Consider the following 72,089-nt stretch of genomic DNA (forward strand, 5'->3'; position numbering starts at 1 on the left):
TTCTGTTTAGTGTTTGTTGCACCTGTCAGAACTGTTTCGGCTATTCTTTTTGTTATTTTGTAATCAGTGTTCAGTCAGAATAAATAATATCAACACATACCACGCTGCTCCTTGGTCTTCACCTTCTTCTAATGAATGCCGTGACACTGTGGGATCGTCTGAGACCAGCCACCTGAACAGCTGATGAAACTGAGGAGTATTTCTGTCTGTAATAAATCCTTCTTTGTGGGGGAAAAAAAACTCATTCTGATTGGCTGGACCTGACACCCCAGTGGGTGGGCATATGCCCACCCAGGCCCACCCATGGCTGCGCCACTGCCCAGTAATGTGAAATCCATAGAATAGGGCCTAAATGAAATTATTTCAATTGACTGATTCCCTTATATGAACTGTAACTTAGTAAAATCTTGAAATTGTTGCATTTATATTTTTGTTCAGTATATATATCAATCTCTCTCTACCCCTCTCGTCTCTAAATCTCCATCTCTCTTTCACCCACCAGCTAGAGTAAATTCAGTCACAACTAAAGAGACACACATCATACCTTGAAGGTCAACATACGATATTTATTTAGGAACACAAAAAATGATAAGTTAATTATCAGGTAGTCCACAAATATTGTGGAAATGGTATATCAATACAGTCATACAGGGGGAAACCATCCCGAGACGCCCGGATTCAAACAAAATGGTGGATAAGGGATGAACTGAAACATTATTTTAGTCAATTTAAAGATGGTTTACTCATAATCATTATTATATTGTCCAAAGAAGTTATTCCTAGTTTATTTATTTCTTCCTAAAAAAAATATATATATATATTTCTAGCTAGGTTTTATTTTATATACTTTATTCAATTTAAATAACCCAATGACAACAGAACTGAATGGGGCCGACCCTGCATGTGAATATTGCCTTGAATCAATGCCTTCCATAGCCTGCTATAGGCAGGATCACAGTGCACGGGATGCCCAGTTGTATAATGCTGCAATACAAATGATACGCCAGAGGGAATGGAAAACACCATGTAGAACGTCATTGTGAATAAGAATTTGTTCTTAAAACTGACGTGCCTAGTAAAATAAAGGTTCAAATGTAGTATCCCCTACCCCCACAGCCAGAAACACATCTCGGTTTCATGTACGTTTGCTACAAAAAAACAGTATACATTATGAGCACATCATGCAAAGTGGCAAGTTCTGCTTTACAAATAGTATAGTAGTCTGTTTTTTCTGTAGATATTTTTTTTTCCCTCACCGATTAGCTCTTCCCAAACACAACCTAGAGAAACCCCGCCCACTCCCAAATCCCACCCACCAAGAAAAAAAACATATTAAACTATAATATATCAAACCATGATTTTTATATAATACCCAAATCTGCAGAAACCTTGCAGTGGACAGTTCTATCTTCCAGACCAGGTTAATAACAAAGCATCACCCCTCGTTGGAAAGAAAAGCTTTAGCAGTGAACAATATCATCGTCAACATGAGCAAATACCAGAGCTGAAAAATCACAATTGGTTTAAAAAAGAAACTTCTGTGTTGTCAAACAGTTGAGAATCCCTGATAGGCTGAAAGAAGTCAGGTGACGACTAGGTGAGGTAAGAAGAGTCCCACCTTACGATGGGTAATGAAAAATAGGTCGCTGTTTCTTCTGCTCTGCTGTGTTTGTGTGAGATGGTAACACACTGCACACAAACACGTTCGTGATGAGTAGAGTATAAACACTGTACTGCCAGATCCCCTCTCTCCATGCAGTGCACACACTCTTTATAACATGTTCCTAGTAGAGTATAAACACTGTACTGCCAGATCCCCTCTCTCCATGCAGTGCACACACTCTTTATAACATGTTCCTAGTAGAGTATAAACACTGTACTGCCAGATCCCCTCTCTCCATGCAGTGCACACACTCTTTATAACATGTTCCTAGTAAAGTATAAACACTGTACTGCCAGATCCCCTCTCTCCATGCAGTGCACACACTCTTTATAACATGTTCCTAGTAGAGTATAAACACTGTACTGCCAGATCCCCTCTCTCCATGCAGTGCACACACTCTTTATAACATGTTCCTAGTAGAGTATAAACACTGTACTGCCAGATCCCCTCTCTCCATGCAGTGCACACACTCTTTATAACATGTTCCTAGTAGAGTATAAACACTGTACTGCCAGATCCCCTCTCTCCATGCAGTGCACACACTCTTTATAACATGTTCCTAGTAGAGTATAAACACTGTACTGCCAGATCCCCTCTCTCCATGCAGTGCACACACTCTTTATAACATGTTCCTAGTAGAGTATAAACACTGTACTGCCAGATCCCTCTCTCCATGCAGTGCACACACTCTTTATAACATGTTCCTAGTAGAGTATAAACACTGTACTGCCAGATCCCCTCTCTCCATGCAGTGCACACACTCTTTATAACATGTTCCTAGTAGAGTATAAACACTGTACTGCCAGATCCCCTCTCTCCATGCAGTGCACACACTCTTTATAACATGTTCCTAGTAGAGTATAAACACTGTACTGCCAGATCCCCTCTCTCCATGCAGTGCACACACTCTTTATAACATGTTCCTAGTAGAGAAAAAACACTTGGACAGATGAAAAGAAAAGAGAGAGCAGAAACAGTTGCTGCCTTTTAAGTCCTTGTCTCAGAAAACATCAGAAGTATAATCCTTGGACTTGAAGATTTTTTGTTCCATACATTTCTCTTATCTATGCATTTACTGAGAATATTTTTTTCTAAACAAAGATTTCAGTTGCTCTCTCTTTAAAGTTTGATTTCTTATTTGCATTGTTTCCACTTCTTGAATTGTCCACGTTTAGTACTTGCTTGGTTTTTCTTGGTTTGTGTAGCTGTCTACACTGCCCCCCCCAGGGCCTTCTAGTCCTGGCCCCTCATCTCTCGGCCTCCATGGCCACACTCGCCTTCTGTTCGGTGGCTGGGTGCTGGTGGGGATTAACGGTGACCCCCGTGGGCCAGACTGCGGGGTTGGAGGGGGGCTGTGAAGGGGGCTGCCCCTGAGTCCAGAGTCCCTGACCCTGTGGGCCACTCATGGGCATGGGGAGTGGGGGCACGCCCCAGCAACCGTGTGGAGGAGGGGGAGAGGTGGCCATGGAGGCCATGGGGCTGCTGGAGGTGAAGCTCTCTGAGGCCTTGAGACGGGAGAACATGGTGAGGGCATCAGGGAAGTTGGGCGGGGTGGCCGGTGTGTTGGCTGGGGTGCACATCTGGAGGAGAGAGATGGAGAGAGATTTTAGGGGGCGAGAAGACGTACGGAGGAGCACATCCATATACATCACACAATGTGATATAATTATCATTATCACACTTATCACTATACGTTTCACACTATCACTGCCGTGCATCCAGTTTGTTTCACACCATCACTACATCCAGGATGAGGATGCCTGTATATCTAAGCCTGTATAAGGTCCGTCCAAAACAGAGAGGGGAATGTAGGGGGATCCTGTCCTCTCTCTCCCTGAGGATCCTGATGACAGGCACAAATATTCATTCTACAAATTATCAGCAATCAACAACTTACATCACTAAATCAAACACGTCCAACACAAAACAAAGCGCACCGGTAAAAACAACAGACTCCAAACACATGATCTCATAATGATTCAAGAAGATGTCATTATTTTTGTTATTAAGTAGGGATAATGTGTTAACTAGATGATTCAATTAAATCAAATATTTGTCATTTTGGTATAGAATTCTGGAATTGTTGATTGTGTATTTGTGTATTGATTGTGTATTTGGCAACAAGAATGTTTTAAAAAAATCACAATCATTTCAATGGTCTTGTCATCATCGCAATAGTAGCATAGTATAACCTTCATGTCAAAAACATGGGTAGTTGTCTAAAAGTTGCAAGGTTTTCCCAGAAATCTATCACAGACTTACACTCGTACAGTAGAACCTAGTGTGTCAGATTTTCACCTTTTTTTGCAGATAACACATATCAACATCGACAAATTTGGACATCATGGAATTACATGGATACTTATGTAAAATCTTAGGAGAGCATTTCCTTAAGTTTGTTTGGTATACAGTATTTGGCATCAACCAACATGTTACAATATTTTGTTTTACCTCGAGGCATAAATTGGTTCTTTGAATGGAAATGTGTCTTATGTATTTGTTACAAGATTTCTCAAGTAAGCCCATGCCTTCCAGACTGAGTTCTGGATAAGCTCTGTGATCATCATCAAAGCTAATATTATTTTTCATTAGTGCAGTTAGACCACTGGGAATGGCTTTGATCACATAAATATACTCTCTGAAAGGTATTGGAAACTCATTCAGTGTTATATTTCCCTATTAACAAGGTGACCCTCCATGACATCATGTTAGCAGATCACCTGCTTGTCACGGTGCCATCTGTGGTAGTAGCTCCTTCAGTGACGACGATGGTGGTGTGGGTGAGGACAACAATGTCAGAAAGAACTCCCCCATATACAGTACAACCCCCTATCCAGCCAAAAACAACATGGACCAATGAACCAGCACCTCCCTGCAGGTCAGAAGCCAGGTCAGGTAGATTTAAACACTTTTTTCATAACACACTCCTCAAAAGTGTTGAGGCAACAATAAAAAGGATCTCACTCCAAGAGGCCTGTTTGGTCCAGGGCCAGTTTCCTTTACTCCACATAGATAGGCCTATTATTATAGACCTACTGTTTATAGCTGACCACAACAACAAGCTGTTACACAGGCAGCCCCATAGACCTACTGTCTACTTCTGAAGGAGGGCTCAAAACTGGGGTGCCAGTGAAATATGTTTTTGTTGGTAAAGTTTGTTTTTGTTTCACTTTTTCTTTACGATGCAGGTTTATTCAAACAGCAATGGGTACGCAACAATGGGCATGCAGACCAGGTTTATTCAAACAGCAATGGGTACGCAACAATGGGCATGCAGGCCAGGTTTGCAAAAAGTTTAGTCCGAAGTCTTGGTTAAATCTTTGCAACGCTCAATTCAGTCATCATGCCCTGTTTGAATGAACATTTGGAAATGCTTTCTCAAAACAACTTCACAATTACAGTCCATTTTGATGGCAAGGTAGGCCTGCTTACCTGGAAGAATGATATCATGATGATTTGTATCAATCGCGGGGCATTTGTTTTGCTAACGCTGCCATCACACATTGTACAGTACGAAAACACCGCTAGCTAAACAAGGTCTCTAGCTACAATTGAATTAAAAGGGCAACAACACACTCCACATTTTTTTGGTAATGTTTCCCGACCTTAAAAGTGGTCTCCTTAAGCATTGTTGTGGATTTAGAACATCCAGATTTTGTAATTTTTCTATTTAAAAAAAGTGTGATTTTGAGACCGAACTTCAAAAACTAAATTTATGAAAAGATCTAACACATTTTAAGGGCTCTACAACTGTAGTGTCTGTTTAAAAACGCTAACAATAACACCCTTTTTGAGATTGTGCAATCAATGTAATTGTGATACTGTCAAGTTAAAATGTAATTATTTGTGTATGGAGGGTAGATCATTATAGGCTACTATAGCACTCAGATTAAAGATAACATTTAAATTATACACACATCATCTGCTTTCCCGGGCAAGTATTATTTACATTTGGTCCAGTAGCTTTCAGATGGCACTGGCCCTGGATGCCACTGCCAAATGTACCTGAATGTCAAGCCCTGCAAGGGCATGCTAATTTAAAAGATGGCTAGTCATTATTAGCCTGGTTCTGTATGGAATGCAGCTACATTATGAGACAGTTATTGTTGCCAAGTAGCGGTGAAAAAATGGTGCAACCAAATCATGTGCTGGTGCTATCAACTGAAAAGGTTTGTCTAAAGACCTGGAACTACAACAAGCCATTATTACATAACCTTTAACTCCCAACAACAGGTAAACAAGGTCCAAAGAACAAAACTAGTGTAAGAAAAGCCCAACGCATGATGAATGCTCATTTTGAGAATGTGTCATGTATGCATCCAGATTTAGCCCCGATGAGCGGCATGATATGAAGTGTGAGCATGTCTCTGTTGCCCTCTAACAGGAAGTGCTGTGTCATGTCTCCGGTCTATTTCCTGTCCTATGTGTAAAGAGACACCCTGCAGCGAGAGGTAACTTCCTGTCCTTCATGGTTACCCCCTCTACTTCCTCCCTATTCACTCTACTCAGATATCTAACACAGCCACCGTTAAACGGACCACCCCAGATTGTTTTACTGCTGAGCTCACATATGCCCTTCACACACACACACACACACACACACAAGCTGGAACGATGAACCGAAAAATGTACGACACTGGCCATACCAATTACTTTTGCTGATATTTTTAGTAGCCTATACTAGAGAAATGTGAAGTTTGACATTTATCAAGTTTGCTAACATGGATGATTGTTAATGGGACAATTGATTGCTACAACCATCAAATTACTAGAAAAAACTATGATGTACATTAATAAACGTATCATTCTATTTATCGTTATCGCTTCAATTCAGACAATTTATCGCAATATGGATTTTTGTCCATATCGCCCAGCTCTAACGCACGCACACAACAGGACAGAGAGTGATTATGTATTGCTCCATTGGGAAAATGATCTGTTCTCAGTGTAGTCAGCACACTGTAGAGGTCTAGTCTCTGTGCCCTCAACCTAGCAGTCATTGTCTAGGTGCTGCTTTTGTTTATCCAAAGAAAAACGAAGCAGGCCTAGCCTAGATGTTTTTGGTGCAGTCCCAAACAATGTCAATATATCCTAAGATGAAGCACATGCTCAGAGAAACTATATGTACAGTTTATTCCCACATATCAGTGGTAGCCAGGCAGCACACACAGGCTAGGACTGTGCAGACTGCAGCATTAAGGGCCTGCTGTAAAGCCATAGTAGCTTGATTAGGCTGGCAGCAGATTAAAACTAGGAGGTGTCTGTCTGTGAAGGACACAGTCAGGTAATACTTCAAAAGGCTGCTGGGACAGTGCGTGCGGGCAAAGCATCAAATCCGATTGGCTGAGGTGACTGGGGGCATGTGCATTTAAAATGAGAAAAGCACATTCATGCATGCACATTTGGGGAAGGGAAAGGCATACCTAGTCAGCTGCATAACAATGCATTCAATGGAAAAGTGTCTTCCACATTTAACCCAACCACTCAGAAGCCATTTTTTCCAGTTTTTTCATCCAATCAGGGGGAAATGGATGTTACCTAAACTAAGCGAAATGCATGTTACCGACCGCAGCATTCATTATTTAGAGAACTGGTGAATATTTGTTCTAGGAGTGTGTTCTAAACACGGCAAACACTGAGGCGTTGCCTTGGGGACGGTCCGTTGCTATGAGGAAGACAGACCTGGTGGTGATGGATAGGACTAGAGCAAGCTTAGACACATCTGTCATTAACTTTCTACAGATCTGTTTATTGAGTGCAGTTTACTGTGGACTCCAATCTGAAGTTTCACCCTGCACTGCTCTAGACATGCCTGCCTGTCTGTCTGTCCAACCAGCCCTCCACTTTGGTGAAGCTTAAGCCTCAGTCGCTCACTCCTCACTCCTCACTGCTCTCTCTGTGCTTCTCCTTGCAAGACTGATGAGCAGTCATTTCCAGTCTGACCGACAACATTCCTGAGTAAAACCCTGTTTACAGGGAGCAATTTGTATTGCATTTGTAAGGAGAAGCAGATATTCCTCCCTATAACTATCCAGCCTGCATTCACAGACTGGAGGGGTTCAAATGTTACCCCTCTGCCTTGTAACGTCACATGAATGCTGCCCTGCATATGATTCAACCACATGTTACAGGTCTCTGTCTCTCCTTCTGGTAGCTGTTTCATGTCACCACCTGCAGACAGATCCATTAGTTTAACTAGATAACCACAAAGCTCAAACTTCTACAGATGCACAATCGAGAGCATCCTGGCGGGCTGTATCACCGCCTGGTATGGCAACTGCACCGCCCTCAACCGTAAGGCTCTCCAGAGGGTAGTGAGGTCTGCACAACGCATCACCGGGGGCAAACTACCTGCCCTCCAGGACACCTACACCACCCGATGCTACAGGAAGGCCATAAAGATCATCAAGGACATCAACCACCCGAGCCACTGCCTGTTCACCCCGCTGTCATCCAGAAGGCGAGGTCAGTACAGGTGCATCAAAGCCGGGACCGAGAGACTGAAAAACAGCTTCTATCTCAAGGCCATCAGACTGTTAAACAGCCACCACTAACATTGAGTGGCTACTGCCAACACACTGTCAATGACACTGACTCTACTCCAGCCACTTTAATCATGGGAATTGATGGGAAATGATGTAAATATATCACTAGCCACTTTAAACAATGCTACCTTATATAATGTTACTTACCCTACATTATTCATCTCATATGCATACGTAGATACTGTACTCTATATCATCGACTGCATCCTTATGTAATACATGTATCACTAGCCACTTTAACTATGCCACTTGGTTTACATACTCATCTCATATGTATATACTGTACTCGATATCATCTACTGTATCTTGCCTATGCTGCTCTGTACCATCACTCATTCATATATCCTTATGTACATATTCTTTATCCCCTTACACTGTGTATAAGACAGTAGTTTTTTTTTGGAATTGTTAGTTAGATTACTTGTTCGTTATTACTGCATTGTCGGAACTAGAAGCACAAGCATTTCGCTACACTCGCATTAACATCTGCTAACCATGTGTATGTGACAAATAAAATTTGATTTGATTTGAAAAAAAAGTTGCCCTTAGGCACAGACCTAGGATCAGCTTACCCTCCCCGAATCCTAATGCTAATCATTAGGGGGGAAAACTTCAAACTGACCATAGATCAGTGTCTAGGAGTAACTTCACCTTTCACCATCATTATCTTTCCACCCACATTTCTGCTATTTTTTTTATTTGATTTAACCTTAATTTAACTAGGCAAGTCAGTTGAGAACAAATTCTTATTTACAATGACGGCCTACCCCGGCCAAACCTACAATTGGCACAATGACATCATTGTAAGAATTTGTTCTCAACTGACTTGCCTAGTTAAATTATGGTTAAATAAAACATTTTTTAAAATAAATCCTAACCCGGACGACGCTGGGCTAATTGTGCGCCACCCTACGGGACTCCCAATCACGGCCAGTTGTGACACAGCAAGGAATCAAATCAAATCAAATTGTATTTGTCACATGCACCTTACAGTGAACTGCTTACTTACAAGCCCTTAACCAACAATGCAGTTTTAAGAAAAATACATGTTAAGTTAAAAAAATAAAAGTACAAAATAATTAAAGAGCAGCAGTTAAATAACAATAGCGAGGCTATATACAGGGGGCACCGGTACAGAGTCAATGTGGAGGCTATATACAGGGGGTACCGGTACAGAGTCAATGTGGAGGCTATATACAGGGGGTACCGGTACAGAGTCAATGTGGAGGCTATATACAGGGGGTACTGGTACAGAGTCAATGTGGAGGCTATATACAGGGGGCACCGGTACAGAGTCATGGGGGTACCGGTACAGAGTCAATGTGGAGGCTATATACAGGGGGTACCGGTACAGAGTCAATGTGGAGGCTATATACAGGGGGCACCGGTACAGAGTCAATGTGGAGGTTATATACAGTCAATGTGGGGCACCGGTACAGAGTCAATGTGGAGGCTATATACAGGGGGTACCGGTACAGAGTCAATGTGGAGGCTATATACAGAGTCAATGTGGAGGGGGTACCGGTACAGAGTCAATGTGGAGGCTATATACAGGGGGTACCGGTACAGAGTCAATGTGGAGGCTATATACAGGGGGTACCGGTACAGAGTTAATGTGGAGGCTATATACAGAGTCAATGGGGTACAGGGGGCACCGGTACAGAGTCAATGTGGAGGTTATATACAGGGGGCACCGGTACAGAGTCAATGTGGAGGCTATATACAGAGTCAATGGGGTACCGGTACAGAGTCAATGTGGAGGCTATATACAGGGGGCACCGGTACAGAGTCAGGGGGCACCGGTACAGAGTCAATGTGGAGGCTATATACAGGGGGTACCGGTACAGAGTCAATGTGGAGGTTATATAGTCATGTGGGGCACCTGGTACAGAGTCAATGTGGAGGCTATATACAGGGGGTACCGGTACAGAGTCAATGTGGAGGTTATATACAGTCAATGGGGCACCGGTACAGAGTCAATGTGGAGGCTATATACAGGGGGGGCAGTCAATGTGGAGGTAGGGGGCAGAGTCAATGTGGAGGTTATATACAGGGGGCACCGGTACAGAGTCAATGTGGAGGCTATATACAGGGGGTACCGGTACAGAGTCAACGTGCAGGGGCACCAGTTAGTCAAGGTAATATGTACATACATGTAGGTAGAGTTAAAGTGACTTTGTTGTCCTTAAGCCATTTTGCCAACTTTGGAAGTATGCTTGGTGTTACGGATACAGGTATCCTGTGTGTGTGTGTGTGTGTGTGTGTATCCAGTGTTCTTTTCTCTCCTTCTCCCCTCACAGGTGAAAATCATCACTCCCCAATCAGTCACCAATCAATCATCAATCAGAAGACACACCTCCTCCTGTTTCCTACCCAATCACAGTTGCTTTCCCTTGGTTTAAAAACCCTGTCAGTTGTTTGCTCTGCAGCTCAATCTCTCTGTAAATGCCATACGTCTGTAGAGCTCTGGTTTACTCGCTCCGACTATGTCTCTATCGCTCTTTATGTATTGAGCTCTCTTTTGTTTGAGCACCTCCATATCACTTTGTCCTCACCTGTTAGTATTGTTTTTGGTTATGGTGTTTGAGTGTTTGTTTGATGGTGGGGAAACAAGAAGTCGCCCATGGGCATACGCTACCCGTAGGTAAACTTTGTTAAATACACTAGTTAGACCTGTGCGGACCACCCACTGTATTTTTGGTTAGTTAGCTGTTGTTGAAATAGGCTAGTCTAGCTTAGGGGTGTTTTTGGATGCTTATTGTTTCTTTCCTTGGGTCCAGCTCAGCCCCTTTTCTTGCTCCCCCCATTACTGTGTGTTTTCCAATAAACCATGTGTTTGACGGTAATTTAGTTGTCTGTGGTTATTTTGTTCTCACTCTTACATTTCACTATAATTTGCATGAGTTATGTTCCGGATCTCGTTACTATCTCCCCTAGACTGTCGGGCTAAAAGGGATTCGTAACACTTGGGGTCATTGTCCATTTGGAAGACCCATTTGCAACCAAAAGCTTTAACTTCCTGACTGATGTCTTGAGATGTTGCTTTAATATATCCACATAATTTTCCTTCCTGATGCCATCTGTAAAAGTGCACCAGTCCCTCCTGCAGCAAAGCACCCCCATAACATGATGCTGCCACACCCGTGCTTCACAGTTGGGATGGTGTTCTTCAGCTTGCAAGCCTCCCCCTTTATCCTCAAAACATAACGATGTTCATTATGGCCAAACAGTTCTATTTTTGTTTCATCAGACCAGAGGACATTTCTCCAAAAAGTACAATCTTTGTCCCCATGTGCAGTTGCAAACAGTAGTCTGGCTTTTTAATGGCGGTTTCGGAGCAGTGGCTTCTTCCTTGCTGAGCGGTCTTTCAGGTTATGTGGATATAGATACTTTTGTACCCGTTTCCTCCAGCATCTTTACAAGGTCCTTTGCTGTTCTGGGATTGATTTGCACTTGACACCAAAGTACGTTCATCTCTAGAAGACAGAACGCGTCTCCTTCCTGAGCGTTATGACGGCTGCGTGGTCCCAAGGTGTTTATACTTGCATACTATTCCTTGTACAGATGAATGTGGTACTTTCAGGCATTTGAAAATTGCTCCCAGGGATGAACCAGACTTGTGGAGGTCTACAATTGTTTTCTGAGGTCTTGGCTGATTTCTTTTGATTGTCCCATGATGTCAAGAAAAGTGGCACTGAGTTTGAAGGTAGGCCTTGAAATACATCCACAGGTACACCCACTTGACTCAAATGGTGTCAATTAGCCTAACAGAAGCTTCTAAAGCCATGATGACATTTTCTGTAATTTTCCAAGCTATTTTAAAGGCACAGTCAACTTCTGACCCGCTGGAATTGTGATACAGTGAAATAATCTGTAAACAATTGTCGGAAAAATTACTTGTCATGCTAGATGTCCTAACCGACTTGCCAAAACTATAGTTTGTTCACCAGAAATTTGTGGAGTGGTTGAAAAATGAGTTTTATTGACTCCAACTTCAACTGTATGTAGGTAGGGTCACAGTGGGGACGATGTCATCGATGCACTTACTAAGCCAGTGACTGTGGTGTACTCCTCAATGCCAACTGATGAATCCCGGAACATATTCCAATCTGTGCTAGCAAAACAGTCCTGTAGCTTAGCATCTGCTTCATCTGACCACTTTTTTTATTGACCGAGTCACTGGTGCTTCCTGCTAAAGTTTTTGCTTTTAAGCCGGAATTAGGAGGATAGAATTATGGTCAGATTTGCCAAATGGAGAGCTTTGTCGAACCAGGGTCTGTAGTGACGCCTCTAGCACTGAGATGCAGTGCCTTAGACCGCTGCTCCACTAGGGAGCAATGCCGTGTTCACATGCTAGTTGGAACTAGGAAACTGACATTTCTCTTCTTGCTAACTGGTTGTACTTTTACACGTGCCACTTAATTGGTTGTAGTTTTACACTTGCAACGTTCAATTAGGAGATTTCAGAGTTTCGTAGTTCCGATTAGCGCTAACACGGCATGAATCCCTGTCCAATGACGTCCCTCGCTCAATAAATAAATATTCAAACAATTTGCAAGAGCCTTGCAATAAGCAGTGGAATGTGCAGCAGCATAATGGAGAATGGTGCAGGATTGTTAGAGTTCTGTTCCAAAGTCATTGCCCTGTGTTGTGACTAGAGATCGACCGATTATGATTTTTCAATGCCGATTATTGGAGGACCCAAAAAAACCGATGCCGATTTTTATATATATTGTAATGACAATTACAACAATACTGAATGAACAATGAACACTTATTTGAACTTAATATAATGCATAAATAAAATCAATTTAGTCTCAAATAAATAATGAAACTTGTTCAATTTGGTTTAAATAATGCAAAATAAAGTGTTGGAGAAGAAAGTAAAAGTGCAATATGTGCCGTGTAAAAAGCTAACGTTTAAGTTCCTTGCTCAGAACATACGAAAGCTGGTGGTTCATTTTAACATGAGTCTTCAATATTCCCAGGCAAGAAGTTTTAGGTTGTAGTTATTATAGGACTATTTATCTTTATACCATTGTTATTTCATATACCTTTTGACTATTGGATGTTCTAATAGGTACTTCAGTATTGCCAGCCTAATCTCGGGAGTTGATAGGCTTGAAGTCATAAACAGCGCTGTGAAGCAAGCATTGCGAAGAGCTGCTGGCAAACAGAGTGCTGTCTGAATGAATGCTTACGAGCCTACTGCTGCCTACCACTGCTCTGTCAGACCAGACTTATTTATAATATAATAACACACAAAAAAACGAGCCTTGGGTCATTAATATGGTAAAATCCGGAAACTATCAAAACTATCATTTCGAAAACAAAATGTTTATTCTTTCAGTGAAATACGGAACCTTTCTGTATTTTATCTAACGGGTGGCATCCATCAGTCTAAATATTCCTGTACATTGCACGACCTTCAATGTTATGTACAATTCTGGCAAATTAGTTCACAATGAGCCAGGCGGCCCAAACTGTTGCATATATCCTGACTCTGCGTGCAATGAATGCAAGAGATGTGACAATTTCCCTAGTTTAATTTTGCCTGCTAACTTGTATTTCTTAACTAAATATGCAGGCTTAAAAAATATATATACTTCTGTGTATTGATTTTAAGAAAGGCATTGACGTTTATGGTTAGGTACATTCGTGCAACGATTGTGCTTTTTTTCGCAAATGCGCTTCTGTTAAATCATCCCCCGTTTGGCGAAGTTGGCTGTCTTTGTTAGGAAGAAATTGTCTTCACACAGTTCGCAACGAGCCAGGCAGCCCAAACTGCTGCATATACCCTGACTCTGTTGCAAAGAATGCAAGAGAAGTGACACAATTTCCCTAGTTAAAAGAAATTCATGTTAGCAGTAAATATTAACAAAATATTCAGGTTTAAAAATATACACTTGTGTATTGATTTTAAGAAAGGCATTGATGTTTATGGTTAGGTACACATTGGTGCAACGACAGTGCTTTTTTTCTCTCGAATGCGCTTGATAAATCACCCGTTTGGCGAAGTAGGCTGTTATTCAATGATAAATCAACAGGCACTGCATGGATTATATGCAACGCAGGACAAGCTAGATAACTACACACGGTTGATATTACTAGTTTAACTAGTGATTATGTTAAGATTGATTGTCTTTTATATGATACGTTTAATGCTAGCTAGCAACTTACCTTGGCCCTTGCTGCACTCGCATAACAGGTAATCAGCCTGCCACGCCAAGATCGGTGTCCAAAAATGCTGATTGTTATGAAAACTTGAAATCGTCCCTAATTAATCGGCCATTCCGATTAATCGGTCGACCTCTAGTTGTGACAGAGTCATTGACTGAAGCAGGATGGTCTGTTTGAGTGGGCGATGCATCTTCTCAACAGAGTAGCTTCTGCTCCTTGTCTCCTCTCCTTCATCAGCACTGCTTTCACCTGTCCAGTCCTTTCTGGTCAGTGCAATTACAGGAAAGGAGATAAGCAATATAATTAACCTTAGACTATTGGGATGCTTCCTCTGACTATCAGGAACCCTTAGGGCTAGGTGACTAGGACGTCCTGTAGTTCATATAATATTATGGTAGTTAATGTAATTACATGGTTGGTAATGGAATAATTGAGTCTCTGTGTACCACCGTAAAACGACAGACAACCTGATAAGACATGATGATGTACAGACTGGCAACGGTGTCTGAATGATAGAAACGAGAGAGACATGAGAGAGAACGGTATAGAGATAAAGAGAGGGGGAGAGAGAGGAGAGTACTGTATCTGTTAAATGTTTAAAGTAGGAGTGCTCAGTTCTACTATACAGCACATTTGCAGTGTTCTTTGTTCACACACTGCAGCTCTCACTGTGCTCTGACAATGATACTGCTTATGATCATATGCAAACGACAAAAATCGTATATTAAACATTCATGAAAATACAAGTGTCGTACATGATTTAAAAGCTTAAATCAAATCAAATGTTATTTGTCACATACACATGGTTAGCAGATGTTAATGCGAGTGTAGCGAAATGCTTGTGCTTCTAGTTCCGACAATGCAGTAATAACCAACAAGTAATCTAACTAACAATTCCAAAACTACTGTCTTATACACACAAGTGTAAGGGGATAAAGAATATGTACATAAAGATATATGAATGAGAGATGGTACAGAGCGGCATAGGTAAGATACAGTAGATGGTATAGAGTACAGTATATACATATGAGATGAGTATGTAAACAAAGTGGCATAGTTAAAGTGGCTAGTGATACATGTATTACATAAAGATGCAGTAGATGATATAGAGTACAGTATATGCGTATACATATGAGATGAATAATGTAGGGTATGTAAACATTATATTAGGTAGCATTGTTTAAAGTGGCTAGTGATATATTTTACATCATTTCCCATCAAATCCCATTATTAAAGTGGCTGGAGTTGAGTCAGTGTGTTGGCAGCAGCCACTCAATGTTAGTGGTGGCTGTTTAACAGTCTGATGGCCTTGAGATAGAAGCTGTTTTTCAGTCTCTCGGTCCCAGCTTTGATGCACCTGTACTGACCTCTGACCTCGCCTTCTGGATGATAGCGGGGTGAACAGGCAGTGGCTCGGGTGGTTGTTGTCCTTGATGAACTTTATGGCCTTCCTGTAACAACGGATGGTGTAGGTGTCCTGGAGGGCAGGTAGTTTGCCCCCGGTGATGCGTTGTGCAGACCTCACTACCCTCTGGAGAGCCTTACGGTTGTGGGCGGAGCAGTTGCCGTACCAGGCGGTGATACAGCCCGACAGGATGCTCTCGATTGTGCATCTGTAGAAGTTTGTGAGTGCTTTTGGTGACAAGCCGAATTTCTTCAGCCTCCTGAGGTTGAAGAGGCGCTGCTGCGCCTTCTTCACGATGCTGTCTGTGTGGGTGGACCAATTCAGTTTGTCTGTGATGTGTATGCCGAGGAACTTAAAACTTGCTACCCTCTCCACTACTGTTCCATCGATGTGGATAGGGGGGTGTTCCCTCTGCTGTTTCCTGAAGTCCACAATCATCTCCTTAGTTTTGTTGACGTTGAGTGTGAGGTTATTTTCCTGACACCACACTCCGAGGGCCCTCACCTCCTCCCTGTAGGCCGTCTCATCGTTGTTGGTAATCAAGCCTACCACTGTTGTGTCGTCTGCAAACTTGATGATTGAGTTGGAGGCGTGCGTGGCCACGCAGTCGTGGGTGAACAGGGAGTACAGGAGAGGGCTCAGAACGCACCCTTGTGGGGCCCCAGTGTTGAGGATCAGCGGGGTGGAGATGTTGTTGCCTACCCTCACCACCTGGGGGCGGCTCGTCAGGAAGTCCAGTACCCAGTTGCACAGGGCGGGGTCGAGACCCAGGGTCTCGAGCTTGATGACGAGCTTGGAGGGTACTATGGTGTTAAATGCCGAGCTGTAGTCAATGAACAGCATTCTCACATAGGCATTCCTCTTGTCCAGATGGGTTAGGGCAGTGTGCAGTGTGGTTGAGATTGCATCGTCTGTGGACCTATTTGGGCGGTAAGCAAATTGGAGTGGGTCTAGGGTGTCAGGTAGGGTGGAGGTGATATGGTCCTAGACTAGTCTCTCAAAGCACTTCATGATGACGGAAGTGAGTGCTACGGGGCGGTAGTCGTTTAGCTCAGTTACCTTAGCTTTCTTGGGAACAGGAACAATGGTGGCCCTCTTGAAGCATGTGGAAACAGCAGACTGGGATAGGGATTGATTGAATATGTCCGTAAACACACCAGCCAGCTGGTCTGCGCATGCTCTGAGGGCGCGGCTGGGGATGCCGTCTGGGCCTGCAGCCTTGCGAGGGTTAACACGTTTAAATGTTTTACTCACCTCGGCTGCAGTGAAGGAGAGGCCGCATGTTTTGGTTGCAGGCCGTGTCAGTGGCACTGTATTGTCCTCAAAGCGGGCAAAAAAGTTATTTAGTCTGCCTGGGAGCAAGACATCCTGGTCCGTGATGTGGCTGGTTTTCATTTTGTAATCCGTGATTGACTGTAGACCCTGCCACATACCTCTTGTGTCTGAGCCGTTGAATTGAGATTCTACTTTGTATCTATACTGACGCTTAGCTTGTTTGATTGCCTTGCGGAGGGAATAGCTACACTGTATTCGGTCATATTTCCGGTCGCCTTGCCCTGATTAAAAGCAGTGGTTCGCGCTTTCAGTTTCACGCGAATGCTGCCATCAATCCACGGTTTCTGGTTCGGGAATGTTTTAATCGTTGCTATGGGAACGACATCTTCAACACACGTTCTAATGAACTCGTACACCGAATCAGCGTATTCGTCAATGTTGTTGTCTGACGCAATACGAAACATATCCCAGTCCACGTGATGGAAGCAGTCTTGGAGTGTGGAATCAGATTGGTCGGACCAGCGTTGAACAGACCTCAGCGTGGGAGCTTCTTGTTTTAGTTTCTGTCTGTAGGCAGGGATCAACAAAATGGAGTCGTGGTCAGCTTTTCCGAAAGGAGGGCGGGGCAGGGCCTTATATGCGTCGCGGAAGTTAGAATAGCAGTGATCCAAGGTTTTGCCAGCCCTGGTTGCGCAATCGATATGCTGATACAATTTAGGGAGTCTTGTTTTCAGATTAGCCTTGTTAAAATCCCCAGCTACAATGAATGCAGCCTCAGGATGTATGGATTCCAGTTTGCAAAGAGTCAAATAAAGTTCGTTCAGAGCCATCGATGTGTCTGCTTGGGGGGGAATATATACGGCTGTGATTATAATCGAAGAGAATTCCCTTGGTAGATACGGTCCACATTTGATTGTGAGGAATTCTAAATCAGGTGAACAGAAGGACTTGAGTTCCTGTATGCTTTTGTGACCACACCACGTCTCGTTAGCCATAAGGCATACGCCCCCGTCCCTCTTCTTACCAGAAAGATGTTTGTTTCTGTCGGCGCGATGCGTGGAGAAACCAGCTGGCTGCACCGACTCCGATAGCGTCTCTCCAGTGAGCCATGTTTCCGTGAAGCAAAGAACGTTACAGTCTCTGATGTCCCTCTGGAATGCTACCCTTGCTCGGATTTCATCAACCTTGTTGTCAAGAGACTGGACATTGGCGAGAAGTATACTGGGGAGTGGTGCACGATGAGCCCGTCTCCGGAGTCTGACCAGAAGACCGCTACGTTTCCCTCTTTTACAAAGTCATTTTTTTGGGTCGCCGGCTGGGATCCATTCCATTGTCCTGGGTGAAAGGCAGAACACAGGATCCGCTTTGCAAAAGTCATATTCTTGGACGTACTGATGGTGAGTTGACGCTGCTCTTATATTCAGTAGTTCTTCTCGACTGTATGTAATGAAACCTAAGATGACCTGGGGTACTAATGTAAGAGATAACACGTAAAAAAACAAAAAACTGCATAGTTTCCTAGGAACGCGAAGCGAGGCGGCCATCTCTGTCGGCGCCGGAAGTAGCTTAACACAAAAGCATTACGTACATCTTCTAACCAAGCAGAGGTGTCACGAAAGTCAGAAATGGCGATAAATAAATCACTTACCTTTGAAGATCTTCATCTGGTTGCAATCACAAGGGTCTCAGCTACATAACAAATGGCCCTTTTGTTCGATAAAGTCCTTCTTTATATCCCAAAAAAGTCTGTTTCATTGACTCAGGAATCCACCGGTTTCCCTCGTTCAAAATGCATACAAATTAATCCCGTAAGTTACCAATTAACTTCTTCCAAACATATCAACGTTCCTAATCAATCCTCAGGTACCCTAATATGTAAATAAATGATACAATTTAAGACAGAGAATACCGGAGACCATTACTGGAGATAAATAATGAAGTACGCACCCTCACCAGAATGCGCAACAAACACTGCAGCCAAAATGGGAACCACTTACTAAACTACTTCTAGCTAATTTTTCAAAAAACAAGCCTGAAACTCTTTCTAAAGACATGACATCTAGTGGAAGTCCTAGGAACTGCAATCTGGGAGGTATTCCTTTTATATTACGTTGACAACCATAGTAACCAAGGGTGAGCTGAACAAAACAAAAATTCTGGATGGATTGTCCTCGAGGTTTCGCCTGCCATATCAGTTCTGTTATACTCACAGACATTATTTTAATAGTTTTGGAAACTTTAGAGTGTTTTCTATCCAATACTACCCATTTATATGCATAGCCTAGCTTCTGGGCCTCAGTAACAGGCAGATTACTTTGGGCACCTCATTCATCCAAACTTCCAAATACTGCCCCTAGCCCGAAGAAGTTAAACTGTAATTTTTTCTCTTAGTTCTCCATTAAAACAATACAAAAACTTCATAAAATTCCACATCAATTCCCAATGCAGCTGTGCTGCTGCCAGCAATGGTTTGGGACTTAAGGTGCGTCCCTTTCAGCATTGCACCTAAACAACTTCCTTCTCCTTTAACTTCTCAAAGTATTGACTTTGCTACTGCTGCTGTTCTTTCTCTGCCATTCTTCCAACTGTTAACGACAATGACGTAGTGGTGGAGAGTCGACTCCAAAATAATTGATTCCTTGACTCCTTACACATCGACTCCCGGTGTCGACTCCCATTTCTGAGTGTCAATAAATCTTAGGACTCCTAAGATTTTGTATTTTTGGAAGAGAGGAGATTGATTAGTTGCCATAATTCAGATAACAGAAACACTTGCATCTTCCATTGCGAGCTAACTAGGGGCACAGTATAGGCAGGTCAGCCACCAGGCAGACAGTCAGCACCTAGGCCTATCTATTGGTAATCAAAAGCTGTATCACTCAATGGAATGCTGCATCTCACAATTTCTTGGCTTGCAATGTCTCGCAACTTCAGTAAAGCTGGGCCTATCATCAGTGGAAAAACCTAGGATATTTTACACGCAACAAACTAACAACCGAACACACACTCGCATTAATTAGCAAAGATAAAGAGAACGGCAAGCCAGTACAAGGTAGAGAGAGGAGGGGGCAGACTGTGCATTCGGAAAGTATTCAGACATTTTGTTACGTTACAGCCTTATTTTAAAATGTATTCAATAGTTTTTTTCCCTCATCAATCTACACACAATACCCCATAATGACAAAGCAAATACTGTTTTTTGGAAATTGGAGCAACTGTATTAGATTTAAAAAACGATCACATTTACATATACACGTGTTCATACCCTTTATTCGGTACTTTGTTGATGCACATTTGGCAGCAATTACAGTCGAGTATGACGCTACAAGCTTGGCACACCTGTATTTGGGGAGTTTCTCCCATTCTTCTCTGCAGATCCTCTCAAGCTCTGTCAGGTTGGATGGGGAGAATCGCTGCACAGCTATTTTCAGATCTCTCCTGCGATTTTCGATCGGGTTCTAGTCTGGGCTCTGGCTGGGCCACTCAAGGACATTCAGAGACTTGTCCCAAAGCTACTCCTGCGTTGTCTTGGCTGTGTGCTTAGGGTTGTTGTCCTGTTGGAAGGCAAACCTTCACCACAGTCTGGGGTCCTGAGCGCTCTGGAGCAGGTTTTCATCAAGGATCTCTCTGTACTTCACTCCGTTCATCTTTCCCTCGATCCTGACTAGCCTCCCAGTCCCTGCCGCTGAAAAACCTGCCGTAGGGATGGTGCCAGGTTTCCTCCAGACGTGAAGCTTGGCATTCAGGCCAAAGAGTTCCATCTTGGTTTCATCAGACCAGAGAATATTGTTTCTCATGGTCTGAGAGTCTTTTAGGTGCATTCTGGCAAACTCCAAGCGGGCTGTTATGTGCCTTTTACTGAGGAGTGGCTTCCGTCTATCCACTCTACCATAAAGGCCTGATTGGTGGAGTGCTGCAGATGGTTGTCCTTCTGGAAGGTTCTGCCATCTCCACAGAGGAACTCTGGAGCTCTGTCAGAGTGACCATCGGGTTCTTGGTCACCTTCCTGATCAAAGCCCTTCTCCCCCGATTGCTCGGTTAGGCCGGGTGGCCAGCTCTAGAAAGTATTGGTGTTTCCAAACTTTTTCCCCTTAAGATTTATGGAGGCCACTGTATTCTAGGGGACCTTTTCTAGTACCCTTCCCCAGATCCTCGACACAATCCTGTCTCGGAGCTCTATGGACAATTCTTTCGACCGCATGGCTTGGTTTTTGCTCTGACATGCACTGTCAACTGTGGGACCTTATATAGGCAGGTGTGTGCCTTTCCAAATCATGTCCAATCAATTGAATTTTCCACAGGTGGACTTCAAGGTTCAAGGTTTCTGCCCTAGCACTACACAGCTGATTCAAATAATCGACTAATCATCAAGCTTTGGTCATATGAACCAGCTGTGTAGTGTTACGTCAACTAAACGTGCACCACTTGGGGTCCCGAGGACCGAGTTTGGGAAATGTTGGTTTAAACGTTCACACCCCTAACATGCTGACCCGTCTGGACAGTCGCAAATTCAAATTAGAAATCCATGTTATTCAATTATTGCACCCACACTGCTCGCGCGGGCCAACGAGCGTCTGCGACACCAAGGGCTAACATAGAACTCATTCCTATTTCTGACGCAGATCGCGCTGAAAGTCCTGCCTCTCCCATCTCCTCATTGGTTTATAGAAGCAGGTACCATCTCCTCATTGGTTATACCCACGTGGGTGACTGAAAGACAAACTGTTTTGCCGGTAGTCGTGGTAATACAATGAAAGTTTAGATGCGATCACCATATAAGTTAAACAATGAAAAAGCCTGGAAGGAGGAGAGATGACTAGAAACGATTCGGTTGGCCGTTTAATGTGTGGATGAATTGTCGGAGTAGAAGTCCTTGTGCATTTCAGGTAAAATACCTCAATGTTTATATCCTAGGACATATTAGCTAGCAACAGGACAAATTAACGTTAGCTAGCAAGTGCAAGCTAACTAGCTAAATTGCCACACATGTTTAATGATTTTCGACCTGTCTCCAAATTAATGTCATTGGTTCAGAGTTTGTTTTGATATTTTAACCTGCGTGTCATGATCGTGTTTGGTGTGGGGGGGCAAAATAAATGTATGCACAACAGCGCACGATGGCACACGCGCGCAGCCGGTTTGGGTTCCGTGTGATTAGAACCTGATTCAACGTGAGAAACGGCCTACAGATTCATTGCTAGTTTGACAGACTTACCAGGGTATTTAGGCTGTCAGTCAGGCCTGTAGAACTGATATTCAGCAACACAGTCTGGGATTTTCCATGATCCTTCACAGATACTGTCAGCTGACCCAATGAACACAGTTACAGGTTGGGAAAAGTAGTGTGTGTGTGTGTGTGTGAAACCAAAGAGAACACCACTGCTAATGAACACATCTGCGCCTCGCACTCCCCCACGTGTCTTCAGTCGCTGTGTCGCCTGAGCCAGCCAGCGTGTGTGTGTGTGTGTGTGTGTGTGTGTGTGTGTGTGTGTGTGTGTGTGTGTGTGTGTGTGTGCCTGTGTGTAGGTGTGGTTAGCCAGGCCCAGTGTTCTCGGAAGCGGTGCTCTTGGAAACACGCAGGGCAGCATGCTGGAACATGCTGAGCTCAGGCCAAGGCTCTTCTGATGTGGCTGACTGCCTGGCACTGTGAAAGGCACAAAGAAATACTATACACACTGTGTGGCCTGAATCACAAGATGGCGCCGTGTGTGTAGGTAATAATGTTTCTCGCATTATTACCTACAGTCCTAAATAACTTTTGGATATCAGATCGCCGGTCACTCTCCAGCATTGTGGTCACCCACCAGAAATGTGACTTTCCTGAATTGGATCCTATGTTCTTACCCCCAACCAGCAAGGTTCTCTGTACATCGCACGGACAGGAAGAAAGAACTCTCCGGGAAAAAGAAAGGTGGAGGTGTAGGTTTTATGATTAACTACTCATGGTGTGATTGTGGTAACGTACAGGAACTCAAGTCCTTTTGTTCTCCAATGTGAGTAAGACATTTAAGCATGTTAACCCTCGCAAGACTGCAGGCCCAGCCAGACTATCTCTAGCCGCATCCTCAGGACATGTGCAGACCAGCTGGCTGGAGTGTTCAGACATTTTCAATCTCCCCATATCCCAGTTCATTGTCCCCACCTGCTTCAAGATGTCCACTACTGTTCCTGTACCCAAGAAACCGAAGGTAACTGAAATAAATGACTATGGCCCTGTAGCACTCACTTCTGTCATCATGAAGTGCTTTGAGGCTAGTTAAGGATCATATCACCTACACCTTACCGACACCTTAGACCCACTACAATTTGCCTACCACAACAGATTCACGGATGACGCAATCGCCATCGTGCTGCAAACTGCCCTCTCATCTGGACAAGAGGAATACCTACTGTATGTAAGAATGCTGTTCATCGACTACAGCTCAGCCTTCAACACCATAGCACTATCCAAGCTCATCACTAAGCTCAAGGTGGTGAAGGTAGGCAACAACACCTCCACTACACTGGTCCTCAACAAGGGGCCCCCACAAGGGTGTGTGCTCAGCCCTCTCCTGTACTCCCTGTTCACCCATGACTGCGTGGCCACGCATATCTCCATCATCATGTTTCCAGACAACACAACAGTGGTAGGCCTGATTACCAATAACTACGAGACAGCCTAGAGGGAGGTGAGTTCCCTGGCGGAGTGGTGCCAGGAAAATAACCTCTCCCTCAATGTCAACAAAATGAAGGAGCTGATTGCTGTCTCCTAAAGTCGACAGAGGGAGCACGCACCCATCCACATTGACAGGGCAGCTGTGGAGAGGGTGAAAAGCTTCCAAGTTCCTTGGCGTGCACATCACTGACAACCTGAAATGGTCCATCCACACAGACAGTGTGTTGAAGAAGGAGCAACAGTGCCTCTTTAACCTCAGGAGGTTGAAGAAATTTGTCTTGGCCCCTAAGAACATAAACTTCAACAGATGCACCATTGAGAGCATCCTGTCGGGCTGAATCACTGCCTGGTACAGCATGTGCACCGTCCGCAACCGCAGGGGACTCCAGAGGGTGGTACAGTCAGCCCAACGCATCACCTGGGGCACACTGCCTGCCCTCTAGGACATCTACAGCACTCAGTGTCACAGGAAGGCCAAAAAGAGCAAAGACCTCAGCCATTGGCTGTTCTCCATCTAGAAGGTGGAGACATTAGAGGTGCATCAAAACTTGGACCGAGAAAACGGCTTCTATCTCCAGGCCATCAGACTGTTAAATACCTTGCCCTGAGCTTTAGTCAATGCTGGTAGCCGGTACTCTACCATACACCTTAGACTGCTGCCCTATGTACATTGTCATTGAACACTGGTCACTTTAATAATGTTCGCATACCGTTTTACCCACTTCATATGTACAGTGGGCAAAAAGTATTTAGTCAGCCACCAATTGTGCAAGTTCTCCCACTTAAAAAGATGAGGCCTGTAATTTATCATAGGTACACTTCCCAGCCTGGTGCAGGTCTACAATTTTGTTTCTGGTGTCCATTGACAGCTCTTTGGTCTTGGCCATAGTGGAGTTTGGAGTGTGACTGTTTGAGGTTGTGGACAGGTGTCTTTTATACTGATAAGTTCAAACAGGTGCCATTAATACAGGTAACGAATGGAGGACAGAGGAGCCTCTTAAAGAAGAAGTTACAAGTCTGTGAGAGCCAGAAATCTTGCTTGTTTGTAGGTGACCAAATACTTATTTTGCAATAATACATTTTCAAATAAATTCATTAAAAATCCTACAATGTGATTTTCTGGATTCTTTTTCTCATTTTGTCTGTCATTGTTGAAGTGAACCTATGATGAAAATTACAGGCCTCTCTCATCTTTTTTAAGTGGGAGAACATGCACAATTGGTGGCTGACTAAATACTTTTTTGCCCCACTGTATATACTGTATTCTAGTCAAGGCTCATCCTATATAACTAATGCTGTACACCTTTTTCTATTCATATACTGTCCACAATGTCTATACACACACACACACACACCATAATATACGTGTACAAAACATTAGGAACACCTTCCCAATATTGAGTTGCACCCCCTTTTGCCCTCAGAACAGCCTCAATTCGTTGGGGCATGAGACTACAAAGTGACAAAAGTGTTCCACAGGGATGCTGGCCCATGTTGACTCCAATACTTCCCAGTGGTTGTGTCAAGTTGGCTGGATGCCCGTTGGGTGGTGGACCATTCTTGATACGCACGGGAAACTGTTGAGCATGGGGGGGGGGGCGGTTGCAGGTATTACTGTACTGTTGGAGCTAGGAACACCCGCAATAACATCTGAAAAATGTGTACACAACCAACATTTTATTTCATTTAAACAGATGTAGGCCTAGGCTTTAGAACTATGAGCAAGAACACACACACAGATACACACAGTCATACACTCACACAAACCTGGGGGACACTGCACATTCTCAATACGGGAAAAATAAATTGGATTTCAGTTAATTCCAATGAAAAAGTGTAACTTGTTTCACCAGCCAGACAGACTGCCATAGACACAACGCTGATCTGTGTTACCAACTGAAAAGAATGATCTCTTTTCTCCAAATAATTCATCATCGTTACCCTGTTATTACCCTATTCTACCCTGCTGGAAAACTAAGTGCCCCCCCCCTTTCTCTTCCCCCTTTTCTTCAATCCATATTTCTTCCCCCTGTTGCTACCTCACTTCTCTCCCTTCTTCCCTCCTGCCCTGGTGATAAACTGACCATGGGCCAGGCAGACAGAAAGGGATAGGACAATTTCTCTCCCTGCAGCCATTGCAACCGTACAGTCAGCCATGTTGTGATGATTTATGACTGTGATTGTGCATCTCTTACCATCTGACACACAACCAGTTCTAGCGTAATGGAGACTTCAATACAGTTGTGTGTGTGTGTGTGTGCTCTTGTTCTTCTATCCTCGAGGGGACCTAAAATCCCCCAAAGTCCCCACGACAGGGTTTCCGTTAGGAAAATGTGGCGCAGGACATTTGACCAGCAGCATTTTAATTTACTGGACCCATAGGCATTGGGTTCGTAACCTAATTAGGGCGTCCACCCACGGTGCTCAGAATGACAGAAATCGCATTTAGTTGATAGTATTTCAAGTTAACAGAACATGCAATGTGCGGTCCTTCTTACCTAATTCTGATGCACACTTTGATGTTAAAATGACTGTCCACATTTACTTTTCCTCAGCCAACAAGACGAGTAACTAACAGCAAAATCACTAGCCTATGCCAATCTACTATCCAACATAGTAGAAATGTTTACCTAATCTGTTGGTCAGCTTGTCAAGAAAGAAATAGCCTATTCCAAACAGACTCTGGGACAGTTGTGGGACGATAGATCCCAAATTCATACAACCAGTAAGCCTAGGCTACATTAAAAAAAAGTTAAAAGCAATGAGTTTGATGCAACAGATCAGAAACTTTAGCTTAAAATGTTGATAAACTATTATTTCTTCACATTTTAAATCGCAGCAATACACACAAGGCTTGTAAGCAACTCACGACTGTTCGTTCCATAATGCAATTAGCGGGAAAACAGTTGTCAACAGCACATGCGAGCGGTTTCATGTGACAGACATGAAAATATCCATTAGAAATGTAGAAAGCTCTAGCATGGGCTGCTTATATGACTAGGATTGTGCCTTTGGCTACTGGACAATGAAAGTTGATATAAAATAATTGCCTCCACGGATTGGCTAAACTACTTTGAAGCAAGGTAAGACATGGCTCATAATATGTAGTAAAACGTTCCGGTTTCAAATAATGAAGTATATGTTTTCAAAATGCATACTGCCTCCAGCTCATTGCAAAGTGGTGTGTGACGAGCTGATGAAGGCTGCCTTCCATTGCCAATGCATTTGCTGTTTGAGATGCTGCAGAAGCAGCTCTCACGCTGTCTGACAGATTTGCACTCAAAGGCTCTGTATCTGTATGCTGTACGTGTGTGATAAATAAGATGCATAACGAATATACTGTCCACACACTAACGGTTTTGACTTGAGGTTATTCTTGATAGGGGTGCCAGGTAGGTTGTGCCTACCAGAGAAAACATTGGTTTCTCCTTTTGGTTTGGGAGGGAATGAGTCCCATCTGGTCCGTCAAGTCTACACCAATACAAAGGACTCATGTAAAAGTCAGGATGGACATACTGTCATGACTTCCGCCAAAGTGGGCTCCTCTCCTTGTTGTTCGGGCGGCGATCGACGTCACCGGCTTTCTAGCCATCGCCGCTCCATTTTTCATCTATCCATTTGTTTTGTCTTGTTCCATACACACCCAGTTTTCATTCCCTATCACACTGAATGTATTTAGTCCTCTGTTCCCCTCCGTGTCTTTGTGTGAAATAGTTTTGATGTTATGTGGGTATTGTTACGTGCCAGACTTTTGTTTATGTTCCGTGTTTTGGCCACGTTATATGTACTTATGTGCTTTCGTTTGGACCGGAATAAAAAGTGCGCCTGTTAACTACTCTGCTCTCCTGCACCTGACTTTGCCTCCAGTACACACCTGTAACACATACACTTTTCATAAACCCTTAAAACATTGGAAATAACTACAAAACAACTATTCTTTTGCGTGGGTTGTATTACCAACATAAATGATCACACACACATAATAATATAACAAATAATGAGTTCTGGATCCTCCAGAAAGGTTCTGTACCACTAAATGTGAATGAATGCAAATGAACCTATAGTCTGATAAGCATAACCAGTCAAATGTATTTATATTGACTATTATTTACATTAATTAAAGCATTTTTTTGCAAAGGGAGTTTTTCTTCTTCTCCAGAGAATTGGCTGGTGCCAGTTTTATTTATCAGCTTCTCAACAAAAAAATATAGACAAAATGCCTGCTATTACCGGCTAACGTAAACCCTGCTCCACAAGGATAGTACAACAGGAAAATTCTACCTGGTGGGGACATTTCCCACGTCCCCACGAGGACAAAGGCTATTTTAAGATTAGGGTTTAAGTTTAGGGCTACATTTGAGGTTAGGGTTAAAATTACAGTTAGGATATTTTATTAAGGTCCCCAATTAACCGGGGCTACTACTCTTCCTGGGGTCCAAACAGGAAACTAAACACAACAAATAAAATATAATATACGTAACACTACATAAATGAAAAGTACAATGCAAAATATATAAAAATGCCTACCTCTTCACAGTCCCTGTTGTGCCGTAAGGTGTTCTTTATCCGTTTTTTAAATCTTGTTTTATTTTTGCCTAGAATTTCATTTAAGGTGCTCCAGAGTTGAACTATCATTCATCTTTGTTTGGTGTTACGGGTTACGGTTAGGGTTAGTGTTAGGGAAAATAGGATTTTTAATGGAAATCGATTTTAGGTCCCCACAAAGATAGAAAAACAAGTGCGTGTGTGTGTGTGTTAGTTATTGACCGTCTGCTTTGCTGGAGAGGGGTACTGAAAGCAACGTCTCTGATCTATACCTCTATCTGGGCCTTACAACTGTAGTAAAGTGAATGAAGCATCATGTGACCTGGGAAGAGGAAGTGGATTGACTTCCACTACATCACATGTGACCCATGTGACCGATAACTAACCTAGACAGCCAGCTACACTAACAACCAGGAAGTACAGTTTATAAAGGCTAATACAACATAAGCTTGTGGATTTGACTACCAGGGGAAATTACTCACTCAAACACAAATATACAGTGTGCAGATATGGATGTCATTGTTCATTCATGTCTTGTGTGATATTGTAGGTCTAGGGCAGGTCTAGATGATCAATGAACAAACCAATAGGCTCCATATGTCATTTTGAGGTCAAATGAACCACTCTTTACAATGCTGGCATTCACAGTCTCTGGCTAACTATCGTCTGGGTACAGTGACGTAGTCAAGAAAGGATTGGACAGCAGAGCATGTTAAGAGTAGTTGAAAGATTATTTCCTGGCACTATGCATACTCTGAGGTTGTGAGGGAGGGGATGGAGGGATGGGGGAGGGAGAAAGGGATGGATGGAGGAATAGTTTCTGGTAACTATATGCATGTGATTTTGTTTCGCGTGTGAATATAAATAGCGCACATACGTACACACACACACACACACTTCACTGAGTCAGTGGCTTCACCAGAAAGTCTCCCAGCTCATACACCCAGAGACCGATACTATGGCCTCTGTCGAGGCTCTACCAAAACATAGCCAGATAGTTAGCTCTGTGTCTGCAGCCTAACGAGCCCCTGCTGCTCTGAAAGAGTCCATTTTGGGGAAGCCTGAGCCTGGCTTCCTGTTGGAATGTGTTGCGGTGGCACTGTTTGTATGGGCAGAGAGTGTGTGGAGAGGGAAACCGCTGAGGGGAGAGCCGACGAGACACAACAAAAAGGCAAATATAAACATGGCCGAGCACAGGCCGGCTGCTTAGGACCGGAGTCAGGAGGGGCAGGGGCAGTGTTAATTTTGGCAGCTATTTTAGATTTTGTTTAAATCTAACAATACCTTTTTAGTTTTCGTCACATTTTTGTCATTTCATCCTTCTTTAGTTTTAGTTATATAGAGCTTCTAATGTGATCAAAGCAAAAATAGCCTACATGAGAGTAAAAGAGAGTAAACATTGTTTCTAGTTGAGGTTAGTTACAAGTGTCCAGGCATTGCATCAGTTCAAAAGACTGCCTGGGAGCTGTGCGGGGAAGCCGGGCAGATCAGCTCAATTATACCGTGCAACTGAAAGATGTAAATCCTGCCCATGAGGAGACAGCATTAAGTATTCTGCATTCCTGCTTAGGACTGGACAAAACAGATGAAAAGAAGCTTCACATCAAATGAAATGTCCATTAGACTCACGTGGAATTCTCATCTCATCACATGTTCATCAACTAAAATAGTCATTTGTAATAGTTATTGTGTTTTTTTCCAGGGCATCGCGTCTCGTTATTGTCATAGTTAAAGTTTTTTTTTAAATCGGTTATTGACGAGTATTGTTCGTCCGTGTCACGCCCTGGTCTTAGTATTTTGTGTTTTCTATATTTATTTGGTCAGGCCAGGGTGTGACATGGGTTTATTTTGTGTTGATGTATGGGGGTTTTTCGTAGGTTTTGGGATTGTGGCTTAGTGGGGTGTTCTAGCAAAGTCTATGGTTGCCTGAGGCGGTTCTCAATCAGAGGCAGGTGATTCTTGTTGTCTCTGATTGGGAACCATATTTAGGCAGCCATATTCTTTGAGTGTTTCGTGGGTGATTGTTCCTGTCTTTGTGTTAGTTGTCACCAGATAGGCTGTATAGGTTTTCACGTTCCGTTTGTTGTTTTTGTATTGTCGTGTTTATTCGTCATTAAACATGTATCGTATTAACCACGCTGCATTTTGGTCCGACTCTCTTTCGACGGAAGAAAACCGTAACAGTCCGAGTTATTGCTGATGAAATGAACACTGGGCCAGGGGGAAGAGACAGCCAAGGCGAGGCAGGGGGAGCAGGAAGGGGCAGGAAGGGCAGGGGAAGAGACAGCCAAGGTGAGGCAGGGGGAGCAGGAAGGGCAGGGGGAAGAGACAGCCAAGGGAAGGCAGGGGGGCAGGAAGGGCAGGGGGAAGAGACAGGGTAGGGCAGGGGGAAGAGACAGCCAAGGTGAGGCAGGGGGAGCAGGAAGGGCAGGGGGAAGAGACAGCCAAGGTGAGGCAGGGGGGCAGGAAGGGCAGGGGGGGACAGCCAAGGTGAGGCAGGGGGAGCAGGAAGGGCAGGGGGAAGAGACAGCCAAGGTGAGGCAGGGGGAGCAGGAAGGGCAGGGGGAAGAGACAGCCAAGGTAGGGCAGGGGGAAGAGACAGCCAAGGTGAGGCAGGGGGAGCAGGAAGGGCAGGGGGAAGAGACAGCCAAGGTGAGGCAGGGGGAGCAGGTAGGGCAGGGGGAAGAGACAGCCAAGGTGAGGCAGGGGGAGCAGGTAGGGCAGGGGGAGCAGGAAGGGCAGGAAGGGCAGGGGGACTACTACCCATCCAGACAAGAGTATGGCAAGTTTAGGAGTACGTTTCCCCTCGCCACTGATCTGGAAGGTCTGTACTTCTCCTAATGGTTAAGGTTAGGATTTACGGAGGGAAAGCTGATCCTACTTAGGCCCGTTACTCATGCAAGCTCCTCACTGAGTGGTTGGCTCCTAACTCCACCATGGCTAGGCTAACTCTCACTTTAATGACAGACACAATGCTTGTCCCTAGGCCCTTTATATCAATATGAACAGGCTCGGAGAAGAGAAAGTCCACATTAAAGAGTCTGCTTTCACGGCCTTTAGTCTTTGTGTTGTCAATTAGAGGATCCTTCATTAGTATTCTACCCATAGCCACATGACTCGTTTGAAGCCTGTCATGCTCTCTAAAAAAACATTGTGTACAAAACACAAGCACACATACTCCCACATTACCATCCCTTTCCCTCTCTGACACACACACCTCAAATACGTGTCTGTGCAAAGATGAACGTTTGTTTATGTTGTGCCAGGGAACGGGCAGGGCTTTGCAGCACTCCCCTGGCTTTCTTTATTCTTTGCTAGGCTAAATCTACCATGTTTCACAACCTAATGGAAGAAGAAACGGGGGAGCTGCATTCCACTACTGGAGATGGGTGATATTAAATTGGTCATCTGTGGCTGAAAAGACTCATGGGTAGAATGTGTTGATTCTAGGGTAAATCCTAATACAATTTAGACTTGATAAGGAGAATATTTTATAGCATAGTCTGGAACAGTTATCATCTCATCATACTGAGGATGATGAACATTTTATGGGAATTCATGAGCATAGACTAAAGAAACGTATGGCGCTGAGCTTTTCCCTGCATCCATCAGGTTTGTCAATCACAATAAAATGTGCCAGTCGGAGGAAATACTGAAGCAAAGTGGATTAAGTCTCTATAGCCAAGCTACGCTGATAAGCTCCAGGGAGTTGGCATTGGCAATGGCTGCAGCCTGCCATGAAGTAGACTAACCCACACACACACACACTGGGATTTTTCTGCCATTGAAATCCTTGGGCGGGCGTTTTTTTCCAAGTCACCTAAGTCCAAACAGTGAAATTCATTTTTGGGATGGAAAAAAGCTTTCAGTGTAAACTTCAATTACTAAAACCAGATTTTAAAAAGTATGTAGAAAAGATCATGTACAATTGTAAATTCCAAAAACAATGAATTTAGCCGTATATCTAGAACACAGCAATTAGCCATGGAAAATGCATAGAATTGAAGAAAATTAGCTTTAAAACGACAACATTTTCTCTCAATGGCATGTGTGGAATTGCAGGAAATTTGCATTAGAACTACAAAAATTTATCTCAGCTCCATATGTACAATTGCAGGAAATTGGCTTAAAAATGGAAAAATGTCTCTACACTGCCAAGATGGGGGCCTATAAAATCATCTCTTACATTCAGCTGCGCAGGTGGGCCGATCGCTCACCTTGCCATGCCCAACACCTAAGCCCCTTTTTGATCCATGCTTCGTAAACAGCAGGTGTTGACCAACAGTGAAATGCTTACATAATGGTCCTTTTCCAACGATGCAGAGTTAAAAATAAAGATATATGTAAACAGACATAGTGACACGAGGATCTAATACACAGTGAATAATGAATAACAACGAGTAAAAATAACATATAAAGGGAGTATCAGTACCAAGTTGATGTGCAGGGGTATGATGTAACTGAGGTAGCTATGTACATATAGGTAGGGGTAAAGTAGGCAGCACGATAGATAATCGAAAGAAGCAGCAGCCTGTAAGGGTGAGTGTGTGGCATCAGTATGCATGTGTGTGCATGTTATGTGTGTGTGGGCTAGTGCTGTGCGATGAACCAAAATGTCATTTTTTTGTGAGCTCAACGTACTGTTTCTCTAGAGAGAAATCAAATAATTCACAATAGAAAGTCAAGAACTATGTGGGACGCTGGGCTGAAGGGAGATGTCATTTTTACTGAGCAAATATTTTAAAAAGTTTTGCGCAGAAACGTGGTACCACAATGACCATAATCCATTGCGCCTGTTCTTTCCTGCTCGAACAAAAATGGATACACTTTTATGCCAGCTACATTAGGTTAGATAAACACAGATCGCATAGACCGCATGAGAGGGGAATGTACACAACACAACAAGGAGAGAGGGAATAGAGACAGTTTGTGAAAGTATGCCTTGTCTACTTTGAAGAACTAGGTTAGCCTAAGACTACAGTATGGGGAGCACAGAGATAATGCTGTCTGGCTGGCTGGCTCCTACTGCCTGAGCAGAGACGAGGACTTTAAGGAATTACAAATATTAAAGTAATTCAATAAAATATAGTTATCTCCTATTTTTCTATTGACATCTAACCAATGTGGACTTGACAGAGACAATGGAATATTTTCAATGTTTTGACAATTGAATGTATTTTTGGCTTTGGAATTTTCATAAAAAATAGGGATGTTGATATTTTTGGCCGATACCGATATCCAATATTTTCCTTGCCAAAAAAACTGATACCGATACCCGATATTTAAACAATTTGAGTCCTTTCAAGCATTCTAGTACAGTTATATAGTTGAAACACACACACACACACACATACACACACACACACACTGACCCAAAAAATATTTTGTTGGCATTTACAGTACGTATGTCCCCATTACCAGTAAAACATAATCAAAACATATTTATTTCACTTACTTGCTGTGCTGTTTCGTTTGCTCAGTGGTTTTTGATCAGTTGTTTCATTCTCAACCAGTTTTTCATCATACATGTCAAGCAGTGAAGTTTCAGCTCTGTCTGTCCATGACCTCTTCTGTCGTGGGTCCCTCTTCCTCGGTGTGCACAGTCACAGTGTCTGTTTCCATCTTGTCCAGCTGTGTCTAAGATTTCACGTAACCCTGTTTCTTGTCTGCATCGAAGTAGCGGTCCTTGTACCTAGCATTGAGCATGATGGCGACACCGTAAAGAGGCTCAGAGGGAAGGCCACCGAATCGCTTGTTCACAGCCTCTAGTAGAGTACTTTTGTAAGTTTTAACCCCACGGTCTGTCTGCAGTTTTGTTGAACAGGCGTTTCAATGCCATGACAGAGAGTATCACGTCTGCTGCAGGCACAGTTGATGAGCTTATTTCTGGAGTCAGTTGATTGGATGGAGCTAGGAGTGTGTCCATGTTTCCAAGTTACAAACATGTTCTCAAATGCCATTGAAATGGCAGCAGCTGTATGAGAACAAGCACATTCTTGAGCAATACGGCTTTCCTCAGTACGAAATCCTCGTTGAACCAATATGCTGTCAGACTCAGAATGCTCATGGGGCTGTGACATCGCTGGTCCAAATGTCAGTCGTGAAGCTAATAGCAGTGAAGCAAGTAGCTCATGGATGTGGTTTTAACAATACTGTGTAACTCCGGTAGGGCAACATCTGAAAAATAGCGCCTACTTGGTAGTGTGTACCGGGGCTTGAGGTGCTCGACCAGTCGGCGAAAGCCAACATCATCCACAATAGAGAACGGTTGATTGTCAAGGGCAATGAATTCTATTATCTTGGCGTTAATGGATTTTGCCTTTGAGTTGTCTTGCTGAAATTTTCTTACTCTTTCAGATGACTGTTCAACTTGAACTTGTTGGAAGTGTTTGCTTAGTTTTTTTCTGCTTTTGTTCTAAGTAGTCGCTGAACGTCTGGGGGTGATGCACTTTCAAATGACTGCTCGACTTGAACTTGTTTAGTTGTTGGAAGTGTGAGCTTAGTTTTAGTCGCTGAACGTCTGGGGGTGAAGAACTTTCAAATGACTAATTAGGTTTGTGGTATTGAAAGATTTCACTTTCTCCCCTCTGGAAATAATAGCAGCACAAACGTTGCCTATGGCCTTTCTGTTATTTTCCTTTGAAACGTCATAATAGATCCACACAGCAGACATTGTGGGCCAGGTTAGGAATGCTGTGTTGCACGTGTAGCGCTGTATTTTTCGTGGCGTCATTGCGTCATCTACCTACGTTATACAGGTATGCACGTCAGCTTTGACGTCGGTTTTGCACATCAGCGTTAAACTAGATATTGGGCTGATGCCGATGTTGGCATTTTTAGCTAATATCGTCCGATTCCGATATGCTTAACGATATATCGTGCATCCCTAATAAAACATCTCTAAAATCCTTTAAAGTCATTATTTCATAACGCATTTAATATTCCCAAAAAATATTTGAAACCAAAATTGAAAACTATTCTTTTTTTTTTTAAATAATCGAACCGAAACCAAACCAACCTCAAAAAGCACTAATCACTCAGCACTAGTGTATGTAGTATGTGTGTGTGTTGGGGTGTCAGTGTAAGTATGTGTGAGTGTGTGGCTGGAGTCCAGCATGTAGAGTCAGTGCAAGAGAGTTAATGCAAAAAAGGGTCAATGCAGGTAGTCCGGGTAGCCATTTGATTGGCTATATAGCAGTTTTGTTTAGAAGTCTTACACAGGACTACACAGAGACAGAGAGCAAGCTGTTTTGTATTGAAATTGAAAAGTTCTTTATTCTGTCTCTATGGACAGAGCGATATGAATTACCCTCCACTGATATGATACAGGCTACTGTACACAAAGACGTGTGTACAACCCAGGTTCACCCATATCCAAGCCTATGTTGACTTACTAAATTAAAGTAATTTCAGGTGACATACATATAGGCTAAATAAAGGTTGGAGGGTAGACATATAGTTTCTGCACAGCTAATAGATGTTATCAGCTCTTGATTTTAATCGCTCCTACTGGGTTTTATTTTCAATCACAAAAGCTGCAGGTAAAACACTATATTCTCCAGCTCGAACAATGTTGTATGAATACACTGTACTGTGAGCAACATGCACCCACATAAAACGTATCTGAAACCAATCACTGCATTCACAGACCAGCATGAACACTAAAATGTCCACTAGTATGGTGAGGCCACCTGACACGAGAGAATCTGGACAGACACATGAATGGGTTTCTGCTCAGCTCCAAACTGATCAACATTTCCCCAAATCCTTTATTTAGCCTATATGTGTGTTCCAGAATGCAGCTGTTGCTAGATGCTGCCATGCCATGCAGCTCAACACAAAGGTTTATGTGCCACTGAGTAGGCAATCCAGGGCCTGCAAAACCATAACAAGTGTTCTATAATATTCAGGCACTGTTGACAGACTGACTGCCAATTGTATGCTTGATATTTTGTTTACACTATTCCTAAAACATCACAGCTGCACTACTTTATGTATGTAATACCGTTATAACAACTCATAATGATGTCATAAAATAGGCAGACAAATGGAATACAACATCAGCCTTCGTTTAACGGGAAATATACATTTTCCCCAGAAACATAAGGACATGGTGTTTGGGGCACACATAATGTGGAATCCGTTCACGTGTATCCACCACAGTGCAGTACACATATATCACGGACATATTCTTCGAATCCACCTTCAACATCACTCTTTCCATTCCAAAATCATCAACATTCTAATCGAACGCAGGCTGTGCTGGCTGAACCAAACGTGGCTGCTGCTGCTAAACGCGTGTGTTTATTTATGGGAACCCCGACTCCACAACATGGCCGACATGTGCTTTGTTATTGTTACTACATCATCATCATTATGGGGTCTTTACGCATCGTTTTCTAAGTAATTAATGAACTAAGAGAAGACGTATCGGTACTATTGACACAGTTAGTAATAACATTGTAATAACACCATCACATTCAAAAAGATTAGGGTGAAGAGTTGACTGCATTCTAATAGAGAGCCCATACTCACCATCTGATGATGGTGACCGTATGGAATATTCGTTTCTTGAAAAAAGGCACTGAGGGCAGTCTAAAACATACAAAAATAAAATATAATTTGATCAATTATATTTAGCCTTTACTACATAGAAAATGTATTTAAAAAATAAATATATACAAATACAAATTGTATAGAGAATTATGTAATATAGGTAATACAACAGTTCTGTGTTTACAAAGCATTCAGCACATAAACAATGGAGCTGAATCAAATTTGCTGTGAAAAATATATTCCACTGTTCAGACTAAACAATCACCTGCAGACAATACAAACGAACATTTATCTTCATTGCATAATAGCATTTTCTAGCCTCACCTAGCCGCTGCATGGGAACAGGATTAGCTATAGCTAGTACATTTAATCTCTAGAGTAAATTCTAACGGGTAAACTTTTCCCAGTCGAGCTTTACTTCATGGATATTTATAACATACATAAATACAACAGAACAATTATATATAACACAAATAAATAGACGCTAGAAGTTGAGTTTAAAAGTGTTGATAACTGATCTCTATTTTCTAATGTTCTTATGCAACATCAAATGTCAGCCATGATAATAACGAACATCGCAGCACAGTCAAAACTAAAAGTACTGTCTGTCACAATGGCAGTCAGACATAAACATTAGCTAGCCATCTCGCTACTGATCGTAAACCCCTTACCTCAAATTGCCAATGTGCCGCTTGCAAAAGCTGCTTCGCCTGATCTGCCGCACAACCTGCTGTCAAGACGAACTGGTTTATCATTACTTGGTGTTTGAGTTCCTCCATTTTGCGACGATGCTTTATTCCTACTCACGGCTCGTAGTGTTGTGTCTGGACTTCGTTTTCGTGGTTTTAGTCCTCTCTTTTCTGTCTCAGTCATCCACCATTACAACCGGTTGAGCAAACACAAATATTTACTGTAAGAGCGCTGATCAGTAGCGTAAGTAGCGCCCCCTTGAGTGACACCAGCCGGTAGCCAATCAAGACAGAGCGGTGCAAATGGGATATGTATGCCACAAAACCCCTGCCACAACACGAGCGCCGCTGATGAAATGATTCCATTCTCTCGAATCACAAGACAAGATGGTCAGTACAGTGCAAAAACAATATGGAAAAGATTGGAATTTAGACCGTTCACATGTTCATGAAAATATCATATAGAATAATTATATTAAGTAATATCAAATATGAGAGGATTACCATGTTCCCCAAAATAAGGATGTCTTCTTTTTATTTGTTTTGGACCACAAGTCCCGTGAGCCAACGCTTTGTTTGTACATTTCTAGCACATACAGTGGTCCTAGGGGACTGAATTTTGTGAATGACGGCTACCCCTGTCCAATTCCCATACGCGCTGTGTTGCTATCTGGCCAAATATGGTAAACAAATCTACCACCACCAATTACATTTCACGGAGTTACATTATCGACAGTCTAGCTGCGGGTGTATTTAAAGTACATTCAGACGCGTCATGTCTGCGCAGAGAGGTCAATATTGCAGCCAAAACCACACAGCGCAAGCTATATTACCAATATACATTCACTAAATAATTTATGGCATGTTTATAAACAATGTGTTTAATATCCTGCTGTTATTTGAAATTAATCTCTCAGTGTTTTGTGCTATGAATAATTTGTGTTTATAATATGTGTTTCCACTGGCCTACTGTTTTTTTTCTCTCTGTCATTCACCATGCAACTCATAAGAATACCCAATAACAACAGTCCCTGTTGCCTGTACTTAAAATTGCATTGATGGGGATGCAGGGTGAAAGGAAAATAGCACTGTAGCCACAGGGAGTAGGCTGTGTATATAGAACCCTCAATACCATCAATAAACTGCCAAGGATTGTGGGAAACTGGACACTGTAAGCATCCTGTTATTGGCCGTGTGCTTATGGGTGTGTGTGTGTGTGTTTTTGTGAGCACGATTTAGGCTTTGGAAATAGAGACACCTGCTGGTGAAATGGTCCTTTTGAGCAGTGAATAGGTCAGAGATCAAAATAAAATAGATTTCCTATTACTGTATAGCTGTCCTTAGACCACAGCCAAATCCCCAAATTATAGTTTTGGACTCTCTATGACTATGGAAAATGTTGCCTCTTTTAGTACTGTAATTCCCTTTTTGTTTGATCTGCTTACCTTTATGAAGTCCCTTTGATGACTTCATAATTAGACCAAACACCCTGGCATGATTTCAGTTTCCTGAAAGAAAGTGGGCTAGACGTCATGCAGGACTAGGTGCATAATGATAGATTATAAGACATCCCCAATTACAATAGACCCCTGTCTGTACACTGTACACATACTGTATGCCATAGGCCTCTCTTGAGAAACATTGCTGCTGCCTCTCACAGCAATAAGAACAGCTGGTCAAACATTTACCCTATTTCACCAGGGCCCTTTGTGAATGAACTGAAACTAACCTGGAAGCATTTTGAAACCATGTGATGCCTCCTTCCTTCCGTGACAGACAGCAGCATGTGACAGCTGTATTGGCTTATCTCAGTTTTTAAATGCAGTGATGCGACCCACTTCTCCTTTGACCCAGCATTCAGAGCTCTACTTTGCCCCAGATCTGTACAGGCAGCTAGGCCTACTGATTGTGAACCCCCTCTGCTATCCAGTCTTATACAGTCCTGGATGGTGCATGGACCAAAGGCTCCTTAGTACATGAATGTCCACTATTAATAGTGTAATGATTAAGAGACTGTAGTATTATCCCACCACTGCCACCAATGTAACAAATGAGGGGGAACAGCCAGCTCGGGGTTCCAACCATCCTGTTCTGTGTCATAAGGTCCAGACTTCTTGGAGAGGCATTAGTATAGGATTCTAAGGCCAACATATAAAGATTCAGAGAAACTACATCAGAGGCTAAATTAGGTGAAAGTAAACGTGCAAAGATTGGGTATGTTGTGTAACCAGACCAGGGATTATGAAAGGGAAACTGCCATAGAGTGTAGACATGGTCCAGGGTTGAGCAACAGGGTTACAGGACAGGTCACTGTAAAGCCGTCAAATGCATGAGGGAGAGTTGGGTCATGTCAGGTTATGATCCGTATTCTGTTTGAACCTCTAGAAAATGCCTGATCTATCGTTGGCTCTGGTCTGGGGCCATCTGTTTGAAGGTGCTGAAACCACCATAGGGAGCATCTCAATAGTCTAGTGGGGTTTCCTCTGCTCATGCCCTATACTTCATTTGCATTGATCTACATGCACGTACAGTGCATTTGGAAAGTATTCAAACCTATTCCCTTTTTCCACATTTTGTTACGTTACAGCCTTGTTCTAAAATGGATTAAATAAAATAAAAACTTCATCAATCTACACACAATACCCCATAATGACAAAGCAAAAACATATATTTTTAAATGTTTGCCAATTTATTCAAACTAAAAACAGACATACATTTAGAAACACAGTCTTCCTAGAGCTGGCCGCCCGGCCAACCTGAGGAATTGGTGGAGAAGGGCCTTGGTCAGGGAAGTCATCAAGAACCCGATGGTCACTCTGACAGAGTTCCAGAGTTCCTATGTGGAAATGGGAGAACCTTCCAGAAGGACCACCATCTCTGCAGTACTAGACCAATCAAGCCTTTATGGTAGAGTGGACAGACAGAAGCCATTCCTCAGTAAAAGGCACATGACAACTCGCTTGGAGTTTGCCAAAAGATGGAACTCTTTGGCTTGAATGCCAAGTGTCACGTCTTGGAAAGATGAACGTAAAGTGCCGAGAGATCCTTGATGAAAACCTGCTCCAGAGCGCTCAGGACCCCAGACTGGGGTGAAGGTTTACCTTCCAACAGGACAACGACCCTAATCACACTGCCAAGACAATGCAGGAGTGGCTTTGAGACAAGTCTCTGAATGTCCCTGAGTGGCCCAGCCAGACCCCAGACTTGAACCCATTCGAACATCTCTGGAGAGACCTGAAAATAGCTGTGCAGCGACACTCCCCATCCAACCTGATGACAGAGCTTTAGAGGATTTGCAGAGCTTTAGAGGATTTGCAGAGAAGAATGGGGGAAACTCCCCAAATACAGGTGTGCCAAGCTTGTAGCGTCATACCCAATTAGACTCGAGGCTGTAATCGCTGCCAAAGGCGCTTCAACAAAGTACTGAGTAAAGGGTCTGAATACTTATGTAAATGTGATATTTCAGATATATCTTTTTTTATACATTTGAAAAATGTTCTAAAAACCAGTTTGGGGTATTATGTGTAGATTGATGAGGGGGGAAAAACATTTAATCCATTTTAAAATAAGGCTGTAACGTAACCAGTGGTGTATAGTATTTCAGTATAAATACTTTAAGTATTTAGTACTACATAGTACTACATAAGTACTACATAAGTAGTTTTGAGGGGTATCTGTACTTTACTTTGCTATTTATATTTTTGACTACTTTTACTTTTACTTCACTACATTCCTGAAGAAAATAATGTACTTTTTACTCCATACATTTTCCCTGACTCCCAAAAGTACCAGTTACATTTTGAATGCTTAGCAGGACAAATAAATGGTCACGTACATCCCTGGCCATCTCTGCTTCCTCTGATCTGATGGACTCACTAAACACAAATGCTTTGTTTGTAAATTATGCCTGAGTGTTGGAGTGTGACCCTGGCTATCCATAAATTAAAAAACAACAAGAAAATGGTGCCGTCTGGTTTGCTTAATATAAGGAATTTGAAATGATTTATACCTAAGTATATTTTAGCAATTACATTTACTTTTGATATTTAAGTATATTTCAAACCAAATACTTTTAGACTTTTACTCAAGTAGTATTTCACTGGGTGACTTTCACTTTTACTTTAGTAATTTTCTATTAAGGTATCTTTACTTTTACTCAAGAATTACGTGTGGGTACTTTTTCCACCACTGAACGTACCAAAATTTGGAAAAAGTCAAGGGGTCTGAATATATTCCGAATGCACTGTACAAACCAGGAATTTTCTTTCACCTGTCCAGTTCTTTCATATCAATACAGATTGATTCAGCTCTCTGGGTAGAGGTGCATTATCTTAATTTGATCACCCTGTTGCAGGAGAACTGTCCTGCAATGCAGGAAATATAATACTTGAAGTTTATTTGAGGTTTTAAAAGGCTCCTGCAGTTTGTATTTTCCACTTTGAAATTTTAGACTTAGTCTTCCCTTACGGAATATGTATCAAGCCCTACAAAAATGTACATTAATTATAATCCACATAATAATTCACATTTCCTGTCTCTGCAAGATTATTTTCCTGCTGTAGCAATCTGGCTCAAATTAAAATAATCTGTAGGTAGGCCTACTGGAAGTGAGTCTCAGCTGCAGTACACTTTATTTCCACAGAGTGGCAGTGCATCTCTATGAGTGGAGCTGAGGTAGTTTTCAATAGGCAATAGATGGAAACAGGGTTTTTTCCTCTGTTTTTTGTAAACTTATCAGTATCACTACATTCATAACAACTTCAGCACTACAAAACTTCTATTCCATCAAATAAGCCACAATAAGTTTTTTAACCATAATTCAGCACTCTCATTGACCTCGCTTGGTGAGCGGAAAAAAACGAAATAACGCCACATGCTGTAGAAGACAGATGTTGGGCCCAGTTATCCCTCTTGCTTCATGTCTTCCTGTGTGGTGTGACAAATAAATGATTTACTATAGCTCTCACCTTGGGCCAATCAGTGTAATCTTGTAAATGCCGGATCTCTATGGCAAGACGCATCATTTACCCAAGTTTGTTCAAAATCGGGCCAGTGCTGTCTGTGATATCGTGTGTGACTCATGTACAAACTGACAGACAGAGACTGCTCCACAGTTCCCTCGCCGATTTCATTGTGGGGGACAATAATAACAAGGGGAATAAATACACAATGAGTAACGTGGCTACAGTATATACACCGGGTACCAGTAAAGAGTCAATGTGCAGGGGAATGAGGTAGAGGTACTGTAGATACAGTTGAAGTCTGAAGTTTACATACACTTTAGCCAAGTACATTTAAACTCAATTCCTGACATTTAATCCTAGTACATATTCCCTGTTTTAGGTCAGTTAGTATCGCCATTTTATTTTAAGAATGTGAAGTGTCAGAATTATAGTAGAGAGAATTATTTATTTCAGCTTTTATTTCTTTCATCACATTCCCAGTGGGTCAGAAGTTTACATACACTCAATTAGTATTTGGTAGCATTGTCTTTAAATTGTTTAATTTGAGTCAAACGTTTCAGGTAGCCTTCCATAATCGTCCCACAATAAGTTGGGTGAATTTTGACCCATTCCTCCTGACAGAGCTGGTGTAACTGATTCAGGTTTGTAGGCCTCCTTGCTCGCACTCACCTTTTCAGTTCTGCCCACAAATGTTCTATAGGGTTGAGGTCAGGGCTTCATGATGGCCACGCCAATACCTTGACTTTGTTGTTCTTAAGCCATTTTGCCACAACTTTGGAAGTATGCTTGGGGTCATTGTTTATTTGGAAGTCCCATTTGCGACCAAGCTTTAACTTCCTGACTAATGTCTTGTGATGTTGCTTCAATATATCCACATAAATTTCCTGCCTCATGATGCCATCTATTTTGTGAAGTGCACCAGTCCCTCCTGCAGCAAAGCACCTCCACAACATGATGCTGCCACCCCTGTGCTTCACGGTTGGGATGGTGTTCTTCAGCTTGCTAACTTCCCCCTTTTTCCTCCAAACATAAAAATGGTCATTATGGCTAAACAGTTGTATTTTTATTTCATCAGACCAGAGGACATTTCTCCAAAAAGTATGACATTTGTCCCCGTGTTGTTGAGAACTTGAGTGAGGACCCAAAAGCGGTTTAACAAAAACAGAGTCCTTTAATGTAAAAACACAGGGAAGACATAGATCCTCTTCAGATGTAGAAAAATGGCAAAATAGACAACCCTCAGAGAGGGCGACAAATGAAACAGAAAGTCCTTCTGATATTTACAAAAAAGAGTCCCCTTCTTAGCAGCAGAGGAGAATTGCTGGGTTGCGGCGACAGACTGCTGGTCTCTCTGGGTAGGCGCGGGTCGTAGCGGACAGAGGTACCTGATCACACGTAGCATCAGAAGAACAGGCAGATTCCGACAGGATGGGACAAGGGTGAAGCAAACAAGGCGATAGTTTGGTTCTGGCATGAGAAACTCAAACGAGAATCTGACAAAGAAAGAAGCAGGAACAGAGAGAGAAATAGAGACCTAATCAGAGGGAAAAAAGGGAACAGGTGGGAAAAGAGTGAACGAGGTAGTTAGAGAAGATGAGGAACAGCTGGGGGAAGGAGAGGAAGAGAAGGTAACCTAATACGACCAGCAGAGGGAAACGGAGTGAAGAGAAAGAACAGGAACAAGACATAATATGACAATACATGACACGTGTGAAGTTGCAAACTGTAGTCTTGCTTTTTTATGGCGGGTTTGGAGCAGTGGCTTCTTTCTTGCTGAGCGGCCTTTCAGGTTATGTCGATATAGGATCTGTTTTACTGTGGATATAGATACTTTTGTACCTGTTTCCTCCAGCATCTTCACAGGGTCCTTTGCTGTTGTTCTGGGATTGAGTTGCACTCTTTGCACCAAAGTACATTAATCTCCAGGAGACAGAACACGTCTCCTTTCTGAGCGGTATAACGGCTGCGTGGTTCCATGGTGTTTATACTTGCATACTATTGTTTGTATAGGTAAACGTGCTACCTTCAGGTGTTTGGAAATTGCTCCCAATGATGTCTACAATTTTATGGATGATTTCTTTTGTTTTCCCCATGATATCAAGCAAAGAGACACTGAGTTTGAAGGTATGTCTTGAAATACATCCACAGGTACACCTCCAATTGACTCAAATTATGTCAATTAGCCTATCAGAAGCTTCTAAAGCCATGACATCCTTTTCTGGAATTTTCCAAGCTATTTAAAGGCACAGTCAATTTAGTGTACGTAAACTTCTGACCCACTGGAATTGTGATACAGTGAATTATAAGTGAAATAATCTGTCTGTAAATATTTGTTAGAAAATTACTTGTGTCATGCACAAGGTAGATGTCCTAACCGACTTGCCAAAACTATAGTTTGTTAACAAGAAATTTGTGGAGTGGTTGAAAAATAAGTTTTAATGACTCCAGCCTAAGTGTATGTAAACTTCCAACTTCAACTGTATGTGTGACTAGGCAACATAATAGATAATAAACAGTAGCAGCAGCATATGTGGTGAGTCAAAAGAGTAAGTTAAAAAAGGGTCAATTCAGATAGTCAGGGTAGCTATTTGGTTAACTATTTAGCAGTCTTATGGCTTAGGGGTAGAAGCTGTTCAAGGTCCTGTTGGTTCCAGACTTGGTGCATGGTTCCGTTTGCCGTGCGGTAGCAGAAAGAACATTCTATGAGTTGGGTGGCTGGAGTCTTTGACCATTTTTAGGGTCTTCCTTTGACACTACCAGGTATAGAGGTCCTGGATGGCACGGAGCTCGGCCCCAGTGATGTACTGGGCCGTACACACTACCCTCTGTAGCACCTTGTGCTCGAATGCCAAGCAGTTGCCATACCAAGCGGTGATGCAGCCAGTCAAGATGCTGTCTCCGGGGCAGCTGTAGAGCTTTTTGAGGATCTGAGGAAATCGTCAGACGATGCGGACCATTGTGCGGCTGGCTGGTGAGGCTGCTGGCAATCTGAAGTACCAGGGCCAGAGAGTGCACATCTACCTGGATGTCTCTGCTGAACTGATGAAAGACAGGGCATCGTTCAACAAAGTGCGTACCCACCTGCGGGATACAAAAGTCAGATATGGGCTGCTATTTCCCTGCAGGCTGATTGTCACTTTCCGGGACATCACAATATCTTTCAGAGACTCCAAAGACACCGAGAATCACTATGGTATTCAAACCAATTCTTGGCCCAATGAGCAACAGCTCCGTCCATCTCCCGTCTGATAATTTGGACATTAGCTCCACTTCCAGTCTAATGGAAATAAGTATTTATTAATACGTATTTTATTTTTGGGTGCTCTCATTTGTGGGTTATGCAGCCTCTTAAGATTCAAGTAGGCCTAGGCTACAGCCAGTGGCGACCCGTCATTCAGGGCAGAATGGGCTGAGCCTGTTATTGCATGTTATTTTGAAATTAATACGTGTCACATATCAGTTTGCAAATAATATATATATTGAGTTAATAAAGCTGCATACAGACAGCCTAGCTTTCTGTGGTGGAGGGCCAGCCAGCGGAAAATACAGAGCATAGGGGTTGGTACATCTCTAGTTGCACTGTGATTGGCTGTGTGTTCTGTGTTCTGTCACAGTACCTCACCACAAAATCTACAGGGAGAGCTAGAAAGTTTAAGCCCCCTTGGGTGCTGCCATAGATTTACATTTAGAAGTGTCCATCCAAGAAGGCTCAAGGTCATTGGCCACAGATAAAACTAACGTATCGGTGCTCATCGGCCATTGGACATAAACATAACACAACAAGTACGAAATCGCAAATTCAACAATGACTGGTTTGGAAGGAATCAGTGGCTAACTGCAAGCATTGCAAAGCAATCACTGTTTTGCTTCCCCAGCTATTCAGTGGAGGGGGTGTGTGGTCCAAGTTGGTGTTTAATTCGTCTATTTTCCACGTTAAAAGGATAAACATTCACACGCAGCACCATGGGCCAGAAATAGTTGAATACATTGGCCATGCTGTTAATCCAGCATGCCTTTTTGCGCGTTCACAACAACTGGAAACTCTGAACAGGGAAATCTCAGATTTCAGGGAGTTCAAGACAGCTGGGAACTCAGGAAGAAATGTGTTCCGACTGGGAATATACATTTTGAATGATCATCCAACTCGGAATTCAAAGTCGGGAACTCGGGCGTCTTTCTAGAGCTCCGACCTGAAGATCACTGATGTCGTGATTCAACCTTGTTTTTTTCAGAGTTCCCAGTTGTCTTGAAAGCCCCATAAATCCAGAGAATGCCAGACTTTGATGATCAAGTATCATGACAAAATTTGGCCACAAGTAGGACTGCCGCACCACCTTCCTGTACAAGTGAGTACAACACAATGGTGAGTCCAAAAATGTCTTGTATGCTGCTGCATAAATTATGTAATATGCCAGGGAGATACAGTGCCTTGCGAAAGTATTCGGCCCCCTTGAACTTTGCGACCTTTTTCCACATTTCACATTTCCATATCCAATAAATGTCGTTCCACTTCATGATTGTGTCCCACTTGTTGTTGATTCTTCACAAAAAAATACAGTTTTATATCTTTATGTTTGAAGCCTGAAATGTGGCAAAAGGTCGCAAAGTTCAAGGGGGCCGAATACTTTCGCAAGGCACTGTATGTATACTGTAGCTAAGAAATGAATACTAACTGTATGTTGTGAGTAAGCTGTTAGTAGCCCATGTGCCTCACCCTAATAATTTGGTCCCTCTCCCCCTCATAACTTACATAAGCCTACTGTTCTAATTTGGTGGTGCACATGTAGCATATAGCCTGTTTAGAGAAATGTAATCATTGAATGTTGTAGGAGCTTTCATTGTCTGCTTATATGCCTCCTTTATATATCCTACAGTTCTGACTTGGTGTACAGGGAGAATACTGTAAAAACAGTCCATGTTCTGAATTCTGTCGCTGTACATTTCAAAAGTGCTGGACAAATAGTTATGTTGACTATGTTAGTCTTAGCTGCGCTGTTAGGCAGGTGTAGTGGTGGTAAGGATTCACTCAAAGGTGCTAAAAAGAAAGCTCTGCTGTTGGGACAGCTTTATGTAGGCCCTAACAGTTTGTGGGCACAATTTATCACATTATAGTGCAATTCATGTATTGTGTAGTGTTGTGTTGTGTTGTGTAGTGGCTTTGCTGTCATACAGCTAAAAAAAATGGAGTTTGCCCAACCAAGATTTACATGCTAAAATCGCCACTGGCTGTTCGGCCGAAATGCTTCACAGATGCTTTTTCTTTTGTTGTATTAGCTAATTAGGCTAATGACCTATCAGACGATAGATCTAATTATTCTGTTGATAGGGCCAAATTATCAACAAGCTATTTCTAATTTTGGGTGCTATTATTATCATTTTTGGGGGCCATAATGAACAATCAATTCTCTGGTTATGGACATTGGTTATGGACATTGTGCAGCTCTGGAATCAAGCAGAGCAGACCACTCCGACTTGTTCTAATTTACAGAGATTTGGTCTAATAATTGAGACTTGTGTTTGAGCGGATGATCTGCCAAGAATAAATAATAATTAACTTTTGCTAATTGGCCTTTATACAAATGGGGTGGGAGTGAACTGGGAAAGTAAATGGACAATTTTCCTTTGCCGAGTTTAAAAAATATTTAATTAAGCCATGCAGGCGCTGCTCATTGGGATGCTTCGTAAGAACACTGACATGAATGAACATCTCAAGCAGGCAGCCTAAGATCAGCATTTGTGCATAATGTTTTTTGTATTCGCTAATAATATAGCACTTAAATAAAATGAAAATGTTTTTATTTAGACTGCTAATTTCTTTACTAATTCATGTTTCACATTAGGAGATGGATGCTAAGCACCTTGTTATGCCACAACCCTGCATCTGTACAGGGGGGGAGGGGGCATTCTTAGGGAGCTGCAATTGTGAGTGGGGGGAACACTTTTTTCCCCTCATGTCTTGCTTGTTATATGTGCTTATTGTGTTATGTTGTGTTGTGTTGTTAATTGTTTTTCTTTCCTGTGTTTATTATGTCACTCCTAAAATGATTATGAATTTGAAAATGAAATGCTCAAATACAACTTTGTGAACCATAATGTCAATGGTTTGGATAGCACTTTGAAAAATACAAAAATATGGTGCTATTTGAATAAAAAGAGAGTAGACCGCTTTTCTACAAGAGACTAATCTCTTACCACCTGCTCATGAGCAACTTTGATCTGGATGGGTTGAAAGTTTTCTATTCCTCTTTTACATCCGACACTAGAGGTGCTGCCATCCTGATTAGACAAAATATGTATTTTTCCCCAGAATAAATTAAGTCTGAGGTCATCTTACTAAACTGCTACTTCCCTAATCATGATGACACCAAGTGTGTGGGGGGATTTTATTTGTATTTTGGATGCCATTTTTGATAAATCATCGACTAATGTCCAATCATTGTCCAATATGTCTATAGTACTTGTCCATAACACTCAAGCTTTGGGACTTCAAGTAGTATGGAGCTCAACATCCTAATGAAAGGCTATTTTTTACTCTAGTGTACACAAATCCTATTCAACAATACATTTGTTCGTTGTTCCATAAAACATTTTTCTCCAAGATTTCAAATTGTGTTTAGTATCCTAGAATCATATCTGGCCATTCTGTCCTGTTTATTGCAATTGAATTTGCCGAAGCTCCTTTGACACCTAAGTCTTGGAAATTCAACATATCATTACTAGTAAATCATGAATGTATTGATTATGTTCATTTGAAGTGCACGGGAACACAGCAGTATGCCTTGAAAGGTCTGGGATACCCTGAAAGTGTACTTTAGAGGGAACAACATACCATTTGCTTCTTCTCTAAAAAGGAAAACAAAAGATGAATTCAAATATATTGAAAAGGAGATAAAACACTTGGAGAATCTGCATTCGGTTACTAAAGAATCTATCACACTTCGCCAACTAGAGAATTAAAATATGAGATACAACACCTTGATATACTCACTCTATAGAACTATCTATTTTAAAAACAAAACAAAGATATGTAGAACAATGTGAAATGGCTGGCAAGTTACTGGCTTGGCAAAGAAAGAAAGAAACAGAAGAAAGGATGGCTGTAAGGTCTGCTTCCAGCCCACACTCTCAAACACCTAGATACCCTGAACGCAGCTCACTTTCCAGACCACTTTCCAGCCCACACTCTCAAACACCTAGATACCCTGAACGAAGCTCACTTTCCAGACCACTTTCCAACTCATACTCTCAAACACCTAGATACCCTGAACACAGCTCACTTTCCAGACCACTTTCCAACTCATACTCTCAAACACCTAGATACCCTGAACACAGCTCACTTTCCAGACCACTTTCCAACTCATACTCTCAAACACCTAGATACCCTGAACACAGCTCACTTTCCAGACCACTTTCCAACTCATACTCTCAAACACCTAGATACCCTACTCACTTTCCAGACCACTTTCCAACTCATACTCTCAAACACCTAGATACCCTGAACACAGCTCACTTTCCAGACCACTTTCCAGCCCACACTCTCAAACACCTAGATACCCTGAACGAAGCTCACTTTCCAGACCACTTTCCAGCCCACACTCTCAAACACCTAGATACCCTGAACACAGCTCACTTTCCAGACCACTTTCCAACTCATACTCTCAAACACCTAGATACCCTGAACGAAGCTCACTTTCCAGACCACTTTCCAGCCCACACTCTCAAACACCTAGATACCCTGAACACAGCTCACTTTCCAGACCACTTTCCAGCCCACACTCTCAAACACCTAGATACCCTGAACGAAGCTCACTTTCCAGACCACTTTCCAGCCCACACTCTCAAACACCTAGATACCCTGAACGAAGCTCACTTTCCAGACCACTTTCCAGCCCACACTCTCAAACACCTAGATACCCTGAACACAGCTCACTTTCCAGACCACTTTCCAGCCCACACTCTCAAACACCTAGATACCCTGAACACAGCTCACTTTCCAGACCACTTTCCAGCCCACACTCTCAAACACCTAGATACCCTGAACACAGCTCACTTTCCAGACCACTTTCCAGCCCACACTCTCAAACACCTAGATACCCTGAACACAGCTCACTTTCCAGACCACTTTCCAGCCCACACTCTCAAACACCTAGATACCCTGAACGAAGCTCACTTTCCAGACCACTTTCCAGCCCACACTCTCAAACACCTAGATACCCTGAAAACAGCTCACTTTCCAGACCACTTTCCAGCCCACACTCTCAAACACATAGGTCCCCTGAACACAGCTCACTTTCCAGACCACTTTCCAGCCCACACTCTCAAACACAAAGATCCCCTGAACGCAGCTCACTCTCCAGATCCCAATCACCTGAATTCTGATCACCTGTTCACACACCTGTATGTCATTATCACACACTATTTAGTTCAGTTCTTTGCATCCCATCATTGTGAGGTATTTGTATGTTTTACTTTAGCCTATCGGATTTCCTGTTATCAACCTATTGCCTGATCTCCCAAATGACATTACTAGCCTTTTCCCTGCCTGTACTCTTGCCTTTTTGGATCCCCTGTGTATGACCTTCTGCCTGCCCCTGGACCCAGCTACCTGCCTCCTCCTGTGGTCCTTTACAAATAAGCACCTGCTGTGCCCTGCGCTTGACACCAACTCTCTGTTTCCCATCGTGTTCATTACAAGGGTAGTGTTAGATTCAACAGTTGATCCACTTCAAATTAATAAAATGTTTAGACTATTCTATGAAGACTTGTACTCAACTAGTTTGCAATGTAACTCATACTCTTTAATGCCTTCCTGAAAGATATCAATATACCAACTTTATAACTTAGGGCTAGGGGTCCTGGGACAACTTTCGGTGAAACTGGAGGGCGCGCAATTCATTTAAATAATCATAAATAATATGGATTTTCAACATTTATGTACATATGTGTCTTATATTGGCTGAAGGCTTAAATTCTTGTTAATCTAACTGCAGTGTCCGATTTACAGTAGCTATTACAGCAAAAACATGCCATGAGATTGTTTGAGGACGGCGCCCCAAATCAAAATATTTTTCCACTGTCACAGGTTTTATACATTCACAAATAACGATTAAATATTCACTTACTTTTTGAAAATCTTCCTCTGATTTTTCATCCAAAGGGTCCCAGATATAACATGTAGTGTCGTTTAGTTAGATAAAATCCTTCTTTATATCCCAAAAAGTCAGTTTAGTTGGCGCCATCGATTTGAGTAATCCACTCGTTCATCATGCAGAGAAAGGAATCCGAAACTCTGCTTCAACAAGTCAAAATACATTTCCAGTTACTCCTCAGATACCCTAAAATGTAATCAAACTATAATATTTCTTACGGAAAGAAGTATGTTCAATAAGAAACCGATTTTAGCAGGTGCGTAATGTCTTCATAGCGCACGCAAACATGAATTTCCAAGACTGTGTCCTTCTGCTAAAACGGATATTTCTTATTTGTTTTTGAAGTTACAAGCCTGAAACCTTGAACATAGACTGCTGACACCATGTGGAAACCATAGGAATTGCATCCAGGGAGCTAAATTTCAATATGACCTTTCTCTTGAATTTATAAAAGGTTGGTCTCAAAAAAAAAACGAATTCTGGTTGGTTTTTCTTTGGATTTTCTCCTACCATATCTATTGTGTTATATTCTCCTACATTATTTGAGCATTTCTACAAACTTCAAAGTGTTTTCTTTCCCTTGGTACCAATTATTTACATATCTTGTCTTCAGGGCCTGAGGTACAGGCAGTTTACTTTGGGCACGTCATTCAGACAGCAAGTGGAGAAAAAAGGGGCCTAGCCCTAAAGAAGCAAGGCTAAATTTAGATCAAGACATTATTACTGAGGAGCTATCAGATGCTATGGGTTCCCTCCAAAATGGAAAGGCATTGGGATTAGATTGGTTACCTATAGAATTCTATAGGCATTTCTCTGAGTGGTTGATGCCTCTTTTTCTTCCTATGATCAAGGTCTGTCTAGAGTAAAAAACAGCTTCCTCATACTTTACATGTTGCAGCTATTACTTTACTGAAACAATAAAGATTAAGATCATACATTGTGCTCCTCCCATAGACCAGTCACTTTTCTGTTGATTATAAATTGATTGCTAAAATATTAACTCTGCGCCTACCGTCACATACACACAGACCAAACTGGTTTTCTGCAGGGTCGTCTCTCGTCTGTTCATTTATGTATATTTTAATTTAAGTCTTTCTTTTTCATGCTAATGATCTTAAGACCCCAAATGTTGCAGTGTCCCTTGAGGCTGAAAAAGCATTTGAGAGTGGAATGGAATTACCTTATGTCTGTATTGTCAAGGTTTAATTGTGATCCCATATTTATCTCATGGATTCAAAATCTTTATAATTCACCAATGGCAGTACTGTAGTAAAGGAAAACACCCAATGAAGAGTTTGGTAAACTATCTTATTACAAAGCCAATTGTTCCAAGACAGATATTATGTGTATATCTACCTTCAACCCCAAACCTTTACAAGACCAATTCAAATGGAAATGGTCCTTGATGTATACCCATATACGGTCTGATATACCACAGATTTCAGTCAATTGATTATAAACTGGGTAGTTCGAACCATGAATGCTGGTTGGCTGACAGCCGTGGTATATCGGACCATATACCGTGGGTATGACAAAATATTTATTTTTACTGCTCTAATTATGTTGGTAACCAGTCTACAATAGCAATTAGGCACCTAATGGTTTGTGGTATATAGCCAACATATCACATCTAAGGGCTGTATTCAGGCATATCATTATCATCAGCGCTTGGTTGCGCTGTGCATAAGAACAGCCCTTAGCCATGGTATACTGGCCATATACCACAACCCTTCAAGCTTTATTGCTTAATCAAATCCTCTGTTCTCGTCGAACTGATTAATGAAAATGTTCATATTTGAAGATGGCAAAAAGGCCGGTCTCTTTGGCACATGACATAGAGTACAGGGGGTGGATTAGCTAAAGAGACTGGTACCCAGGGTAACTAACTGCCTTCCATTTTTGAAGACATTTATTTTCATTGTTAGAGAGGCCACTTGAGTATCTGGTCAATGTCAAGGATAATCAGTCATCACACACAAACACATTTCAGTTATCTCAATTTGCCCATTCGTTGGGGATTACATGTTTACTGTTACCTTGTATTTCTATTATTTATCTTTCTCTCTGCATTGTTGGGAAGGGCTGTATGTAGGCTAAGCACTTCCCTTTACTTTACCTGTTGTTTACAAAGCAGGTAACAAATAACATTTGAATTGTACAACTTGAGTCATTTTGGATTTTATTTCAAAACCATTATGTTGTTTGAAGACTAATATTCATGGCATGTAAATTAAACTAAACAAAAACAATTCAGATTCCTATGCTTTATTATAGTTTGATGCACTTGTGTAGGAATTTCTTCTCATATTTCCCTCTGCAGTTGAATGGAGCTATTTGATAGTTTACAGTAAATAAGGGTTAGTTATTAAATGTGGACTAAATATATGGAATATTGAGGGTAAAGCGCAGTACAAGCGCGGGACATGTGGCGCGACGTTTCAGCGCTCCACGGGAGGACTGTCGCGCCAAATCGCTCTCAACGGGTTATGGATGACGTTTGGGGTCGGGACAACAATAGCCTTTAGGAAAGAAGAACGAGACGGCCAAGTGTTGTTGATTTTGTGGTATTTTTTTGTATTCCGAGACTTAACCTTAAAGGGGCAATAATCAATTTAAACTACAAGAAAGCGTTTTCCCCGCCCCTGTTTCGGTAAAAAGCTTGGGCAGAGAAATGAAACCACTCTCAAATTCATAGACAGAGCTATGGATGCAAGGACTGACCATCCATGATATCACAATTATAGTTTTAACCATGTTTTGAGGCTATATAGTGTTTGTTAACATTTACTTTGTTTACCAACATTGGAGTAAAACAAGCTTATATTTCTGGTTCTGAGGGGCTACTACAGTTGAACTAAGCTCATGAGGCATGTATTTATATCATTTTAGAATCCATTGGTAGGCCTACATATCATTTATACGTCCAGAAATTGATATAACAACTTCAGATGATTTCCCCCTTTAACATAGGCTAGCCTACTGTGGATATAATTATGCGAATGCTACATCAATTCGGAGGTTGAATATGCAGTTCAGCGCGCTCCTCTTATCCCCATGAACGTCAGCAGTGGCTGACAAGCCAAGTGAAACCTGGAGAGAAAGGAACCAGCCAATCAGAGACGTCCAATACGTTTAAAGGGCTTGTGGGCAGTCTCTCCACCTTTATTATGAGCATCCAGAAACCTTCCAGCACCCAGACTTTTTCATGTATCATTCCGTAAAGCAACTGACCGGGAATTAAATCATTAGGATTATGCAAAAACGACTGAAATGGATGAAATAATCTGATGGATTTTTAAATGAACAGCTGGATCTTACTTTGGTGAGCCTTCCCCCTCTACTCTTGTTGCGCAGAGGATAGTGCTTCGCTGAAGTCCTTTGGGAATAGAGCACAGGGACGGATCGACAGACGGTTGCAACAGGTGCAAACTGTTCCCGAGCATCATCGCTGACCTGTCATTGAGGTAAGGATATAGGCTATCTTCTGTACTATGATCAATTTATTACATTTTCGAATCACGTTTTGACACGTTGGCATGTTGAGCCAAATAGTCCATTTTTTTAATGGTGTGTTTTTAATACTGTAATGGGTGTAGTGGATCAAATTAGAATTTGTATGTGTTTTTCAATATTTGTTTTGTGCAGGACATCTCATTGAACAGTCCTACAAAATTTTCACATTTTTGCGGGTGACGGTCTCGTGCGTCACGCTCAGAATGCCTGTCCTGATGAGTCCGGAGATCGCCTCCAAGTTTAAGGAGAAATGTCTGAAATTACAGCCGGAGAACCAGGACACCGCAGCCGGGTCAGTGCACCTGGACGACAGCCTGACCAGCCTCCACTGGCTTCAGAACTTCTCCATCCTCAGCACTAACTCAGAAAGATCCACCGGCACCGGCCCCGGTTGCCCCTCACAGCACCTGGTCTCCTACCACCAGCGCCTGTACCCCCCGGGCACCGACTCCCCGTCTAGCCCTCCAGCAGGGGACACGGCCGCTACCGGGATGCCTCTCTGCCTCGGGAGCCCCGTTACCTCTGGCAGTAACTCCACCGACGTGCGTTTGGTGAATTATCCACACCACCAAACCATAACCTACCCTCACCTCAACCACCACATCACGCAGATCATCCCACCAGAGGAGATTGACTTTAAAACGAACCCCAAAGTCAAACCGCCTTATTCCTATGCCTCTCTCATCTGTATGGCCATGCAGGCCAGCAAGAAGCCCAAGGTGACTCTTTCCACCATCTATAACTGGATCACAGACAACTTCTGCTACTACAGACATGCTGAGCCCAGCTGGCAGGTAAATGACCCTGCTCTCCTCTGTCTCTCTATTATTGATTAGCTAAATGGTGACAGGGAGAGAAGAGAGGGGGAGAAGGGGGAGCAGAAGGTTTGCCACATGTATATTAAACCTGTTGTTTGGTTGTAAGAATATTAATGCACTTATACAACATACATTTAAAACCCATTTATCCTATTATTTCTCATAATCATCTAGTCTAACAGTAACTTACACTGTATTCTATTATGTATGACACAGCTTGACTAGCCTAGTCATATTCATTTTCATTTACATTTCAAATCACAGAACATCTCTGCAATTTCTACCCTCCAAGAAATCTCTGTCAGGCTTCTTTCTCAGGGGGCCAAGCACAAGTGCTATACTGCTCCGGGGAGGTGGTGTGTGTGTGTGTGTGTGTGTGTGTGTGTGTGTGTGTGTGTGTGTGTGTGTGTGTGTGTGTGTGTGTGTGTGTGTGTGTGTGTGTGTGTGTGTGTGTGTGTGTGTGTGTGTGTGTGTGTGTGTGTGTGTGTGTGTGTGTGTGTGTGTGTTAATGAGGATCCCTGTGAGAGCTCCCTTGGCAGCCAAGCACGGCTGATCATGTTTGAAATGCACAGAACTCTACACTAGAAAGCCTCATTAGGTGCATTTGCTTTCCTACACAAACAACAACAATACCTCCTCCGCCTCTTCCTTAAATGCCTTGCTCTATCTCTTTCTCCCTCTCTCTATTTGACACACACACCATTCATACATTATATTAAATTAAATACACATTTAACATGGATTTAACACATTTGTTTCTTCTCCCCTCGCCCTCTCAGAACTCTATCCGCCATAACCTCTCGCTCAACAAGTGCTTCATGAAAGTTCCACGGCAGAAGGATGAACCAGGGAAAGGAGGCTTCTGGCAGATCGACCCTCAGTACGCTGACATGTTCGTCAACGGGGTCTTCAAGAGAAGGAGAATGTCCTCCAGCCACTACAACACCCACAGGCAGAGCAAGCTCCTACACAACCAGGAAACTGGCTACCACAGAGCCACTCAGCAGGGCCAAGATGGCTACCACTACCAAGGAGCTGGAGCCGGCAACAAGCGTAAACAACCTTCTCCAAGGCAAAACAGCAAGATGGCGGGGACACCCAAATCCCCACTGTTAGCCACAGAGGCCCACAGCGCAGATGTAGTTCTGAGGGGAGACTTTGACCTTGCATCTGTGTTTGACGATGTCCTCAGTGGAAACTGCAGTACATTCGAAGACCTGGACATCAACACTGCTCTGAGCTCCCTGGGCTGCGAGCTGGATCTGACCCTGCAGGAGAGGCACTCTGTCGGACTGGGGAGGTGGTGTGGAGAGGGGGACAACCAGACCCAGAACCAGACTCAGACCCATGACTCTTATGGCTACATGGAGCTGAGTGGCTCAGTGGGATGTAATAGTAGTTACATTGGGAACCTTTACATTCAACAACAGCAGCTGAACCAGGATCAGTTGTTACAGACCCACCTGCACCAGTTTGAGGAGGTGACTCTGTTCCCAGAGCAGCAGGAGGTGCACCCCTGGGAGGAGATGAAGGAGGAAGTGCAGGCCATCCCTCAGACTCTGGATCAGGGCTTTGGTCTGTGTGAAGGATTCTTCTCAGAGATACAACCCTGGGAGAGGGCTGAGGCCTACCTGTGACAAACCAACCACTGTTGAACCAATGCTTACGCCACCCCTTAGCCAAGGGATTCAGGCCCTAGCCACGACTTCCTTATAGTAAATGCTGGGACAGGGGATTCAGGAGACTGCTGGTCATTCATGCAGTTCCTTCAGACTATGGTTAAAGACTGGGTTGTTGTGGTTTGAAGGAGCATGTTGTATTTGTTTCACAAGACAATGAAACACTATTGGTCTTACCTTCTGCTATGTGCTCCACACTCCAAACAGATATGCACTCTATTGGCTTGTGGGGCAGACCTACATACAGACGACTATTTTTCTACATTAGCCTCATGAAATCTTATATACATCAAATGTATTTTTTTCTTGTTTGTTTTTTTGCATTATGTTATTGAGAGATCTATGCTGTATGTTTATGACTTTATGAAGATCTATATTTCTGGTTTGATCGCTGACTAGAGAAGTCAATGAAGTCAAATGCAGTACTTAGTGTTGGGTCATAGTCAAACCTATTGATCCAATTTCAATGTGTTTTTCAAGTAATCAATTTAATATATATATATATATATATCGATTAGAGTGGAACAACAAATCAGTGATACTGGCTCCGGGGTTCAGAGTTGAATTTGACGGCTGTAGAAGGTGTCCAATTGAACTAGCTTCAGATCTTAGCTGTAAATTAAATATGGCCATGTGTCGTGTGTCATAGGCTATGGCAAAGCAGAAAGAGGGACAGAAATGAACTGAAATGAACTGAAATGCCTCAATCAGAATACCCAAGCATATGCACTTTGAGTGACAACAGGTATGTTTGAGGATAGAAAATATTTCTGCTGTGCATCAGAATGCTATTTTCCCTTGTTCCATAAAAACATGCAATGTCACAGATTCAGCGTGCACACACCATCATTTGACAGCAACACCACAGCCTTCGTAGGCACTGACGGTTTTGTTCAAGTTTTCCATTTTTCTGCCAATCTTACATTTGATTGAACTCTATTAATGAGTCTGTTCAGGATATAGTGAGGAAATCTGAATTCTCTCACTGGGTGATTGGCTTCCATTTTGTGATAATGATGACTGATTTTTGATTGATTACGTCAAACCACGATAAATATATAAATGAACAACAATGGACTGTTTTTGAAAGGATGATTCATTTAAAATGGTATGTTGTTTGGGAAAACGGATGAACCAATGAAAAGGCTTGTGCTCTAGAAAGGTTTGATTTTCTTGAGTCAATTGTGAAGATCAGATCAACCTTTATACAATGTCTTCAATGTCATTCTGTTGTTTTTATTTGTACTCTTATAAGTTGTTAAAAATGCAATCATGCCTCAATGCAATAAATGTTGTCAATTTAGATGTTTTATCTCATTCGTTTGCCATATTGCATGTGAAAGTCAAAGATGCAATCCATTGGTCAATAAGGCTCAAGATCAGCTTGTTCATAGATGAGAAGATACAGAATATCTCATTCTTGGTCAAGCCCAGACTAGCCTGGTCTCTCAGAATTGCAACATCACATTGAACAAATACCTATAACTCTGTGAGGTCTTTGCCAGTATCATAGGTCGATGTGATCTGGCCAGGATCAGTGCTAGGCTATGTTATGAGCTGGTGAATAGAGGTTGAACAGGATTATGTACAGGTGGAAAGTTTAGAGAATATAATGTGAAAGGAAACCTTGCTCTCTCAGTTCAGATGCTAAACAAAGAAATCTCTTGCAGTTGGAGCATGATGAACGGCATAAGGGTTATTTTCTATTTCCAGTTGTCTCATTTTGCTGTAATTCTTTCATTTGAAAGGTTAATGTCTCTCAGCAGTTATGTCGATCAAGTCTATATCCAGAGAACATTCTCTCAAACCAGGTTGGTTTGAACTAAGAGCAACAGTTTTCAAGGATATTACGTCTGCGCCACACACACATGGTTTCTCCCTTCAAATCTCTTTTTAATTGAAAAAGCCAAAAAAAGGGGAGAAAAATGTGGATTATCCAATCCCATTGGTTCTCCCTCCCTGCAGTTGGAGGTCGGGAGTAAAGATCTTTTGGGATCAGCCAAATAACTCAGATTCCTAGAAACAGCAGGGACTGTGCAAAGAGACAGAATCGTGAGGTTACGTGATTTCACAATTTCCTGAGAGCTGATGATAACTATGCTATATCAGTTACACACCAGCCTGTACCAGTTATTATGTTTCAGTCTCCCAGGAGTCCTGCTTATTCTAATGATAATGATGATGGTGGTGGTGAGGGTGTGTGTGTGTGTGTGGGGGTTGTAAATGTGTGTGTGTGTGAGGTTTAAATATTGGCCCCCATGTTTGAATAGATAACCTTATCTCTATGGAGGCAGGATTCTGCAGCTCTATTCACCCTGGCTCTGAGACCAGCGCTGCCCAGCACGCGGACGCTGTGACTGCAAGACCAGGAACAAGACTCGCCTGTCACAGTGGGCTAATGCTACGCTACTTTATAGCTTCTCTGGCACTGTGTGTGTGTGGGCGTGTGTGCGTGTGTGTGTGTGTGTGTGTGTGTGTGTGTTTTATAGCCCCCTGGCAATCCATGGACAAACCCTGATTAGCGGGCTGCATACAGACCCCCCTAACACATACAGGACAGGAGGAGGGAATTTGAAAAGTGGAGGGGAGTGGCCTAGATAGGAAATACACCTCAACAATCTTTCTAATAGGTTTATGTTTATGTATGACATGTAAATTAGGTTCCACTTGTTCCATTTGACAATATTTGCTCTTTTCAGCCATGTGCTTTGCTGTGTTCCTGTGATACAATGATTTACATTATGAAAGACTGTGCACTTACAAGGTCGTTGTGTCCAAAATTGTAGTCCGAGTGTGTGTGTGTGTGTGTGTGTGCGTGCGTGCATGCGTGTGTGTGCCTACATGTCTACGTGTGTCCATGTGTCTGTCTGTCCAGAACACATTACATGTTAAAGCTCTCAGCAGCCTGTGTTGAATGGGGTTTAGGGATGTTATTGTTAAGCTACACCCAAAAGCTTTCCTGAAGCAATGAACCATTCTGTCTATGTGACTATGATTAACAAAGGCTGTGTCTTATAACTTCTTCTTCGGTCAAAGACGACAACCACCCATTCTAAATGGACCCCTAGCTATTCTAGGCACCTGAACTATAGGATATAGACGATGGAAGCAAAATGGTGAAAAAAACACCAACTAGTATAGTAGGGGTCAAGGTGAAACTATTAACACATTATGAATATACCTATGAAATACTTTCAGGTCTACTCAAGTGCCTAGCAGTTAGGGACTGGGGGTCGATTTGGAATTGGGTACCACCATTGAACCACTGTATAGTAGTAGTTATGGGGTTATCTATATGCTGCAGAACCGAGAGCTTGATGGGAAACAGAGACATGACATTTATTTTCATGAATCTCATGAATAGCTTATAGTGCTCGCTCATTGTAGAAGATCCTCTCTGTCTATCAAATTGTGTAAAGTATCAGCCCAGTCAGGTCTCACAACTGGCCTCTAGTCTGATGAGGCAGTGCAATGGACTGTGGTGTATGATGGAGTTGGTATATGCCATAGTGATGTGTGCATTGGTGGTTTGTGTTTTTTGAGTGTGTGAACTGGTGTTTGCTCAGGAAAAATTGCCACTATTTTCCAGGTCCCCCGGACTGTTTTCCAGAGGGTATTGGTGTGTGTTGCCACTGCCCATGTCAGTGAAAGGCATTCCTTTCTGTTCCCTGTGGTCACTATGATCTTTGGGTACTATGGGACTAAACTGGCTGCTCAGAGGAGAGAAGGGAGGGGGGCCTATGAGACTACAGGCTGCTGGCTTTAGAGAGGAGGCCAGCCAGAGGCCAGCATGTCTGGGGTGGGTAAACTGGGCACAGGCGTGGGGGACAAGAGGGACCAGAGGGACTCAGTCCTCCTGGACCTCTGCCACACACACTGCCCCATGCCAAACACACACACTGCCCCATGCCAAGCAGCAGAGCAGAGAACAAGTCTGTGCCCAGACTGTCCCGTATTGTGTCTGCTGTATAGTTTCTTCGTTCTCCACTCCTCAGACATACATCTCCTGGGAGGTTTTCTCTCGCTCGCTGTCCCTCTGGAATTCAGATTCTCAATCTATTCACGGAATGAACTCTGCACTACAAAACTACCAAAGCAACCAACATTCTAAATGAAGGAATAATGTCATACTAAACAGGTAGACCATGAGAACGGATGTAGATGGGCTTTGACTGGAGAGTGTAGCAGTAGCAGACGGGTCAAATCGCCTTTCTTGAGACACTTCTTTTGGCTTTTCACAGAGATACACTGTCAACCATGGTTAGATTGTCATGATGGAGATCGTCATGGTGGAGACTGTCATAGTGGAGACTGTCATAGTAGAGATTGTCATAGTGGAGATTGTCATAGTGGAGAACGTCATGGTGGAGACTGTCATAGTGGAGACTGTCATAGTAGAGATTGCCATGGTGGAGATTGTCATAGTGGAGAACGTCATGGTGGATATTATCAAGACAATGAAATTAATGCTTGTATAATACTTCTTGAGACTCTTGCAACAACAAAAAAAAATTCTGTAGAATGTGTGTATGTGTGGGGCTCCCGAGTGGCGCAGCGGTCTAAGGCACTGCATCTCAGTGTAAGAGGTGTCACTGCAGTCCCTGGTTCGTATCCAGGCTGCACCCGATGGGGTCGGCCATCATTGGAAGTAAGAATACGTTCTTAAATGACCAGTTCAATAAAGGTTCAATGTGTGTGCCTGTATTTCTATGTACCAACTGTGTTATCCTCTCGCCCTACACTGAGCCTCTCTCTCCCTGCCATCCACACACACTCCATTCTCTCTCTCAGACTATACATACACTGCCTAGGGCTCTTATTTGATTGGCTGGGCTTTGTCAAGCCTGGCATCTGGCACACCATGAGAGCTACGGTGCACCTTATACTGGGCTCTGCCTACACACACACATACATATCGCAGGCATGTAACACACATACATAAATACATACACAATCCATCCCCATCATCAGTAGCATAAGCAGCGCTCCTAACAAAAAACAGGCCAGTCTAAATCATTTACATCTCTCTGACCCTGATCATGACCTCTATGATCTCACTCCATTGTTGGGAAAGCACCTCTGATTACATAAGGGTGACTGTGTGGTGTGTAACTCTATCTGTCAGGCCTTAGTTAAACTAATCCCCTGCTGGTTAAATATGCATGAACTGACTGGTCACCTGTGTGGGGTGTGATTCGGCCATTATGCCAAACATCAGGTGTCTTCCCTCAACTTGCCTTATAGTGACCACATCAACATGGTCATGGTAGAAGATGTTTTTGAAGAGCTTGTTTGCAGGACTATGGTTGCATGATGACAAACCTGGCTGAGCTGAATTAGATGAGTAAGCTATGACAGGTAGAGCCTGCCTGAGAGAGCACACACAGACACTCATGCACACACACACATTATGTACAAACACACGCACGCACGGACACACACACGCACGCACAGACACACACACACACGCACACGCACACACACACACACACGCACACACACACACACACATACACACACACACACAAGGGGTTAATTAAAACTGATTGGGTCTTGTGGGACCAAACCTACCCCTGACAGGTAAGGTATCAGTCTCACATGTACTATTGTGTGTGTGCCTGTGTGTGTGTGTGTTTGTGTGTGTGTGTCTGTGTGTGCACATATGTGTAAGCTAAGCAGTGCCTCCCCCTCCCCAAGTGCAGTGCTTCTCAGTGAGACAGGCATGAAGCTGCAGGGAGGCAGGAATTGGTTCCAGAGTGTTCCAGTGTTCCAGAGTGTAGGCCTAATCAGCAATCGTGCATTAGCATTCTGAAGTGACTCTGAAGAGCATGGTGCACCTCTCTGGATCCTTCTGGGACTGCTGGGGGTAAAGACACAGCATCTAGAGCCCACGAGCACTACATTAGGCCTATCACTCTGCATAAACGCAGACAGGAAGACGTACAGAAACACACACACACACACACACACACACACACACACACACAGACATGAGATGCACACACACGCGTACCCACACATACACAACGAGCGAAATCCACACAGACAAGCAAATTAAGAGCATTGTCTTTTACTGTCTGTGCCAAGATAATGGTGTGTTCATATTAGCATGTTATGTTCTGCTCTGTCACAGGCTGGTTAGAGCTACGTGCTGTTTGTTCATGTCAGCTAAGCAAAGCAATGTTCTATAGCAGCAGCATGGCAGGGCCAGGGGACAGCCACTAACAGTACACACCTCCCTGTACTCTGCCAGCAGGCTAGAACAGTCAAATTGGCCCCTAAAGAACAGACAGAGCCATGGTAGAGATCTCCACCGAGGCAGGATGGGAACGCAAGAGAGAGGAGAGCGAGAGAAACAGGGGGGAGAGAGAGGGGGTGAGGAGCTCGATGAGCAGGGGGAGAGGGATAGGAGAGAGAGAGCAGAGAGGAGAGAGATAATGAGATATGAGAGAAGAGATAGAGAAGAGAGAGTGGGAAAAGAGAAAAATATGTTTTGTTGTCACATACACCGGAAGCACATACAGAGGTGCAGTGAAATGTGTTGTTTTACAGGGTCAGCTAATTGTACGGCACCCCACTGTAGCAAATTAGGGGAACCCCCCCCCCCCTCAGAAAAATAAAATAAAATGTAATTGTATTTTTCTTATAGGAACTCAGCCTGGCTTTAATTAGTTTGAAAGTTTTAATAGTAGAATGCACAAGGTACAATTTTGATTTTGGGTAGTGCATCATCAGTTCCTCTTGTCATGTCAGTCATTGCATACCTTAGAGAGCTATTTATAACCTATTTATAACTTGTCAGAAATGTTCAGATCAAGTAGCCCATGACAGCTCATTTTTTATTTTATTTAGGTTTTTTAGCCCAAAGATATTGTTGTAATTTTTTAGTCACTGAAATATTACATGAATACACATTAGACATGGCAAAATGTATACTGCAAGAAAATGTGCCTTAAAACAGCAAAATGTTCTTTGCACCCCATGACAAAATGTGTAGAATTGCAGGACATAAGCTTTAAACCTGCTCAATTTTCTCCACCAACAAGAAGGGCGCGAACATGATTTTCCCAATACTGGAAGTGGCGCCAGAGTGAAAAATAACCCTTGATCTATAGGACTCCAAAAGGACTTTATTCTGATTCAGTATCAAAGACTCCTGTGGTAGTCCAGTCTTTTTGTCAATCTCACAGTGAGTGTCCCTGAGTTTACGCTGACAAAAATAAAAAGCAATGTGTGTGTGTGTGTATGTGTGGGTGGATGTGGATGTGTGTGTGTGTGTGGTGAGGTGTGGTGTGTGTCTCTCGCTCTCTCTTCCTAGTCCCACTCTTGTATATCTCTGCCATTTGGATCCACACATTCTCCCATTCAGGCGAAGAGAAGAGAAGAAATAGAAAATGAGATCAAAAGAGAGGAGAGACAAGTGTTTTCTCCCTAATGCCAGACTTGGGCCAGACCCGGGCCAGACCCGGGCCAACTCTGCTGTCATAGGGAGCTTATTATGCTAGACCACAGACACCCTGGGTGACACTGCCAATCAACCCAGGCAAACAGAGGAGAGAAGAGTGGGAGGAGGAGAGATGAGAGCGGAGGAGGGAGGGCATGTGTTTGTTAAGTGCATGTAGTCTGTGGCTTTGTGGGCAATCAATGCTACCTTACTGGAGTGTGTGAAAGGATCCTGCTGAGCGGGCGTAACTGCGTTTGTGTGTGTGTCCAGTAGGGCTGTGTTTTCAGTGCAGACATGTACCATTGATTTGGTCCCTTTCTGCGTATCAGTGGTTTGGTCCAGTACACATTGGGGTGAGGGGTGTGAATTCATTAGTGGTGGTAATTACAGGATCCCTCTCTACAGTAATCATGTGTCATTAAACCCCCTCAGCCTCCCACATTGCCAATTAAGATCAGAGGGGGAGAGGTTAAATACCAACCCACAACCTACGAACTGTGTGTATTCATGCATGTGTGTGGTGTGTGCGTGTGCCTGTATGTGCGTGCATGGTGTGTGTGTGTGTGTGTGTGTGTGTGTGTGTGTGTGTGTGTGTGTGTGTGTGTGTGTGTGTGTGTGTGTGTGTGTGTGTGTGTGTGTGTGTGTGTGTGTGTGTGTGTGTGTGTGTGTGTGCATGTGTGTGTGTGTGTGCGTGCGTGCGTGCGTGTGCGTGTGTGTGTGTGTGTTCGTGTCATTGAAGACTCCTCAGAGGAGGAAGGGGAGGACAATCCTCCTCATGGAATTTCATTTTTTATTTAAATAGTGTAACATTAAAAAAGTTATCATAAAACTATACTAAGTATATTCACATGTCACCAAATAATTGATTAAAACAAACTGTTTTGCAATGGTCTACAGTAGCCTCAACAGCACTCTGTAGGGTAGCACCATGGTGTAGCTGGAGAACAGCCAGTTTCTGAGTACATTGACTTCAACACAAAATCTCGGATGCTCGTGGTTCTCACCCCCCTCCATAGAAATAAAATAAAATCCAATCAAATGTTATTTGTCACATACACATGGTTAGCAGATGTTAATGCGAGTGTAGTGAAATGCTTGTGCTTCTAGTTCTGACAGTGCAGTAATATCTAACAATTCCCCAACAACTACCTAATACACACAAATCTAAAGGGGTGAATGAGAATATGTACATATAAGTATATGGATGAGCGATGGCCGAGCGGCATAGGCAAGGTGCAATAGATGGTATAAATGCAGTATATACATGTGGTGTAAGATATGCAAACATTATTAAAGTGACGTTATTTAGTGGAATTGTATAAAGTAACTAGTGATCCGTTTATGAAAGTGGCCAATGATTGGGTCTCAATGTAGGCAGCAGCCTTAGTAATTGCTGTTAAGCAGTCTGATGGCCTTGAGATAGAAGCTGTTTTTCAATATCTCGGTCCCAGCTTTGATGCACCTGTACTGACCTCGCCTTCTGGATGACAGCGGTGTGAACAGGCAGTGGATCGGGTGGTCGATGTCCTAGACACAACATCCAGAGGACGTCCTCCAACCTATCAGAGCTCTTGCAGCGTGAACTGACATGTTGTCCACCCAATCAGAGAATGAATCCAGTACTGAAAGCATCATCTACAACTAGCCAGCACTGCAGTGCATAAAATATGGTGAGTAGTTGACTCAAAGAGAGAGAAAGACAATAGTTGAACAGTTTTTAACAAATTAATTTCTTCCAAAATGAAGGATAAGCAAGAGAGAGAGATATATTTTGTTGCATTTTTATTTAACTAGCAAATGCAGCTAGCTAGTTTAGCAATTGCAGCTAGCTAGTTTAGCCTAGTCAAACACCGGGCTCAAGCATAGAGGGATGCTATGTTAGCTAGCTGACTATGGCTATCCAACACTGGAACTCTTCCAAGTCAAGGTAAGCTTTTGGTTTTGTTCATTTATTTCCTCCGGGGCCCGCCGGAGTAATTGCTAAAGTGCTTGCTGCTGACTGTATACTGTACTGCATGATCGTAGTGGGTTTACTAACACATTAGTTGTAGTAGCTATGATGACTATGACGTTAATATGGTGACAACGATGAAGGCTGTGTGTGGTGGTTATGATATGAAGGTTTGGCTTGGAAAGTTTTTGTTCACCTGGTCACAGAAAGCTGATGTGTTTTGCACTGAAGTCCACATGTAAAGGAAAAGGTGAGAGGAGAGAGCATAGATGCGAGAAGGAATACAACAATCAAAGGGATCATGCTTTTTGTATGTGGCTGCTATGAAAGTGAACTGTGCTTGCATATGATCAGGGGTGTATTCATTATGTTGAACAACTTTTCTTAAACGGAAGCAAACGGAACGGGGATAAACATACCTGAATTTGTGCAATAGAAATGTTCATTTTTTTACCTTTATTTAACTAGGCAAGTCAGTTAAGAACAAATTCTTATTTTCAATGACGGCCTAGGAACAGTGGGTTAACTGCCTGTTCAAGGGCAGAACAACAGATTTTTTACCTTGTCAGCTCAGGGATTTGAACTTGCAACCTTTCGGTTACTAGTCCAATGCTCTAACCACTAGGCTACACTGCAACTGTTGGATTAATGATTACACCTCAGATCAGCTAGATGCAGGCAAGAGTGGACTAATGGTTACACCCCAGATCAGCTAGATGCAGGCAAGAGTGGACTGATGATTACACCCCAGATCAGCTAGATGCAGGCAAGAGTGGACTGATGATTACACCCCAGATCAGCTAGATGCAGGCAAGATTGGACTAATGATTACACACTAGATCAGCTAGATGCAGGCAAGAGTGGACTAATGATTACACACTAGATCAGCTAGATGCAGGCAAGAGTGGACTAATGATTACACCCTAGATCAGCTAGATGCAGGCAAGATTGGACTAATGATTACACCCTAGATCAGCTAGATGCAGGCAAGAGTGGACTAATGATTACACCCTAGATCAGCTAGATGCAGGCAAGAGTGGACTAATGATTACACCCCAGATCCCCAGATCAGCTCAGATGCAGGCAAGAGTGGACTAATGATTACACCCCAGATCAGCTAGATGCAGGCAAGAGTGGACTAATGATTACACCCCAGATCAGCTAGATGCAGGCAAGAGTGGACTAATGATTACACCCCAGATCAGCTAGATGCAGGCAAGAGTGGACTAATGATTACACCCCAGATCAGCTAGATGCAGGCAAGAGTGGACTAATGATTACACCCCAGATCAGCTAGATGCAGGCAAGATTGTGCAAGGCGGTATTGAATGTGTCAATGTCTGTCACCTTGATTACTCAAATGTCTCTCAACCTGTGCACCTACGTTGTAAACTTTCATTCATAGGCTACGTTGTTGCAACCTCATGATGGGTATAGGGAAAATTAGAGAGGCCTAGACCTATCGATGATACTTTGAGCTGGGTGAATGGAATATCATCCAATATGCTGTAATAGAAATAAGACCATGCTCATTAAAAATAATCTTCATCCCTCATCTTAAACGGTACCGACCATCACTGGTGTGTGTGTGTCCCAACTAAACTACCCCAAAGTCAGGGCTGTGTTTGAATAGACATTTGATCTCTCATTCGGGGTTATGTCACAATGACAAATGTCAAGCTTTTACTTGATGAAAAGCTGAAATGAAATAGACAATAAACTTGACAAAAATGGTCACATTATGATCCATGAGATGCATACAGTATGTGACCTATAGCATTTCAATTATTTACGAGAGGATAGAGGATACAAAGAGACTACTGGTGTCATCTGGAAATGTTAGGGGATCATAAAAGTTCACACTTGTGATTTGTGTTTATATCCATATTTCTATTTTTGACACTGTGCTCTTTATTTGACTTTGGATGAATAAACAGGATAATGTCCGTCAAAATCCAACATCAAATGATGAATATTCAAAAGGCTACAGACAAAGGATTTCATTTTCAGAAAATGGAGTATATGTTCAGAGTACATAGATTGAAGGACATCTCCCAGTAGCTACTGCTTTGTCTAGCAAACCGAGCGGATAAGACACAACCTCCTTTTAAATCCACACGATATACACTGAGTGTACAGAACATTGAATTCATGCCAATACTTGACATTGTTGGACATAAAAGTGTGTGTGTGCTTCTGTGCCTTCATGCGTGTGAGTGATCACTGTGTGTGTGTGTGTGACTACCAGTAAAACAAGAAGAGATGCCAAACACACAAGGTGGTCTTCCAAAGACCCTTACAGCCCTGAGAGACAAAGAACAAACAAACAAAGGGATACAAGAGAGGAGAGAAAAGAAAGGCTACAGGGATGAAAAGAGAGAAAGGTCATGTCAAGGTCATGTCAGTGAGCCTTGAATCTGACTTCTAGTAAACATGTCAAATCAAATCAAATTTTATTGGTCGCATACACATATTCTTCAGATGTCGCAGGTGCAGCGAAATGCTTTTTATTTCTAGCTCCAACAGTGCACTAATGCCTAACAATGCAAAACAATACACACAAATCCCACAATTTTAAAGAAAGAAATGAAGAAATATCGGAACAAGCAATGTCAGAGTCCACATGTATGTGTGTGTCGAGGGTTGGGGTCACCAGATGACCCCACAGTGTGTGCCGGGGAAGAGCAGGACACTGGTGATAATGTATTTCTTATTGCGTTGAAGTAGTACTGAGAGAAACGGAGGAAAGGAAGTGTCTGTTTCCTCTCACCCTCTCAGTGCTGTGAGTACACACCAGGGGAGAACGACTGCCCCCTCTCATTTAGGCCACAGAAGTTCAAGGCCGACAACGGTACTGCGGGCATTGTTAGCAGAAAAAGGATCTCTCATTTATATTGAATGGAAAAATGGCAGAAGACAATCATGGTACCGATAATTTATTCTAATATACCAGATGTATGTCCTTGAACCGATTTATAAAAATGCACACAGATGAAGTTATAAGGATAATTTAGTTGCTAATGGCAGCCTGCAGTACCCAGTTGGTATTCAACTTTAGTTCCTCAATGAGAGTGGGCAGCACTGAGATAGCCTGCAACGTCACTTTTTAGAATAGCTCAAACTGCGCATGTTATGTCTCCATGAGATGCCATCTTAACTGACTTCATTTGGTTTCAATGCAATATTGAGTCTTCGCATAGGAATGAATGGTGTCATGTGATCGATGGCTTTGTCCATTCATACATACAATCATCCGTACACACAGGCCCCCTATCCTACCCTCAACCCCACATACACAAACTTTTACTGATTACCTCACAAAAGTCAAGCTTCTCTGAGGGGTTTAAAGTGGAACTGACAGCATTTTAACTACTTTGCAGACAAAAAGACAGTCCTAATATCAATCAAAAATATCACATTTTCAGTATATGCTTCAAAACCAACTTCATAAGAGGTTTCAGATTCAGATTCAGAGATTCAGAGATGTAGATTCAGAAAATGTTAAGTCTTGACATTTTTTTAAAATGTCCTCCGAAACATGACCCGCCAAACCGCACTTCTTAACTCCCGCCCGCTTAACCTGGAAGCCAGCTGCACCAATGTGTCTGAGGAAACACCATTCACCTGACGACCGAGGTCAGCCAGCAGGCACCACCACAAGGAGTACTAGCGCGAGATGAGCCAAGAAAAGCCCCTCTGGCCAAACACTCCACGAACCCGAACTACGCTGGGCCAATTGTGCGCCGGCCTATAAGACTCCCGATCACGGCCAGTTGTGAACAAACCAGGGTCTGTAGTGACGCCTCTAGCACTGGTATCCAGTGCCTTAGACCGCTGCGCCACTCGGGAGCGCCTAGCTTCGGTGGCTACAGCTAGAGATGCAGGTGTCATTTGGTTACCTAGCAGGAAATGTGAATCGCTGAGGAAACACAATTCAGCCTGCAGGCGCCCAGTCTTAACGTCAACAGTTGAAGAGGCGACTCCGGGATGCTGGCCTTCTAGGCAGAGGTCCTCTGTCCAGTGTCTGTGTTCTTTTGCCAATCTTAATCTTTTCTTTTTATTGGCCAGTATGAGATCTAGTCTAAAGTAGGCCAGATTTATTGCTTATTTAATAAGGAAAATAGTTTTCAGCTGTGCTGACATAATTGCAAAAGGTTTTTTAAATGATAAATTAGCCTTTTAAAATGATAAACGTTGATTAGCTAACACAACGTGCCATTGGAACACAGGGGTGATGGTTGCTGATAATGGGCCTCTGTTCGCCTATGTATTGTAATTCCATTAAAAAATCTGCTGTTTCCAGCTACAATAGTCATTTACAACATTAACAATGTTTGCACTGTATTTCTGATCAATTTGATATTTTAGTTATTTTAATGGACAAAAATGTGCTTTTCTTTCATAAACAAGGACATTTCTAAGTGACGCCAAACATTTGAACGGCAGTGTATGTCAGATACTTTCAAATATGCATGAAGAAGGTAATTGAGGTGCTATTGGAGATTGCTATTTTTGAACTATTCCATTGGTTCCATTGCACTGGGCAGAACTAACCAAGCACAGCTCAAGTATCTGAAAGTATGTTTACGTTATGCATTTCACCCAGGTTTGGTAGATAGATAATGACTATGACGTGGGGTTTGTGTACTTGTTCTGATAATGCATGACTAGGGAAACATTATCCTAGCTAGCGCTGCCACCGTCCTTCAACTCTGACAGGGTTTGTGACATCACCAAGGCAAGCTCAGGCTTGCTCAGCCAGCCCTCCCAAGGTCTGAGGCATGAGGACACAAACACACACACACACAGACTCCTCTAATCACAGACAGACCCTGTCGATGCCCGGCGACAAAATTACAACTTGCTTGATTTGGATGGAGTGTGGCTCTTCAGACTAAGCAATCATTTATTTCCTCCATCAGCTACTAAAGAGGCCTAAACTCTCCAACCAGCCTGACTGACCTCCAAAACCCCACCAAGGAGTCACTTCTAACCCCTTTGTCTCAACTCCCCCACACAACTCAACATTATACTGTATTCACGTTTCCCATTCATGCC

General features: G+C 42.8%; 2 protein-coding genes across 2 annotated transcripts; one reads left to right on the forward strand and one right to left on the reverse strand.

Annotated features, from left to right (window-relative positions):
* Positions 1 to 2,883: 2,883 nt before the first annotated feature.
* Positions 2,884 to 37,769, reverse strand: ubald1a (UBA-like domain containing 1a). The gene is made up of 3 exons (XM_024387962.2): positions 37,496 to 37,769; positions 36,804 to 36,863; positions 2,884 to 3,243 (listed from the first exon to the last, which is right to left on the reverse strand). Exons 1-3 carry the CDS (start codon positions 37,601 to 37,603, stop codon positions 2,911 to 2,913), a joined length of 501 nt encoding a protein of 166 aa, XP_024243730.2. The 5' UTR covers positions 37,604 to 37,769; the 3' UTR covers positions 2,884 to 2,910.
* Positions 37,770 to 54,807: 17,038 nt separating this feature from the next.
* On the forward strand, positions 54,808 to 58,939 carry foxj1b (forkhead box J1b). The gene is made up of 3 exons (XM_024387963.1): positions 54,808 to 55,090; positions 55,272 to 55,933; positions 56,737 to 58,939. Exons 2-3 carry the CDS (start codon positions 55,343 to 55,345, stop codon positions 57,592 to 57,594), a joined length of 1,449 nt encoding a protein of 482 aa, XP_024243731.1. The 5' UTR covers positions 54,808 to 55,090; positions 55,272 to 55,342; the 3' UTR covers positions 57,595 to 58,939.
* Positions 58,940 to 72,089: the final 13,150 nt, after the last annotated feature.

This window comes from Oncorhynchus tshawytscha, linkage group LG25 (assembly GCF_018296145.1).
Source record: "Oncorhynchus tshawytscha isolate Ot180627B linkage group LG25, Otsh_v2.0, whole genome shotgun sequence".
NCBI classification, from domain to species: domain Eukaryota; kingdom Metazoa; phylum Chordata; class Actinopteri; order Salmoniformes; family Salmonidae; genus Oncorhynchus; species Oncorhynchus tshawytscha.

What these genes read in the sequence shown, in the direction of transcription:
- ubald1a (XM_024387962.2), bottom strand. Translation starts at nt 37,603, where the DNA reads ATGGAGGAACTCAAACACCAAGTAATGATAAACCAGTTCGTCTTGACA. An exon ending in CGGCACATTGGCAATTTGAG is followed by an intron (nt 36,864 to 37,495) that starts GTAAGGGGTTTA and finishes TGTATGTTTTAG; the next exon opens with ACTGCCCTCAGTGCCTTTTT. An exon ending in ACGGTCACCATCATCAGATG is followed by an intron (nt 3,244 to 36,803) that starts GTGAGTATGGGC and finishes TCTCTCCTCCAG; the next exon opens with ATGTGCACCCCAGCCAACAC.
- foxj1b (XM_024387963.1), top strand. Translation starts at nt 55,343, where the DNA reads ATGCCTGTCCTGATGAGTCCGGAGATCGCCTCCAAGTTTAAGGAGAAA. An exon ending in ATGCTGAGCCCAGCTGGCAG is followed by an intron (nt 55,934 to 56,736) that starts GTAAATGACCCT and finishes TCGCCCTCTCAG; the next exon opens with AACTCTATCCGCCATAACCT.